At 38.0% G+C, this 72089-nt stretch overlaps 3 protein-coding genes and 2 long non-coding RNA genes across 7 annotated transcripts in view; 4 read left to right on the forward strand and 1 right to left on the reverse strand.

The window, feature by feature from the left end:
* The first annotated feature begins 2311 nt into the window (after positions 1-2311).
* Positions 2312-11903, forward strand: LOC114359710 (uncharacterized). The gene is made up of 3 exons (XR_003656442.1): positions 2312-2516; positions 2732-10024; positions 10372-11903. It is a non-coding gene; the product is annotated as an uncharacterized LOC114359710 (long non-coding RNA).
* A 1399-nt stretch (positions 11904-13302) lies between these two features.
* Positions 13303-22266, forward strand: LOC114359709 (uncharacterized). The gene is made up of 2 exons (XR_003656441.1): positions 13303-14832; positions 15232-22266. It is a non-coding gene; the product is annotated as an uncharacterized LOC114359709 (long non-coding RNA).
* A 7561-nt stretch (positions 22267-29827) lies between these two features.
* LOC114359712 (plexin domain-containing protein 1-like) lies at positions 29828-41769 on the forward strand. The gene is made up of 8 exons (XM_028314196.1): positions 29828-29941; positions 36637-36680; positions 36786-36905; positions 37397-37577; positions 37955-38158; positions 38474-38622; positions 39683-39752; positions 40627-41769. Exons 1-8 carry the CDS (start codon positions 29881-29883, stop codon positions 40719-40721), a joined length of 924 nt encoding a protein of 307 aa, XP_028169997.1. The 5' UTR covers positions 29828-29880; the 3' UTR covers positions 40722-41769.
* A 3710-nt stretch (positions 41770-45479) lies between these two features.
* On the reverse strand, positions 45480-47871 carry Blos2 (biogenesis of lysosome-related organelles complex 1 subunit 2). Of its 3 annotated transcripts, none has more exons than XM_028314194.1 (4): positions 47692-47871; positions 46778-46908; positions 46336-46447; positions 45480-45748 (listed from the first exon to the last, which is right to left on the reverse strand). In XM_028314194.1, the coding sequence occupies exons 1-4, from the start codon at positions 47702-47704 to the stop codon at positions 45612-45614; spliced, it is 393 nt and encodes a 130-aa protein (XP_028169995.1). In that variant the 5' UTR covers positions 47705-47871; the 3' UTR covers positions 45480-45611. The 3 variants fall into 3 exon arrangements, with proteins under 3 accessions (XP_028169995.1, XP_028169994.1, XP_028169996.1); XM_028314193.1 differs by having other exon boundaries at positions 47679-47868; XM_028314195.1 differs by having other exon boundaries at positions 47773-47861.
* A 2304-nt stretch (positions 47872-50175) lies between these two features.
* LOC114359708 (uncharacterized) overlaps positions 50176-72089 on the forward strand; it is a gene marked incomplete at its 3' end in the record, with an annotated part of 53027 nt that continues 31113 nt past the window's right edge. Inside the window, exons 1-2 of the mRNA XM_028314191.1 lie at positions 50176-50401; positions 71629-71868. Of these exons, the coding sequence (XP_028169992.1) occupies positions 50317-50401; positions 71629-71868 (325 nt within the window). The remainder of the gene's footprint in view (positions 50402-71628; positions 71869-72089) is intronic.

The raw sequence follows: 72089 nt of genomic DNA on the forward strand, positions 1-72089 counted from the left end.
GTACGGAACCCTAAAAACTCAGAAAAATATAAAGAAGTACATCACCCGTAACATCACAGAACCCAAGTTTCGACTATGCTGAAGATGAATCGATTGAAGAGTTTAAAGCATCAAGATCATGAGTCTAACTCCTCGAGCACCAGATTACACTACCGTCTGCTCGCTGGCCGTCTGCTGGACCTCCCCAGTGGGTCTCATCCGGCAGGCTTGTACCGCGCTGAGGACGGTGTTGTGTTGCGTCGAGGAGTACAGAGCAAACAAGGGACCATCAGATAGAACCTGATAAGAAGAAACTCTGAAAAATATCCGGCACTATATCTCACGAAGATCACAAGATTCTGCTGTGCTGAAGATGATGTTATGTTGCATTGAAGAAGATAAAACCTGTTAACTGCGCCAAGAATGACAATAAAAAAGCATCAAGGTTATCAGTTAAGAAGCCATGACAATGGAACCACTCATCCTACTATAACTACAGATGGAAGATCGACGCAGCTACAACAATCTAATTTTACAACTGGCTCCTGGAAGACTGGCCTTAATCAACGCCGAAAACGAATATCACAGTTACCAAGACCACAAGATTGGGAAGGATCTACCAACCCAAAGGCTACTATCGAAGAAGAATAGAAGAATCTCCCACACTACCTCGAAGTTTACAAGTTTCTTAGAAAAACTCAGAAAAATATAAAGAAGTACAACACCCGTAACATCACAAAACACAAGTTTCGACTATGCTGAAGATGAATCGATTGAAGAGTTTAAAGCATCAAGATTATGAGTCTAACTCCTCAGCACCAGATTACACTACCGTCTGCTCGCTGGCCGTCTGCTGGACCTCCCCAGTGGGTCTCATCCGGCAGGCTTGTACCGCGCTGAGGACGGTGTTGTGTTGCGTCGAGGAGTACAGAGCAAACAAGGGACCGTCAGATACAACCTGATAAGAAGAAACTCTGAAAAATATCCGGCACCATATCTCTCGAAGATCACAAATTTCTACTGTGCTGAAGATAATGTTATGTTGCATTGAAGAGGATAAAACCTGTAAACTGCGCCAAGAATGACAATAAAAAAAGCATTAAGGTTATCAGTTAAGAAGCCATGACAATGAAACCACTCATCCTACTATAACTACAGATGGAAGATCGACGCAGCTACAACAATCTGATTTTACAAACTGGCTCCTGGAAGACTGGCCTTTAATCAACGCCGAAAACGTATAGCACAGTTACCAAGACCACAAGATTGGGAAGGATCTACCAACCCCAAGGCTATCGAAGAAGAATAGAAGAATCTCCTACACTACCTCAAAGTTCACAAGTTTCTTAGAAAATCTCAGAGAAATATAAAGAAGTACATCACCCGTAACATCACAGAACACATTTTTCGACTGTGCTGAAGATGAATTGGTTGAAGAATTAAAAACATCAAGATCATGAGTCTAACTCCTCGAGCACCAGATTACACTACCGTCTGCTCGCTGGCCGTCTGCTGGACCTCCCCAGTGGGTCTCATCCGGCAGGCTTGTACCGCGCTGAGGACGGTGTTGTGTTGCGTCGAGGAGTACAGAGCAAACAAGGGACCGTCAGATACAACCTGATAAGAAGAAACTCTGAAAAATATCCAGCACCATATCTCTCGAAGATCACAAGTTTCTACTGTGCTGAAGATGATGTTATGTTGCATTGAAGAGTGATAAATTAAAGTCTTTATCGAGGAAATAAATGTGATGAAGTATTTGGCACCACCAAGTGATTGTGTTTCCATAGGTCCGCAAATATCAGAGTGGACCAGCTCAAGAACACTTGTAGCTTTGGAGCCCTCATGTTTAAAAGGTAGTCGTGTCTGTTTACCTTCTTTGCAAGTTAAACATGTCAACTTCTCTGGTTTTGCTGAGAGAACTACATCTTCAGTGTTGGATGTCATCTTCTTTAAACTGTAGAAGTTTAAGTGCCCCATCCGTTGATGCCATAAGTAATTATCTTGTTCTTCAACATCTGACATGCATGCATAGCCTTTTGGCATATTCAGCCGGTACATGTTGTTGATGAGACTTGCTGTGGCAACAATTTGGTTCTTGCTGTTTAAAATAGTGCAGCCAGTACTATTGAATTTCACTTGGCCACCACTTTTGAATATCTGGCTTACGGACAACAAATTGGTTGCCAGATCTGGGACATACAGTACATTGGTAAACAGTACTTTGTTTTCTTGTCCTTTATGATTGTAGACATCTAAGCTCACTTGTCCTGCACATGTTACAGTTAACATCTTATTATCTGCAGCTCTTATATTCTGAACACCGGGAACTGTTTGAGTCAGAAACAAGTTCTTGTGTTTTGTCATGTGAGCGGACGCACCGGAATCCACATACCATGCATCACCATAGTCTCTGGATGATGCCATGAACACAGCAGCATATGAAGACTTCGTAGAGTTCGTAGACTTCTGTGCATTTGGTTTGGATTTGCACTCGGGACTCTTGTGTCCATACTTGTTACATGTGTAACATCTAGGTCCCTTAGAGTTTGAGTCAGAAACAAGTTCTTGTGTTTTGTCATGTGAGCGGACGCACCGGAATCCACATACCATGCATTACCATAGTCTCTGGATGATGCCATGAACACAGCAGCATATGAAGACTTCGTAGAGTTCGTAGACTTCTGTGCATTTGGTTTGGATTTGCACTCGGGACTCTTGTGTCCATACTTGTTACATGTGTAACATCTAGGTCCCTTAGATTCTTTCTTGTGAAACTTCTTAAAATTTTTGTTCACAGCAAATGCTTCAGTATTACTTTCGGATTGCCTTACATCTTGTAATAACTTTGCTTTTATAGCATCGGAAGTTATCTTCATGCCGGAGCTTTCGATAGCTATGATCATAGGCTGATAAGACTGAGGAAGACCGGAGAGCAGCAGTGTTCCGAGCCACTCATCATCCACCTTGAAGCCTATGTTCCGGAACTTATTAGCTGTTGATATTATTTTACTCACGTACTCTTCTACGCTTTGACATGCACTGAGTGAGGTGTTACACAGATCACGCAGTAAGCCGACTCGACGTGTTAGCCCAGAGTCATCGAAGACAGAAGACAGTTTGTCCCACACTTCTTTTGCAGTCCAGAGGATAAAACCTGTTGACTGCGCCAAGAATGACAATAAAAAAAAGCATCAAGTTAATCAGTTTAGAAGCCATGACAATGAAACCACTCATTCTACTATAACCTCAGATGGAATATCGACGCAGCTACAACAATTTAATTTTACAAACTGGCTCCTGGAAGACTGGCCTTAATCAACGCCGAAAACGAATATCACAGTTAACAAGACCACAAGTTTGGGAAGGATCTACCAACCCCAAGGCTATCGAAGAAGAATAGAAGAATCTCCTACACTACCTCGAAGTTTACAAGTTTCTTAGAAAAACTCAGAGAAATATAAAAAAGTAGGTACATCACCTGTAACATCACAGAACACAAATTTCGACTGCGCTGAAGATGAATTGGTTGAAGAATTTAAAACAAGGGACCGTCAGATAGAACCTGATAAGAAGAAACTCTGAAAAATATCCGGCACCATATGTCTCGAAGATCATAAGTTTCTACTGTGCTGAAGATAATGTTATGTTGCATTGAAGAGGACAAAACCTGTAAACTGCGCCAAGAATGAAAAAGAAGCATCAAGTTTATCAGTTAAGAAGCCATGACAATGAAACCACTCATTCTACTATAACCTCAGATGGAATATCGACGCAGCTACAACAATCTACTTTTACAAACTGGCTCCTGGAAGACTGGCCTTAATCAAAGCCGAAAACGAATATCACAGTTAACAAGACCACAAGATTGGAAACGATCTACCAACCCCAAGGCTATCGAAGAAGAATAGAAGAATCTACCTACACTACCTCGAAGTTTAGAAGTTTCTTAGAAAAACTCAGAAAAATATAAAGAAATACATCACCCGTAATATCACAAAACACAAGTTTCAACTGTGCTGAAGATGAATCGATTGAAGAGTTAAAAGCATCAAGATCATGAGTCTAACTCCTCGAGCACCAGATTACACTACCGTCTGCTCGCTGGCCGTCTGCTGGACCTCCCCAGTGGGTCTCATCCGGCAGGCTTGTGCCGCGCTGAGGACGGTGTTGTGTTGCGTCGAGGAGTACAGAGCAAACAAGGGACCGTCAGATAGAACCTGATAAGAAGAAACTCTGAAAAATATCCGGCACCATATCTCACGAAGATCACAAGTTTCTACTGTGCTGAAGATGATGTTATGTTGCATTGAAGAGAATAAAACCTGTAAACTGCGCCAAGAAAGACAATAAAAAATATAGAGCACCAAGGTTATCAGTTAAGAAGCCATGACAATGAAACCACTCATTCTACTTTAACCTCAGATGGAATATCGACGCAGCTACAACAATCTACTTTCACAAACTGGCTCCTGGAAGACTGGCCTTAATCAACGCCGAAAACGAATATCACAGTTAACAAGACCACAAGATTGGGAACGATCTACCAACCCAAAGGCTATCGAAGAAGAATAGAAGAATCTCCTACTCTACCTCGAAGTTTACAAGTTTAAAAAAAATCTCAGAGAATTATAAAGAAGTACGAGTATATCACCCATAATATCACAGAACACAAGTTTCGAAAACTCAGAGAAATATCAAGAAGTAGGTATATCACCTGTAACATCACAGAACACAAATTTCGACTGCGCTGAAGATGAATTGGTTGAAGAATTTAAAACATCAAGATTATGAGTCTAACTCCTCGAGCACCAGATTACACTACTACTACCAGATAAAATCAAGTTTCTACTGTATTGAAGATGATGTAATGACTCCATAGAGCGTCTCATTGTGCAGGGAAAAGTTGAAGGCACCAGACCACATGGCACATCACCGATGAGATGGAAAGACCAGATCAAGGCCATAACTAAATGCTCAGTTAACAAATCTATCCGGAAAGCTGCGGTCTGTCTAGTAGTCTAGTATTTTCCATACGTGCAGCGAAGCAAACAATTCAAGAGTGCAAGGATGCAAGAACAAAGATTGAAGACAATTGGGAAATGAAAACGTGAAATGACACAGTAAATCACAGCGAGTTTAAACTGCTTAGATCGGAGTCAGCAAAGCACCTGACACAATGCAGTATAGAAATATTGTCGACCATAGGTAGGACATCTCACAAAAGGGCGATTGAAACTGAAAAGGAGCAAACTAAAGTCGTTGAAGACTTGCCAAGAAGATTTACTGACGTCACTACGTACAACAGATGTAAAAGGTTTAAGACACTACTAGCTGACTATCTTCATAATATGCTTCAATGCCCACTCTTTCCTATGAGTGAGGTCACTACAAGTCACTGGAGAACCATCCATCGCCCACAAAAGGGCGATTGAAACTGAAAAGAAACCTTGGGAGCAAGCTAAGGTCGTTGAAGACTGGCCAAGAAGATTCAGTGACGTCACTACGTACAACACATGGAAAAGACTTAAGACACTACGAGCTGAATATCTTCTATAATATGCTCCAATGTCCACTCTTTCCTATGAGTGGGGTTTTTCTGTATTCTGAGGAGTAAGGTCACTACAACTCACTGGAGACCATCCATCGCCCACAAAAGGGCGATTGAAACTGAAAAGAAACCTTGGGAGCAAGCTAAAGTCGTTGAAGACTGGCCAAGAAGATTCAGTGACGTCACTCCGTACAACAGATGGAAAAGTTTTAAGAAACTATGCTGAATCTTGTCTTCATAATATGCTCCAATGCCCACTCTTTCCTCTGAGTGAGGTTTTTCTGTATTCTGAGGAGTGAGGTCACTACAACTCACTGGAGAACCATCCATCGCCCACAAAAGGGCGATTGAAACTGAAAAGAAACCTTGGGAGCAAGCTAAAGTCGTTGAAGACTGGCCAAGAAGATTCAGTGACGTCACTCCGTACAACAGATGGAAAAGTTTTAAGAAACTATGCTGAATCTTGTCTCCATAATATGCTCCAATGCCCACTCTTTCCTATGAGTGAGGTTTTTCTGTATTCTGAGGAGTGAGGTCACTACAACTCACTGGAGAACCATCCATCGCCCACAAAAGGGCGATTGAAACTGAAAAGAAACCTTGGGAGCAAGCTAAGGTCGTTGAAGACTGGCCAAGAAGATTCAGTGACGTCACTACGTACAACAGATGAAAAAGGCTTAAGACACTATGAGCTGAATATCTTCTATAATATGTTCCAATGTCCACTCTTTCCTATAAGTGAGGTTTTTCTGTATTCTGATGAGTGAGGTCACTACAACTCACTGGAGACCATCCATCGCCCACAAAAGGGCGATTGAAACTGAAAAGAAACCTTGGGAGCAAGCTAAAGTCGTTGAAGACTGGCCAAGAAGATTCAGTGACGTCACTACGTACAACAGATGAAAAAGGCTTAAGACACTACGAGCTGAATATCTTCTATAATATGTTCCAATGTCCACTCTTTCCTATAAGTGAGGTTTTTCTGTATTCTGATGAGTGAGGTCACTACAACTCACTGGAGACCATCCATCGCCCACAAAAGGGCGATTGAAACTGAAAAGAAACCTTGGGAGCAAGCTAAAGTCGTTGAAGACTGGCCAAGAAGATTCAGTGACGTCACTACGTACAACAGATGAAAAAGGCTTAAGACACTACGAGCTGAATATCTTCTATAATATGTTCCAATGTCCACTCTTTCCTATAAGTGAGGTTTTTCTGTATTCTGATGAGTGAGGTCACTACAACTCACTGGAGACCATCCATCGCCCACAAAAGGGCGATTGAAACTGAAAAGAAACCTTGGGAGCAAGCTAAAGTCGTTGAAGACTGGCCAAGAAGATTCAGTGACGTCACTACGTACAACAGATGAAAAAGGCTTAAGACACTACGAGCTGAATATCTTCTATAATATGTTCCAATGTCCACTCTTTCCTATAAGTGAGGTTTTTCTGTATTCTGATGAGTGAGGTCACTACAACTCACTGGAGACCATCCATCGCCCACAAAAGGGCGATTGAAACTGAAAAGAAACCTTGGGAGCAAGCTAAAGTCGTTGAAGACTGGCCAAGAAGATTCAGTGACGTCACTACGTACAACAGATGAAAAAGGCTTAAGACACTACGAGCTGAATATCTTCTATAATATGTTCCAATGTCCACTCTTTCCTATAAGTGAGGTTTTTCTGTATTCTGATGAGTGAGGTCACTACAACTCACTGGAGACCATCCATCGCCCACAAAAGGGCGATTGAAACTGAAAAGAAACCTTGGGAGCAAGCTAAAGTCGTTGAAGACTGGCCAAGAAGATTCAGTGACGTCACTACGTACAACAGATGAAAAAGGCTTAAGACACTACAAGCTGAATATCTTCTATAATATGCTCCAATGTCCACTCTTTCCTATGAGTGAGGTTTTTCTGTATTCTGAGGAGTGAGGTCACTACAACTCACTGGAGACCATCCATCGCCCACAAAAGGGCGATTGAAACTGAAAAGAAACCTTGGGAGCAAGCTAAAGTCGTTGAGGACTTGCCAAGAAGATTCAGTGACACAATAGACGTCACTATTATAACTTCAACCTACCAAAGTCACAGATCTTCAGTGCGCAAGTCTGCCTATATCAAATGTTAGCAAAGTACGACTCATTTACTTTTATCCTGAAGAGCGAAGGAAACAATGCAAGGGTGCAACAAAAAGTACAGAGCATCAAGATTATTAGTCAAGAAGCCATGATAATGGAACCACTCATCCCACTGTAACAGATGGAAGATCGACACAGCTGCAACAACCTACTTTAACAAACTGGTCTTAATCGGCGCCGAAAGGGAACAGCACAGTTACCACAAGATTGGGAAGGATTTATCTACCAACCCAAAGGCCACTATCGAAGAAGAATAGAAGAATCTCCCACACTACCTCGAAGTTTACAAGTTAAAAAAAATCTCAGAGAATTACAAAGAAGTATATCACCCATAATATCACAGAACACAAGTTTCGACTGCGCTGAAGATGAACTGGGTGAAGAGTTTAAAGCATCAAGATTATGAGTCTAACTCCTCGAGGACCAGATTACACTACTACTAATAGATAGAATCAAGTTTCTACTGTATTGAAGATGATGTAATGACTCCATAGAGCGTCTCATTGTGCAGGGAAAAGTTGAAGGCACCCGACCACATGGCACATCACCGATGAGATGGACAGACCAGATCAAGGCCATAACTAAATGCTCAGTTAGCAAATGTATCCGGAAAGCTGCGGTCTGTCTAGTAGTCTAGTATTTTCCATACGTGCAGCGAAGCAAACAATTCAAGAGTGCAAGGATGCAAGAACAAAGATTGAAGACAATTGGGAAATGAAAACGTGAAATGACACAGTAAATCACAGCGAGTTTAAACTGCTTAAATCGGAGTCAGCAAAGCACCTGACACAATGCAGTAAAGAAATATTGTCGACCATAGGACATCCCACAAAAGGGCGATTGAAACTGAAAAGGAGCAAACTAAAGTCGTTGAAGACTTGCCAAGAAGATTCACTGACGTCACTACGTACAACAGAAGTAAAAGGTTTAAGACACTACTAGCTGACTATCTTCATAATATGCTTCAATGCCCACTCTTTCCTATGAGTGAGGTCACTACAAGTCACTGGAGAACCATCCATCGCCCACAAAAGGGCGATTGAAACTGAAAAGAAACCTTGGGAGCAAGCTAAGGTCGTTGAAGACTGGCCAAGAAGATTCAGTGACGTCACTACGTACAACACATGGAAAAGACTTAAGACACTACGAGCTGAATATCTTCTATAATATGCTCCAATGTCCACTCTTTCCTATGAGTGAGGTTTTTCTGTATTCTGAGGAGTGAGGTCACTACAACTCACTGGAGACCATCCATCGCCCACAAAAGGGCGATTGAAACTGAAAAGAAACCTTGGGAGCAAGCTAAGGTCGTTGAAGACTGGCCAAGAAGATTCAGTGACGTCACTACGTGCAACAGATGGAAAAGTTTTAAGAAACTATGCTGAATCTTATTTTCATAATATGCTCCAATGCCCACTCTTTCCTATGAGTGAGGTTTTTCTGTATTCGGAGGAGTGAGGTCACTACAACTCACTGGAGACCATCCATCGCCCACAAAAGGGCGATTGAAACTAAAAGGAAACCTTGGGAGCAAGCTAAAGTCGTTGAAGACTGGCCAAGAAGATTCAGTGACGTCACTCCGTACAACAGATGGAAAAGTTTTAAGAAACTATGCTGATTCTTATTTTCATAATATGCTCCAATGCCCACTCTTTCCTATGAGTGAGGTTTTTCTGTATTCTGAGGAGTGAGGTCACAACAACTCACTGGAGAACCATCCATCGCCCACGAAAGGGCGATTGAAACTGAAAAGAAACCTTGGGAGCAAGCTAAAGTCGTTGAAGACTGGCCAAGAAGATTCAGTGACGTCACTCCGTACAACAGATGGAAAAGTTTTAAGAAACTATGCTAAATCTTATTTTCATAATATGCTCCAATGCCCACTCTTTCCTATGAGTGAGGTTTTTCTGTATTCTGAGGAGTGAGGTCACTACAACTCACTGGAGAACCATCCATCGCCCACAAAAGGGCGATTGAAACTGAAAAGAAACCTTGGGAGCGAGCTAAAGTCGTTGAAGACTGGCCAAGAAGATTCAGTGACACAATAGACGTCCCTGTTATAACTTCAGTGCGCAAGACATTTAATGTAAGCAAAGTACGACTCAACTTTTATCCTGAAGAGTGAAGCAAACAATGCAAGTGTGCAAGAACAAAACTTGAAGACAATTGCCACCAAGAAATCGAAGTGGATCACCATAATAGAAGAAAGTTGCTACAGAAACGAGCTAACTCAAGAATCTTGGACACCTCTTTTCTCTTCCATTCCTTGAGAGGTGCCCTGAATCACGAAGACGAGCCAGACAAAGCAGCCAATCCACGAGGACAGCAACAGCCGCAACGACAGCATCATTATGAGGTGAGCCTTAACTACATGTCTTTTCGTTAACTGAATCAGAATCAGTTTCATCATTTATTAGCTTCAATTTGTGGTACAGACGATGGATACAGATAGTGGATAGGTGTCACAATTATTGTCATTTCGGACATTCAAGTATTAAATTAATTAACTGTCAACGCCTTGTTAATTAATCAAAACTAACGGTCAATCTACATAATATAGATATCATTTTGCCTCTAGAATTAGTTTGTGTAGAGAGATGAACAGACACTGCAATTTGATAGCAAATCCCTAAACTCTATTAATTTTTTGAGCGTTTCAATCGTTTCAATAAATAATATAAATATTTTTGTCTTTTTTTCCAGGTCATTTTTACTACGACGGGCATGCAGCGGCTGAGGCGTATTACATGCAAAATTCAGAGATGAGACTATCTACCCACAAGAGTTGACAAGTGTCGTTAATTCAGTCACGCACTACATATTGTGCGCTGAATATCTTCATAATACTCTTTCAACTGAGTAAGGTCACTACAACTCACCGGATAACCATCTGTCGCCGACAAAAGGTCTGATACAAAGCAAGGTGGGAAATGGCACAGTAAATCACAGCGAGCTTAAACTGCCTAGATCGTGGTCAGCAAAGCACCTGACACAATGCAGTAAAGAAATATTGTCGACCATAGGACATCCCATAAAAGGGCGATTAAAACTGAAAAAGAACAAGCTAAAGTCATTGAAGACTTGCCCAGAAGATTCAGTGACGTCACCACCTACAACAGATGGAAAAGGTTTAAGACACTACTAGCTGAATATCTTCATAATATACTTCAATGCCCACTCTTTCCTATGAGTGAGGTCACTACAGCTCACTGGAGAACCATCCATCGCCCACAAAAGGGCGATTGAAACTGAAAAGGAGCAAGCTAAAGTCATTGAAGACTTGCCCAGAAGAATCAGTGACGTCACCACCTACAACAGATGGAAAAGGTTTATGACACAACACGCTGATTATATCTTCACAATATGCTTCAATGTCCACTCTTTCCTATGAGTAAGGTCACTACAACTCACTGGAGAACCATCCATCGCCCACAAAAGGGCGATTGGAACTACGCTATGTCCTATGGCTGAAATGATGATGATATTGATAAAGAAACAAGGGTAGAGGCGTAGAGGATTCATTGTGCTGAACTGCCTTTAGCATGGGTCAACCTGAGGGTTCAAGTACAAGACGTCATCAACACACACATCATCTGGAAGTATTTTCGACCACGAAACATTGACTGCTGACAACGATTTGTCATCAACAACACCAAGAAGCATTTCATAATTATAAACCGACATGCAGAAATTATGGAAGATGGTGATATTACTGAGAAGATAGAAATCAAAATTGGTTAATGATGAAGAAAAAGGTCAACCTAGTAAATCTATATTTTTCTAGCATGCTTCACGTCATGTTATAAGACAAGAAATGCAACTCATTTTGTGAAGTACTAATTAATGCATTTTAATACTTTGCCATTCAAAAGTGTCATTAATATCAGAAAGGGCTTATTATGTATTGACACATAATAGTGACTGAGTTTCTATTCCGCTTCTTCTTCTCAACACTATTCCATTTATTGTCCCGAAGTAGAAGTAGGTGTTGTAGTTTTGTGAATCTCTGATACCTAGGTACTATTTGTTATCTCGAAGTAGTGATAGGGCAAGCTATATTTGTAACGTTTATTTGAATTTACGTACCTTTACTCAATGTATGTGTACTCTACAATCAATAGTTTGTAGTTTCGTCTTTAGTTTATATAAAGCATAACAATAACAGATCAAATGGATATTCATCTTATTAATACTTTAAAATAGCCTTTAAATTACATCAGCCCAAAATTATGAAATAAATTAGTTTTTAATAAGGATGTACACTTCACATACTATTAGAAGTTATAATCTATAATTATATATATGTATATCTATAATGCAGGTATGCATTTGTTAGTATTTGAATAATAAAGTTATTCCATGATCATTAATAAAAATCGTCATCCAAGAAACAACATTGTCATAACTCAAAAAGTAGCGGTATTTTCGTAATATGAATGTGACATAGATTTTAAGCTGCCAAGTGTGCGGTCTGCAAAGCCTGCAAAAATCTATGCTGCACTGGTGAATGTCAACCCAGACTCAAGTCTCAGAACATCAGTTGTTCAGTCTGCTCTTCATAATTGGTGAGTCAGTAGCTACGTAATTTGTAACCTGTAGCAATGAATATTATAATCCATATTCTATATTATATAGTGAATGTATAAAGATAAACTGAAGTTAATTTAATCATAATTTTGAAACACAAATTCGTTGTTACTGGTTAAATTGAGTAATTTTACTTTCTCCAATAATGTTACGTTGGTTATTTGGTTACACTTTTGGTCAAATATCTATTTTCAGGGCTTTTATTCATTTATTTGATATTTGAATATTATCGTTCAATCGCCTGTCAAAGCTTATATAACATCTCTGTTACTATTTAACAAATCAAGGACTGCCCCTGTCTATTCGTTTGAAAACCCTAAAGCTCGATTCACACATATTAGTGAAGCCACAGTTCCGTCACAGTGTCCGCTCAGTTCAGTATCAGTTGCGTCAGTGAAATATTTTGAATATTTTAAAATGTCAGAGAGTTGTTTCAATATTCTTGTTCAGAGACTATGAAGTAAGTTATTTTGTTTTTGATGCCGCGGCGGCGTCCGTGATCCGACAAAAAATACGTCCGTGATTGCTGGTGTCGGCACTGACACTGAAAGCACTGTGTCGTCACTGACACTGACAAGTGGGGATGCGTTTATAGAAACTGTATGAGAAAGAATATTTCGCACTGTGCCGGTACTGAGCCTGAACTGTGACTTCAATAGAGCTTCTGATTCATTTCCTTGCCTCCGTCGTTTCCGTTGGATAGAAGCGCTTTCATAGCCTCTTAGGCCTCAGCCTCGAATTTAGCGGGCAGCGGAGCGGGAGCGGTGGCGGCGCGGGAGCGGGGCGGGCAACGCAGACCCGTTCTCGAAACAAGCGGGAAGCTCGCGCGGCGCTTTAGCGGCGAAGTGTTGTGTTCGGGGTTGTGTTGTCGAGATATTTGTTTTTATTCGCAAACGAAATGTCTGAACAACGGCGAAAATTTTATTTCGATTCAAATGTATTCCTAACGCTCGATTTAATGTGGGCAAAAGAAGGAGTGCGCTGCCCGCTCGTTGCCCGCTCCCGCGCCGCTGTTTTCGATAACCGGTCTATTTGATTTTACGTATAAGATCCTGCCGCTCCCGCGCCGCTACCGCCTCCGCCCCGCTGCCCGCTAAATTCGAGGCTGAGGCCTGAAACTCGCGGCTCGTCTCTTGAGGAAGTTAAATTTCCTTCTGTCTATCTGTTTATAGAGGCGCTATCAAAGCTTCAAAGCTCGCGGCTCGTACATTTCAAAGTCAAAATTTGACTATTCAAATAATACTTACAAATCATCAAATGTTTTAAGAAAAAAACACTGATAAAAAACCTTAAAGTTTTGCTCTTAGCGAGCCTTTACATGACTTATAAACTTTCCGTTTTACAGAGGCGCTTTCAAATTGAAATTGAATTTGTTAATGAAAGTAGTGAAGAAAACACTTCTCCAAAATATTATGCGATAAAATCTTTGAATACGATTATTCTAAGACTGGGTTTTTTGATTGCCCAAGGGTCATAAGTGATTGAAAGTGAGTCGTGTTCATTAAGTCGTTGCTGCTGCATTGTGATGTGGACAATGCGATCTTGACATTATGGCACCATTATGCTCACTTTGAGCTCATTCTGACCCATTCTGCGAATGGGCGAGCTAAGCATTCTTGCATTTGGTCGCTAAAGTGTTTCACAATAGTCCTTCGTGGGCTGCTGCATATAATGAATATGTTCATAAGGCGTTTCGTGGGCCGTATTTTCCCTGCACCTGACGTAGGTGAGGTTTCGTCTCGTACATTGTTTTCTGTATTTTCTATAATATTCTTTTTTTATATTTCTTAATATTATGGGTGTTGTTCATTTTTATATAAAAATGTTTGACACCTATCTTTAATCGGATAATAATGTTAAAGATTGGTGTGTAGTGATATAATTATAAAAAAATATTTCAAGTAACAAAGTCAAGGCCAAGTAAGGTGGCCCATTAGCGCCGAGCCTTATTGTCCGCGAATGGGCGAGCTAAGCATTCTTGCATTTGGTCGCTAAAGTGTCACTTATTTAAGTAATGAAATGACGTCATCAAACTATGCATAGTGTTTATGAAGTCGCGGGTGCTGCACTGTGATGAAGACTGTGCGATCTTGACAATAAGGCGCCATTATGCTCGCTCTGAGCTCATTCTGACCCATTCCGCGAATGGGCGAGCTAAGCATTCTTGCATTTGGTCGCTAAAGTGTCACTCATTTTATTTATGAAATGACGTCATCAAACTATGCATAGTGTTTATTAAGTCGCGGGTGCTGCACTGTGATGCAGACTGTGCGATCTTGACAATAAGGCGCCATTATGCTCGCTTTGAGCTCATTCTGACCCATTCCGCGAATGGGCGAGCTAAGCATTCTTGCATTTGGTTGCCAAAGTGTCACTCATTAATTTGATGAAAGTATGAAGTCATCAAACTATTTTTATTATAAAAAACACTGCTAAAACACCTTAAAGTTTTGCTCTTAAGGAGCCTTTACATGTCTAACAATCTATTTCTTTAATCGAATAATAATGTTAAACACCTGGGTATAGTGATATAAATTATAAAAAGTATTTCAAGTAACAAAGTCAAGGCCAAGTAAGGTGGCCCATTAGCGCCGAGCCTTATTGTCCGCAAATGGGCGAGCTAAGCATTCTTGCATTTGGTCACTAAAGTGTCACTCATTTTATTTATGACAATAAGGCGCCATTATGCTCGCTTTGAGCTCATTCTGACCCATTCCGCGAATGGGCGAGCTAAGCATTCTTGCATTTGGTTGCCGAGGTGTCACTCATTTAATTGATGAAATTATGAAGTTATCAAACTTTTTTTATTATAAAAAAAACACTGATAAAACACCTTAAAGTTTTGCTCTTAAGGAGCCTTTACATGTCTAACAATCTATTTCTTTAATCGGATAATTATATTAAACACCTGGGTGTAGTGATAAAAATTATAAAAAGTATTTCAACTTTCAAGTAACAAAGTCAAGGCCAAGTAAGGCGGCCCATTAGCGCCGAGCCTTATTGTCCGCGAATGGGCGAGCTAAGCATTCTTGCATTTGGTCGCTAAAGTGTCTCTCATTTTATTTATGAAATGACGTCATCAAACTATGCATAGTGTTTATTAAGTCGCGGGTGTCGCATTGTAATGCAGACTGTGCGATCTTGACAATGAGGCACCATTATGCTCGCTTTGAGCTCATTCTGACCCATTCCGCGAATGGGCGAGCTAAGCATTCTTGCATTTGGTCGCTAAAGTGTCACTTATTTAAGTAATGAAATGACGTCATCAAACTATGCATAGTGTTTATTAAGTCGCGGTTGTCGCTTTGTAATGCAGACTGTGCGATCTTGACAATGAGGCGCCATTATGCTCGCTTTGAGCTCATTCTGACCCATTCCGCGAATGGGCGAGCTAAGCATTCTTGCATTTGGTTGCCAAAGTGTCACTCATTTTAATTGATGAAATTATGAAGTCATCAAACTATTTTTATTGCAAAAAGCACTGATAAAACACCTTAAAATTTTGCTCTTAAGGAGCCTTTACATGTCTTACAATCTTTTTACTATGTATGTTGTCTGTTTCGCATTTATCACACAGAAAATTGGTCGTTGTTGCGCGGCCGAAGCCGCGAGGAAGTGATGGCTCAAGTTGGAATTATTCGCTGATGAATTATTATCTGTTATAATATTTGGTCCCATTGTTGGACTTGACACTAAGGCGCCATTATGCTCGCTTTGAGCTCGTTCTGACCCATTCCGCGAATGGGCGAGCTAAGCATTCTTGCATTTGGTCGCTAAAGTGTCACTCATTTTATTGACGAAATAACGTCATCAAACTATGCATAGTGTTTATTAAGTCGCGGGTATCGCATTATAATGCAGACTGTGCAATCTTGACAATGAGGCGCCATTATGCTCGCTTTGAGCTCATTCTGACCCATTCCGCGAATGGGCGAGCTAAGCATTCTCGCATTTGGTTGCCAAAGTGTCACTCATTTAATTGATGAAATAATGAAGTCATCAAACTATTTTTATTATAAAAAAACACTGATAAAACACCTTAAAGTTTTGCTCTTAAGGAGCCTTTACATGTCTAACAATCTTTTTCTTTAATCGGATAATTATATTGAACACCTGGGTGTAATGGTATAAATTATAAAAAAAATATCAAGTAACAAAGTCAAGGCCAAGTAAGGTGGCCCATTAGCGCCGAGCCTTTTTGTCTGCGAATGGGCGAGCTAAGCATTCTTGCATTTGGTCGCTAAAGTGTCACTCATTTTATTGATGAAATGACGTCATTAAACTATGCATAGTGTTTATTAAGTCGCGGGTATCGCATTATAATGCAAACTGTGCGATCTTGACAATGAGGCACCATTATGCTCGCTTTGAGCTCATTCTGACCCATTCCGCGAATGGGCGAGCTAAGCATTCTCGCATTTGGTTGCCAAAGTGTCACTCATTTAATTGATGAAATTATGAAGTCATCAAACTATTTTTATTATAAAAAAACACTGATAAAACACCTTAAAGTTTTGCTCTTAAGGAGCCTTTACATGTCTAACAATCTTTTTCTTTAATCGGATAATTATATTAAAGACCTGGGTGTAATGGTATAAATTATAAAAAAATATTTCAAGTAACAAAGTCAAGGCCAAGTAAGGTGGCCCATTAGCGCCGAGCCTTATTGTCCGCGAATGGGCGAGCTAAGCATTCTTGCATTTGGTCGCTAAAGTGTCACTCATTTTATTGATGAAATGACGTCATTAAACTATGCATAGTGTTTATTAAGTCGCGGGTATCGCATTATAATGCAAACTGTGCGATCTTGACAATGAGGCACCATTATGCTCGCTTTGAGCTCATTCTGACCCATTCCGCGAATGGGCGAGCTAAGCATTCTCGCATTTGGTCGCTAAAGTGTCACTTATTTAATTGATGAAATGACGTCATCAAACTATGCATAGTGTTTATTAAGTCGCGGGTATCGCATTATAATGCAGACTGTTCAATCTTGACAATGAGGCGCCATTATGCTCGCTTTGAGCTCATTCTGACCCATTCCGCGAATGGGCGAGCTAAGCATTCTTGCATTTGGTTGCCGAGGTGTCACCCATTTAATTGATGAAATTATGAAGTCATCAAACTTTTTTTATTATAAAAAACACTGATAAAATACCTTAAAGTTTTGCTCTTAAGGAGCCTTTACATGTCTTACAATCTTTTTGCTATGTTACTTATGTATTCTGTCTCACATTTATCGTGTGAGCTAAGAATAAATGCAACTTAGGATCAAGTTGCAATATTTTGTGCTGTATTATTATCTTACATTCTTGTTACTATTATTGATGCTTTTCGGTCTTGCTTGTGGACATTTCGATATAATGTCCAATTTCCAAGATTTCGATAACTACTACATTCGCCATTATGCTCGCTTTGAGCTCGTTCTGACCCATTCCGCGAATGGGCGAGCTAAGCATTCTTGCATTTGGTTGCCGAGGTGTCACTCATTTAATTGATGAAATTTTGAAGTCATCAAACTTTTTTTATTATAAAAAAACATTGATAAAACACCTTAAAGTTTTGCTCTTAAGGAGCCTTTACATGTCTAACAATCTATTTCTTTAATCGGACAATTATGTTAAAGACCTGGGTGTAATGGTATAAATTATAAAAAAATATTTCAAGTAACAAAGTCAAGGCCAAGTAAGGTGGCCCATTAGCGCCGAGCCTTATTGTCCGCGAATGGGCGAGCTAAGCATTCTTGCATTTGGTCGCTAAAGTGTCACTCATTTTATTGATGAAATGACGTCATCAAACTATGCATAGTGTTTATTAAGTCGCGGGTATCGCATTATAATGCAAACTGTGTGATCTTGACAATGAGGCACCATTATGCTCGCTTTGAGCTCATTCTGACCCATTCCGCGAATGGGCGAGCTAAGCATTCTCGCATTTGGTCGCTAAAGTGTCACTTATTTAATTGATGAAATGACGCCATCAAACTATGCATAGTGTTTATTAAGTCGCGGGTATCGCATTATAATGCAGACTGTTCAATCTTGACAATGAGGCGCCATTATGCTCGCTTTGAGCTCATTCTGACCCATTCCGCGAATGGGCGAGCTAAGCATTCTTGCATTTGGTTGCCAAAGTGTCACTCATTTAACTGATGAAATTATGAAGTCATCAAACTATTTTTATTATAAAAACACTGATAAAACACCTTAAAGTTTTGCTCTTAAGGAGCCTTTACATGTCTTACAATCTTTTTGCTATGTTACTTATGTATTCTGTCTCACATTTATCGTGTGAGCTAAGAATAAATGCAACTTAGGATCAAGTTGCAATATTTTGTGCTGTATTATTATCTTACATTCTTGTTACTATTATTGATGCTTTTCGGTCTTGCTTGTGGACATTTCGATATAATGTCCAATTTCCAAGATTTCGATAACTACTACATTCGCCATTATGCTCGCTTTGAGCTCGTTCTGACCCATTCCGCGAATGGGCGAGCTAAGCATTCTTGCATTTGGTCGCTAAAGTGTCACTTATTTAAGTAATGAAATGACGTCATCAAACTATGTTTATTAAGTCGCGGGTGCTGCACTGTGATGCAGACTGTGCGATCTTGACAATGAGGCGCCATTATGCTCGCTTTGAGCTCATTCTGACCCATTCCGCGAATGGGCGAGCTAAGCATTCTTGCATTTGGTTGCCCAGGTGTCACTCATTTAATTGATGAAATTATGAAGTCATCAAACTTTTTTTATTATAAAAAAACACTGATAAAACACCTTAAAGTTTTGCTCTTAAGGAGCCTTTACATGTCTAACAATCTATTTCTTTAATCGGATAATTATATTAAACACCTGGGTGTAGTGATAAAAATTATAAAAAGTATTTCAACTTTCAAGTAACAAAGTCAAGGCCAAGTAAGGCGGCCCATTAGCGCCGAGCCTTATTGTCCGCGAATGGGTGAGCTAAGCATTCTTGCATTTGGTCGCTAAAGTGTCACTCATTTTATTTATGAAATGACGTCATCAAACTATGCATAGTGTTTATTAAGTCGCGGGTGCTGCACTGTGATGCAGACTGTGCGATCTTGACAATGAGGCGCCATTATGCTCGCTTTGAGCTCATTCTGACCCATTCCGCGAATGGGCGAGCTAAGCATTCTTGCATTTGGTTGCCAAAGTGTCACTCATTTAATTGATGAAATTATGAAGTCATCAAACTATTTTTATTATAAAAAAACACTGATAAAACACCTTAAAGTTTTGCTCTTAAGGAGCCTTTACATGTCTAACAATCTATTTCTTTAATCGGATAATTATATTAAACACCTGGGTGTAGTGATAAAAATTATAAAAAGTATTTCAACTTTCAAGTAACAAAGTCAAGGCCAAGTAAGGCGGCCCATTAGCGCCGAGCCTTATTGTCCGCGAATGGGTGAGCTAAGCATTCTTGCATTTGGTCGCTAAAGTGTCACTCATTTTATTTATGAAATGACGTCATCAAACTATGCATAGTGTTTATTAAGTCGCGGGTGCTGCACTGTGATGCAGACTGTGCGATCTTGACAATGAGGCGCCATTATGCTCGCTTTGAGCTCATTCTGACCCATTCCGCGAATGGGCGAGCTAAGCATTCTTGCATTTGGTTGCCAAAGTGTCACTCATTTAATTGATGAAATTATGAAGTCATCAAACTATTTTTATTATAAAAAAACACTGATAAAACACCTTAAAGTTTTGCTCTTAAGGAGCCTTTACATGTCTAACAATCTATTTCTTTAATCGGATAATTATATTAAACACCTGGGTGTAGTGATAAAAATTATAAAAAGTATTTCAACTTTCAAGTAACAAAGTCAAGGCCAAGTAAGGCGGCCCATTAGCGCCGAGCCTTATTGTCCGCGAATGGGTGAGCTAAGCATTCTTGCATTTGGTCGCTAAAGTGTCACTCATTTTATTTATGAAATGACGTCATCAAACTATGCATAGTGTTTATTAAGTCGCGGGTGCTGCACTGTGATGCAGACTGTGCGATCTTGACAATGAGGCGCCATTATGCTCGCTTTGAGCTCATTCTGACCCATTCCGCGAATGGGCGAGCTAAGCATTCTTGCATTTGGTTGCCAAAGTGTCACTCATTTAATTGATGAAATTATGAAGTCATCAAACTATTTTTATTATAAAAAAACACTGATAAAACACCTTAAAGTTTTGCTCTTAAGGAGCCTTTACATGTCTATTAATCTTTTTCTTTAATCGGATAATAATATTAAAGATCTGTGTGTAATGGTATAAATTATAAAAAAATATTTCAAGTAACAAAGTCAAGGCCAAGTAACTCATTAGCGCCGAGCCTTATTGTCCGCGAATGGGTGAGCTAAGCATTCTTGCATTTGGTCGCTAAAGTGTTTCACAATGGTCCTTCGTGGGCTGCTGAATATTCTGAATATGTTCATATCTAGATTAGTTTCATCCGTTCATGGACCTATCCTTTTTATAGAGGCGTTATCATTCTATGGCTGCGATCGTCATTCGTGGGCCGTATTTTCCCTGCGCCTGACGTAGGTGAGGTTTCATATTCTCGTACATATTTTTCTGTATTTTCTAATATTCTTTTTTTCTTTTCAATATTTCTTAATATTATGGGTGTTGTTCAATTTTATATAACAAAGGTTTGACACCTATTGTTCTGCTAGACGTTAAATGTTTGAGCTTTGTCGTGCTAAAAACAATTGCACAACTGAAATAAATTATTAAAAAATGTTTCAAGTAACTAAGTCAAGGCCAATTAAGGTGACCCATTTGCGCCGAGTCTTACTGTTCTTACATTATTTTCTAGAATTAATATTTCGAACGCAAATGTTCAAATATATTACTACGCCACGTCTTACACGGCAGGATCAGGCACGTTTTATCAAATTTACCGTATTTCACAAGCAATTCTAATAAATAGTGTAATGGACTTGATATTTAGTACAAATAATTATGTAGTAATGTGAAAAGATAGATACCCTGACCATAAATAGTAATCCAATAACCAAACCGGTCAGTAGGAGGAAGCCGAGTTACCTCTAGGTATATAATACGCCAAAAGCATCGAGGAATACTTTTACACCAGAATATATTAAATTAACACATTTAATAGCTTTTACACCTATAAAAAGATAGTGAGCTCTAGAGTTCACAATAACATCGATAAAGCAGCGCTTCTGCAGACCCAAGGTCATTAAGTGCATCGATATACCTCGATTGAAACAACAATCTGTATTAGGTATTAGTCTTTGATTATATCGATTTAGATACGAACGTGTAAGATTTCGAAATATTGTTGTAATTTTCTGAACATAGTTTTTGAGGGTTTTTGAGTTGCGGCAAGGTTGTTACTTTGTTTCTTCTTTTCATGTAGGAAGGCATAACTTTGTAAACAGTTTTTCTTATGTCACTTAGCACGGGCAAATATAGATTTGTCAAATCTCGACTTTCTTTGCAAAGCGACTATGTGTATTTTATGAGGATAGCAATAAAACGCTGGCAGAGTTTTTAAACGCCCGTGCAAATTGTTTTTCATGTTAAGTTTATTTTCTTCTTGATAGTATGCATTGTGTTGTTATTATATTAATGCTATTGTATCTTAGCAATAAAAAGTTTGACAATGTTAGATGTGGGCTTGTGGAGATAAAATTTTGTTATTTAGTAATTTTATGATTGTAACCATGCATTAAAAATTATATAAAAATATTCCGTTTAATAATAACAAAGGCTAAAATGTCAATTTGTTTAATTGAAAATTGATAAGGGATATGGATTATTTAGATGTGCGGTCAGTATTTATAAATATCCACTCTAATTGAGCCACAGTACAGAATTAACAGTGGTAGAATCACTCCCCTCTTCGTGTTTTCAAATATTCTATTTAAATTACATCTTAACTCATTTCTACAGGAGAGGGAGTGAATCTCCGTTGTTTTAAACCTGTTAATACTTTAATTATTGCAATTGTTTAAAATTTATTGACTTATTAAGAAAATGTTTCACTTTATCGTAATATTAATATCATCTTAATTAAACAACAATTGTATATTTTTTTGAAATGTAATGTAATTTTCAAAACGATGTATAAATTGTACTCAACGCACAATTCGGAAATTAGGCCCTTGAAGTATTTAAATAAAACCACAATAAAAACTGTTATGCTGTTATTGAACTCTATAATATATTGTTATTGTATATGTAATATATTTTATTGCATCCATTATGTTCTTAAAATTAGAACATTATGGGCCATTTAATTTATAAACTGCATGTACCTATTTTATTTGTGACCTAAGTGTACCTATGATATGTTTATTTTATTTTTAAGCTTGTAAGCGCTTTGGACCTGCTCTGTAAGCTTACAAGTGTTTTGCATTAATAAATAAATAAATAAATAAATGACTAGCCACAGCCCTCTCAGTGGGAAGGTTTGGCAGCACTGCGTCCAGAATGGAGGGAGATTATGAAGAGGCAGGTCCACGAGTTCGAGATGCAGCCTACGGCTGAACTCGATGTGAAGCGCGATGACTTGAAGGCCCGTCCATCTGCCGCCATTCACTATAACTAAGTTGGCGGCGTGCTCAGATGCCCTCAATGTGCGAGGGGCTCTTCCGCGAAGATCGGCTACGTAAGCCATCTTCGAGCACACCAGCGCCGCCAAGACAACTAGGATTCGGAGTGGTCGCCATGGCCGAAATCGGTCGGATGGATCAAAAAGCATTAGTTTTTACTTTGTTTCTATAAAAATAAACGCCTTGATTTAATTCACTCTTTTATTCCTGAATCCTTTTTTGCAATTGCACACCCTACAGTATAGACTAAAGCCTTATCCTCAGCCTTTAAAATTGAGTGCTAAAGGGGCAGTAGAGCACAAGCCTGACCTAATTCAATTCAATTTCTTTATTTAAAGATCACAATAAGGTTACTAAATACCATTAAAGAACTATGTTAGTAGGATATCCAATCCTAATTGTAGTAAATACTTACCCAGCCTGTGTGGTCAGAAACCGAAAGAAATGTAATGAAACAGATAATGGGAGAGTCGTACCTTTCCACCAGTCTTCAAGATGCTGTTGGAGCTCGCTCATATGCTACAGAGCAACGAAGAAGTCTTTTTGCGTAGGTGCAAAGATGCCATCAGTCAATCAATTCAAATCAAAAAAATATTTATTCAGTTTTGACCAGTATTAGACCAAAAATACTTGTAGTTTAAAAAAAACTAGCCCTAAAGCGGCACTTCACAGGTCTTCTTATCTTTTAGGCCCTACCACAGCGCTTCGAGACAAACATATTATGACAGACCAGTTCTAAGAAGAAACGCCGGAATAAACTCAGTCATCACTAATATCTAGTCATTATTAAAAAGTACCTATAACCAAATTCAAGTACATCAAAGTATGCGACTGAGCAATTTCAACACACTGAGCAAGCCCAATAGCGCCCTGAACTCGTTGTTATATTGGATCCGAAGGACGTCATGCGATTTCTGCGAGTACCTACGTAGTTAGTAGGTACCTACGAGTACGTTGTCTACAGATTAGAACCTGATTAATCTAAATCTATATCACTCAAGGGTGACTGACTGACTGACTGACATAGTGATCTATCAACGCACAGCCCAAACCACTGGACGAGCTAAAATTTGGCATGCAGGTAGATATTATGTATGACGTAGGCATCCGCTAAGAAAGGATTTTACGAAACTCCACCCCTAAAGGGGTAAAACGGGATCCACGCGTACGAAGTCGCGGGCGGCCACTAGTTTCACAGAAATTAGAAATCGCCGCTATCTTGTCTGATACGGATATTGAATCCATGCAGTCATCTGCTATGTACTGATGCAACTTGTGTGAGATCAGATAACTACTAGTAGGTAGGTACCTACTTTGTTTTACAAGACACATAGTTTCCTACAGACATACAGTACCAGCGTTGCCAGACGTCCCGATTTTGGCGGGACGTCCCGATTTTTTGATCAAAAAATGTCCCGCGCGGGACAGGCTCGGTCCCGCTTTTCAGAGAGAGACACTCACTTCACCAGACTATTGTTTGAAACGCCATATTATTCTAAAGAATAAAACTTTTTTATTTTTTTCTTTTTCTATTCTAAAGACGAATTTAACGATACAGTAAATCTGATTTTAAATATTATTTTTTTGGTAAAATACATTTTCTATGGCTACTTTTGCTATCTATTGTCACGTAAACGTAATTTTATGTCAAATAAAAAGAGAAATATTTGAAAACCTTTGATTATATACGTTTTTTTACTATGTCCCGCTTCTGACGGAAGAATCCCGCTATTTTCACTCAAAAAGTACCAAAGTCCCGACTTGGCGAAAAAAAACTGGCAACGCTGTACAGTACCCTGATTGTGTACTGTATGTCTGTAGGTACTATTCTTTCACCTCTATCCTATCGGATGTTTACAACTCGTCTTCAAAGTCCGCAATAAAACATCAAGGTCACCGGTGGACTGCACTTTGCAGTTCTCAGAATCACTGGATCTATCGGCGAAAATACCAATTACTGATAAGCATTAAGCACACAAAGCGAAGCTGATATTACTTGAACAACATTTTGTCATTTGAGATACTATTTGACCTGTCTCACCTAGCGAGATTAAAAAGACGTTTCAATGTGGATATAGTGTTTTTTTTTTACAATAGACTATAAGTCCAATGGATCGGACTTGCCGAGTCCCGAACGCGGGTTCGAATCTCGCCGCTACTGGACTATTGTGTGTTACCAATCATAACACAAGCATACATACACTCGTACATAATTTAATTTAAGTTATAATGGTCGGCCGTTTGGTGTAGTGGTTCAGAACGGACTACTATGCCGAGAGGTCCCGGGTTCGATTCCCGGCCGGGCAGAAATTGAAATGATGAATTTTAATTTCTGTGACGGGTCTGGGTGTAAATATGTATAATATCAATGTGTTTAATTAAAAAAAAACTATATAAGTAGTATATCCGTTAAGCTAGCACCCATAACACAAGCATTGAGTTGCTTACTTTGGGGCTAGCTGGCGCTGTGTGAAATTGTCCAAAGATTTATTTATTTATTTAATGGGACAAATTAGTAATTTTTTTTAGGTCAATCTCAAATACGATAAAATAATATATAAGGCACTGATTATTAATTAGACAACAATTGAAAAGATTAGATTCTCAGGGTGGTATCGCGCATTACTTTACCTCATCATCATCATCATCTCAGCCACAGGACGTCCACTGCTGAACATAGGCCTCCCCCAATGATTTCCACAATGGCCGGTTGGTGGCGGCCTGCATCCAGCGCTTTCCCGCTACCTTTATGAGGTCGTCAGTCCACCTTGTGAGTGGACTTTACCTAGTAGGTAACAATAACAAAACCCTCCTTTCTGACGCAATCGGATAAGTAAGTGGGAAGCTGCAATGTAATAAAATAATACCTACCTACTGTTTTAATCGTCTATTTTATATTGTGCTGACCATTTCCATTTAATTTTTAACCGACTTCAAAAAAGGAGGAGGTTTTATGTTCGGCTGTGTATGTTTTTGTAATAATGAGTGTATAATATTTTCAAAATAATGTATTGTGTGGGACTGTGGCATTGAACTAATTTACTACCTACTTTTTTATACTATACACGAAATTCGCAGTTCTTATCTACAACTACGAGTAGGTATGTTGAACTACTAATACCCCGAAAATATTAATTAGCATTCGTTTAAATAAGGCTTTGATTACTAAAGGACTACTCTAATGAATTCCTTGAATATTCTGAGGAATATCGGGACACACCTTCTAGGCTCGATATTGATAGTTGTCAAAGTTAGCAATGGAAGCTTTTTGGTTATTCGTGCTCAGGGTCCGAATCATTACAGAGATAAAGGTGCATCCAGTGGCTGCAAGAGATGGCTAGTAACGCCCGTATTCACAAACATTACTATGAGGTCTCACAGTGCGCGTGGACGCACAGGGTGACACGAACCAATCACAGAGACCAGAGTCCTATTCCACGCTGTGCGTTCGATTTGCTGCTTCACTTAAGCAAGCATTGTTTGTAAATACGGGCGTAAGCTTCTCATAAGTTAACTTGGCAAGTATATTTGTAAACAATGAAAAAGTATAATAAGGAAAAAATGCCTATGAACGATGCATTGTAGGGTAAGTAAAGAAAGATAATATTAGGCCCGTATTCACAAACGATGCTTAATTAAGTTAAGCAGTAAATCGAACGCACAGCGCTAGGTAATACCTCAAGGGTGGTCCCATTTGAATTTAATAATAGAAAAAACAACCCCCAAGGGTGGAAAATTGGGGATGAACTTTTTTATACGCAATATCTCCGCCGATTATAAATCAATTTGAACGATTATTTTTTTGTTGAATAGGTATTATCAAAAGGGTGGTTTCATGCGAATTTGAAGAAAATGTTTCACCCCCAAGGGTGGAAAATTGGAAATGAACTTTTTTATACGCAATATTTTCAATTTATAGTTTTTTTTTGTGTTCACGCATTTGAAGTCGGTTTTATTTTTTTTTAAAGTTAATTATAATGGAACTTTTTGTAGCCAGCTACGAAATCTGGCTACGAAGTGGTCCAAACTAAAGGGTTTCTAAAACTCTCGGGAGTTAGTTTTAAGCCCTGATCATTGACAATTCAGCTGGTCCCAGGCTGGTTCCAATTCCAACCAGCCAATCTGAAAATCATAAGGGAAACCTATGTCCACATACATAGTAGTGCACCTCTGGCTGAAATTGTGTTGATGATGATGAATGGCGCAGCATCCAAGGTTGAAGGTTTAGTCAATTGAGCGCAGAGAATTGTCTCTTTTATTAAGAACTCTACACACCAAGCAGTCCAGTCAATAAATAAGTAATAAAATTTAATATCCTTGGACAATTGGACATTTTACACTGCGCCTCTAGTCCCAAACTAAGCAAAGCTTGTACTATGGGTACTAGACAACGGATATAAACATACTTAAATACTTTTTTTTGTAAATACATACATATTATACATAGACCCGTCACAGAAATTAAAATCATTTCAATTACTGCCCGGCCGGGAATCAACCTCGGGACCTCTCGGCATAGTAGTCCGTTCTGAACCACTACACCAAACGGCCGACTTAGTTAATAAAGTTTTATAGAGAGAAATATGGCGAACACAATTTCTGACTTCGTGACTTTATTTAGACTGGTTAGGAGGAGGTGAACATAATATCAAAAGTCCCCGCCCGAAAAAAGCCCTTGAGCCGGCGGGGAGAGGGGGGTTTAAAAGTCCCATTTTTCGGTGCGAGCTAGACACATGACCAGTATGAACCATATAAAGCTAATTAAAGCTACAGGTGACTTATGTCCGTTTTCACCATCAATCCCTAATTTTTAAGATACCTACTTAACAGGAATTTTGTTTTCATAATGGTCACTTAAAAATTAAGGATTGATGGTGAAGTCATTGGTGGCATAAGACAAGTTTTTCTATATCTTGTATAGTTTTCGACACATCTGCTCTAGAAGGCCTGTAATATGGAAAAAAACATGTTTGTCTCACATGTTCCCATCATGAAGAAATCGACTAAATCAACACTGAGCAAGCATTCTAGACATGCGGGAGTATGTTAACCACTTCCAGATGACCTAGAAAGCTCACAACTACGTAAGCTGTGTAATACAAAGGAACAAATCAAAAACCAGTAAGTTTTAACATTTTACAAGTGACTGGACTAAAACTCGCCGACAATAATCGGTCAATAGTCGGCGACTCATGTCGGCGAGTCGATGGGTTTGGTGTGTAGACTAAATTACTCGTAGTCTGTCACATTTTCAAAATTATCCTACTTATTATCCCAAAACATCCGATTTTAACAGCTATGCCCATATGTTGACTAAGCGCGTATTCCTAAGAAGTCATCCCGTTTATTTCAGGAACTGTTTTTGCAGGATCCCGTTTAATAATATCCGTGTTATAATATTAACGTTCACATGAACATCCCGGTTGCATTTTCCCGGAAAAAACCGATCTGTTCGAATTTGTTTTAATTTCAAACACATACCGTGTGTTCACACGACTGTCCAGTTTTACGGAATCCTGGATTACTTACTGGATAGCACAAACAGGATCGTACGAACGAGCCCTAAGGTGTAGTTTGTTAAATAACTAGGTCAAGCAGAGTTAGGGCGTCTAGATTTAGAAGCTGGGCTACGTGAGATCTACAACTGGCTCACAATGCAAGCCATTATGGTCTTGTCGGAGCAGGATTTTGCATGCAAATGTTTTTGGTGGCATTTTCAGGTGCTTTTTCGACAAATATCTGTAAGTCACGTCACTACCTTGTTTAATAAACTACGCAATCTTGTATAAGTAACCATTCTTATTTAAGATACACCATACAAGAATGCATGGTAAATTCAGAGAACTGCTCCTGAATCAATAATGTAGGTACCTACTACTGCTATTTCTATTTATTTATCGGCAGACAGTGGCAAAGTTTGTTGCGGCGCTTCTTCTCAGCACTTGCTAAATGTTGGTATCGAAGCGCTGGTAGGGTAAAAAGATTATGAGACATGTTCGTTCGTTCGTTCGTTCGTTTCAGCCAAATGACGTCCACTGCTGGACAAAGGCCTCCCCCAAGGTTTTCCATAATGAACGGTCCTGCGCTGCCCGCATCCAGGCTTTTTCCGCGACCTTTACATGATACATTAGAGGCTTCTTAAGAGCAAAATATTTGTCGATTTGTAAGTAGGTACTATTTAAATATTCTATACAAAAAGAAATTTTGACTTTGAAATAGCAAGCCTATAATGCTTCTCCTAAGATATCATACTAATAATATACCTACTTTCTATACTAATATTATAAATGCGAAAGTAGGTAACTCCGTCGGTCTGTCTACCTTTCACGCCTAAACCACTGAACCGATTTTGATGAAATTTGGCATAGAGATAGGTTGAGTCCCGGGAAAGGACATAGAATAGTTTTTATCCCGGTTTTTGAAACAGGGACGAGCGCGATGAAGTTTTTCTGTGACAGAAAAAATTCCACGCGGGTAATGCCGCGGGCGGAAAGCTAGTAAACAATAATACTGCAAAGTTTCATCAAAATTGTATCTGTAGTTTTTGCGTGAAACAGTTACAAACATCCATTCTTGCTCACAAACTTTACGTTAATACTTATTATTTAGTAAAATAGGATAAAAAGAGTAGGTCGTACATTTAGATATCGGACTAAGATTTATATGTGATTGCAGCTTCCGAAATTGGTTGACTCAGCTACCACCACGCCATACGGGTTCGAATCCCGCAAAAGACAAAACTATGGGATGATAACAGTACCATTTGTATGTCTACCCGCTGTCTGATCACCATAGCTTGCCTATATGCTATAATATTGCGATTATAGGAAAAGTTTACTTTGCTAAGTACCTACGTATCTGACCCGTCGACCTGCGTTGGTAGATAGAGCCTCTTTGACCCATCCGTCGGATCGAATTAGATAAATTATTGGGGTATATAAGAGGAGGCAGCCCTTCCATTGTCCCAGTCTCTGGACGGCCAGCAACGAGTGACGTCCGATTGAGTAATTGCATCAACCAAGATGAACGTATTTGTTTTGATTGCGCTCCTCTGCGTCTTCCTTGGGGCCAGCCTCGGGAAAGGTATGTATATTTGATTTAATTTCCATTTAAACATCTGCAAATACAACAAAATATGCCAATATTGTCCTATTTTCACTGCGTTTGGTACGTTTGAAACACATTTTATTGTCTTTGTTGGATCCACGAAAAAGTATTTGGTTCTAATCTTATTAGAAGCTTTTTAAATTGACAAAGGCTGGAATCTTAGATTTATTTTGTGTTAGGAAGGCAAAGCGAGAATTTATTTTATTTTATTTTATTTTATTTTATTTTATTTTATTTTATTTTATTTTATTTTATTTTATTTTATTTTATTTTATTTTATTTTATTTTATTTTATTTTATTTTATTTTATTTTATTTTATTTTACAAAGCTGTGCTGCGGATTTTAAAATACTTTAAAAAAATATCTGGTTTCTTAGCGAAACGGTATTCTAAACCATAAGAAGTGTTCATTAATATAAAATATCCATGTCCTCGTAAGTAGGTCTAGTAGTAGTAGTAGTAGGTACGTAGTAAATAAGTGTGATTATTTTCAAATTATCAGTAGGATCAGTATTTATTTTTTTAAATGTTGTGTTGTTTTATATTTATTCTTTGTATTATTAATCTGCATAAAAGATGTTATTTTGATTCCGAATTTGATAAAATAGGTACATATTTCCGCTGTACGACCAGCATTATTAATTTGACTTTACGCCGTGACTGCCGTGAGTCAAGCACGGACTGATGTATTTATAGATATTGGTAATTGGGGCATCGCAATGCATTTTTGATAGTGTCATATCTCTGTGTTTTGTTTACAAAGAAAAGTGAGTGTGCAATGAATGAGTGTGGAATATTTAATATTTATCAATTTGGTTATTTCATTTAATATTGTTATCAGATTACCTACATAAAAATACATTATAGAATACAAATAAATTGCAGAATAAAATGAATCAGATTCAGAAGTAAAAACAATCTAGACTGAGCTTTTTCTTTAATTAAGGTACTTACATGGGTTAATTTCGTTTAGCAGTATGGCTGAGTTGCACCACCTAACTTTGACCGTAACTATAACGAATACCGGTGCTTTTTGTAAGGAATTTGACAGATTTTCTAACGTTTGTTAAGTAAAAGTAAGATGGTGCAACCCACCCTAAGTAGCTACGAATTTTTAGTTCCAAAACCCAGGCAAAGCTTAACATTAGAAGACTGAGCAACAGTTTATTTAGAAGAGTCCATGAAGTTATTTTTATATTTAGATTTACACGTGTTATGTACATAAGTAGGTAACTAAATATTTACTTGATTTTTTTGTCAAGTTGGTGGGCGGGGCTTGCCACTTGACACGTTTTGTTTGACAAGCAGTTTCATAGTAAACAAAAGCTTGACGTTTGGACTTACATTAAAATTTAGATAGACTAGGCGCAGACTACCGATTTTTAGTTGGCCGATATTTGGACCCGATTTTAATTTGTACTTATTAAGAATCGGCCAAATCAAATCGGTGTAATGTGCGCACTTCCATACATGCCCATTGCCCATACTGATCAACTGCCCGACTAAACTATCGGCCGACGAAAAATCGATGGTCTGCGCCTAGGTTAACGATGCAATTTGATCCCTTAAAATTAAGTTAAAGTTACCTACTTAACTACTTAATACGTGTAAACCAGCCATCAGTTACTTTGCTTAGTAAACTTGATTGTATAAGAAACTTAAGTGGTCAGTCTTATTTACACTATTTCTAAAAGAAATCTCACGGGAAACGTGTGAAAGAGTAAAGGTAAAATATAAAAATGCATGTACCTACTTAATATGGAAATCTCTGTATGAATTATTAAATAAAATAAAAAAATCTCTTTTACGATAACGAAACTACGAAACTGATAATAAATCGTCAGTTATTCGACATTTTGACATATTTCCCATACTGAAACCGTCAGTGCCAGTTATACCAGGAGTTATTTTCGGATAAAAGTTTGGTCGAATCGCGCCTAAACTGATTAAGGGTGGATTCGACCAAACAAGAGTAAATATTAATCTCAGAATAAACTTGTCATTTTGACATAATTATTTCCCATACTGAAACTGTCAATGTGTCAGTTATACCAGGAGTTACTTATTCTCGGATAAAAGTTTGGTCGAATCGGGCCTAAGACGAAAAGTGTGGAGATGTGTAGAGAACCAGGAAAAAACAGGATAATGTTATCCCGATTTTTAAAAGGGGTATAAAAATACGAAGCACGGTAAAGATACGCGTATACAGGGTGTTAGGTAAATGGGTATATGAGCCGACACTAGCCCATGTTAACATGGGCATATATTATAAATGGTATGGTGAAGTAAGAAAGGACAATGTTCGTTCTCCATACATTGTTCGCCGTTAGATCAACAGTGCCGAAATAATACTTTCTAGGTTCTAAATGACACAAATCTTTATGTAAGAACAATTATTCCTGGCGGACCAATTCTATAAACTTATTGATAGCAATATTGTTATCATAACCTCTTACTTACTAGTATTGTATTATATTATTTTATGCACATCGATTTGGGAGATGTTCTGTATTGTAGTTGTCGCAGCCAAATTGTATTATAATATTGGACGGGTTTTGGAAATAGCTCGGCGTTCCACTTTTATGATTTACTTACTTACATTTTGCACGTAAATAAATAACATGAATCCTATGTTTACTTTCCACTCTTGACATTTAACACGTGACTTACCAAACTAACTATCTCCATGGTTACCGTCTTAGTCTATGCATGACTAGGGATTGAACAACTTTTAATTGAATATTATTAACAATTCTCGATAATTATTATCGATTGAAAAATATTCGGTATTTGAATCGAAAGATATATTCAATTTTATCAATATCAAAATATTCAATTTTAATAATAAAATAAATATTATTTACTACCACCTATGAAATGTTCTAAAAATTGCCTGGAGCGCTCCCCCAATCCTGGGTTTTCCCTTTCCAAGCTGAGAGGATATCATTTTGGTTCTATCGATACATTATAAAGGTACTTAATATTTGAAATGTATTACCAATTATTGTTATAAGCATTTTGAGCGAATAAAACTTTCAATTCTATTAGAACTTTAGACATTTCTCTCACTTTAAGCGGCATTGGATTTTTCATCGAATTTTGAAACTGTAACAGATATATTAAAGATGATCCCATATTGTTGTCATTGTCTATATCAGTGTTATGATCACAATTCTTTTTATTTTATTCATGACCTTCGACCAGTTGGACACATTAGATAGCTTCTTGTAGTATCGTGCAATATATTTTTAACTTTTAATTAAAATCTAGTCATACTGTAGCAATTTGGACGATTTATTTTATTTACAAGATCGGTATCTTATTGTCTATGATGACCGCAGTCAACATCACTATTACATGGATTCCTAACAATGAAGTACGGCATTGCCTTGTGCCGATTTTACATAGATTTTATCGACACAAATTATGGAACTTCATAGGATATGGAGCAGGCCACGCCCTAAAATGTCCGGATGTCGTCATAGTATTATGGAATACATATAAAATACTTTTATTATTTCATTTTTTAATCCTCAAGTGTCCGTTACAATCTAATTAATATTTAAGTATTCAAAAAGTAAGAGATTAATTTTGATACTTTACTGCTGTGCCCAGGAATCTGAGGCGGTTTCTGACAATGTCCTTTGATATCAGCATTTTAATTTTTTTAATTTTCATGCAAAATAGTTTTTATAAGATCCGATTTGTATGAAAATTAAAATAATTAAAATGAAGATATCACTTTTGTGACTTCACCATACCTACCATTTATATGCCCATGTTAACATGGGCTAGTGTCGGCTCATATACCCATTTACCTAACACCCTGTATGTTATAGCGGGGAGACCGTGTTGCCATACTTTATTATAATACATAAAAGCCCTTAGTCTCCGTTCCCATTATACTGAGAGATAAAAAAACTCGTCTAGACAAACATTAGGTATGTACGACGACTGTACATCAATAGCATCTTATCTCGTTGTAATACAGGCTATTTTCAGATAAAAATGTAGGTATAGTCTGATGTCTGTACCTACAGTTCCAGACGACCTTCAAGAGAACCTAGACAATCTTGCACTTAAATCATTTAAAGACATTAATTTCATCAACAACGTTTTTATCTAAATTAATAGCCAATTACAGCTTAAAATAGAATAATGCGACACATATAAAGCTGATTACCAAGTTGTCTTTCCGAAGGCTTGGCCGATAAGGAATACCTACCATTGATAGTGTAAGTACTTACTTAGTAGGTACTCGTCTTTAAGACGAAAGTCTAGATAAGCTCAACAACACTCGTCCCATGCACACTTTACCCCCCACTGCTTGATAATATAGGTCAGTTCTAGGAGGAAAAATTATGTCTTTATCAAATCACTTAAGGATCTGAGACGTGGTCGCTTGCTCCTCCTACGGGGAGGCTTCCGGCGACTGGGACCGCAATTAACTAGGACCGCGGTCCCAGTCGCCGGATAAATAAAAAAATAAATTTTCTTCCGGCGACTGGGACCACTTATAGATAACTTTAAAGAAAATATTATTCAATCCAAAATCGGTACAGTACTAAAATCCATGAGTGGTCCCAGTCGCCGGAAGAAAATTATTTAATTTTTACGCATCCGGCGACTGGGACCGCGGTCCCAGTTAATTGCGGTCCCAGTTGACGGAATCCTCGCTTGCTGACGGGCCTCGTAAGAAGGCTCAATGTCACCCAAACGGCGATGGAGGAGGATGGCGATGCTATGCTCGGAATTTCTCTTCGTGATCGAATCGGAAATGAGGAGATCCGCAGGAGAACCAAAGTGACTGACATAGCCCGCATAATCACTAAAATCAAGTGGCGGGGCGAGGCACATAGCTCGTAGAGCTGTTGGCCGCTGAGACAGAAAAGTTCTCGAGTGGCGACCACGAGCCGGAAGACGTAGTGTGGGCAGGCTACTAGGTGGACCGACGATCTAGTGAAGATCGCGAGAGGTGCCTGGATGCGGGCGGCCCAGAACGGTCCTTGTGGAAATCCTTGGGGAGGGCCTTTGTCCAGCAGTGGACGTCATTCGGAACCAACGAACCAAATCACTCTGATCAAGAAAAGTTGTACAAATACGAGTAGATAGGACGAGTTAATGTTCTGCAGAGAAAAGAATCTTTCAGATTCTTTACAAAACTAGCCTATACCCATCATCATCGTCATTTCAGCTATAAGATCATGTTCAGGTATACCCAACTTAATTAATTAAAATTAGAGTCGCGTAAGTTACTGATATAATTTGCAAACAAACACTGATACAAAGTAAACAGATCTAAATTTCCTTGTTTATTTATAAATTAACGTCTCGAGCCCTGACCTGGCCGAAGATAACCTGGCAGCCATGTAAATAAGATACAAATATATCGCTTACACGTGGGGTCGCAGCCACGAAGTAGAGCAAGAGGTAATCAATTACAAGATATCGAATTCATATTATACCTATAGGTAGGCACGAGAGGGTGTTTTGGAACTTCAAACGCCAGCGAGACTTCAAATATGCATCATATTAATTACTCGTAATTGTTCACATCATAATAATGTCAATGTCACCCCTTCCGTGGTTCCCAAACTTATTTAGTCTACTGCCCACTTTGAGAATAAATTATTTTTAGCGCCCCCCATATTTGTAGTCAAGAGTCGAGCTCAGTCGGTGTCTAAGAGTCCTTCTAGTAGATGACGCCTCCCAAGCCTCTACACAACGTCCCGATTTTTTTTCTGGGTCTCTTACCGCCCCTCTATAATCCTGCAGCGCCCACAAGGGGGCGTTATCGCCCACTTTGGGAAAGACTGCTCTAGACCTAGTCCGAGATTTGCTTGCCTGCAACGCGGAAGATTTCCACTTCAGCTCTGGTTCCTGGAACATCTTTTTCTTCTGTTTCTTGCTTATAAAGCTGAAGAGTTTGTTTGTTTGCTTCAACGTGCTAATCTCAGGAACTACTGGTCCGATTTGAAATATTAGCCTTTGTGTTGGATAGCCCATTTGTCGAGGAAGGTTTTGGGCTATATAACATCACCCTAAAACCAATAGGGGAGCAGTAAAGAAAAATGTTGCAAATGTGGGAAATATTATTTTCACGCACTTTTGGGGAAAAAAAAAAGTTACCATCATGGGCTAATCGCATATCTTGGGAAAAAGTCAACTACCTCTGTTTGCTGACGTGATCATCCCATATGATACCCCTACTATCCAACTATGTGCGTTACATCGAACTTGACGAGTACTTTGTTCTTAAGTGGTAACCAGGGTCTGATGACGGAGCTAGAAGTTGGCATAGGAACTCAGTAACGAAACGAATGCAATACCATCGAGTTTGGGCTCGTTTGAATCGTATTGAGGAGTACCGCGTTGCACGGTTTAAGTAAAATAAACCCGTTTAGTAACGTCTTATTCAAACCTTGAATGACTTCTGTTGTTTTTATAACAAAAACCATCATCAGATGGTGGTCATCATAAATGATTTTAATGCGTTTATGATATTCAAACATGGTAGAGGTACCTTAGGTACCTAAGGTGTGCTTTAGCAACAGTACCTAGGTATTTTTTTCATAAATATTTTCCTCCATTCCCTGTGGAATTAGACAGGGTCTCCTGCAGTGACTTCATGGTTTGGGTAATGATGCTTATGATTGGTTTCTATATTGCAGAAACCACAAGAAGCCCTCAGCCTGATGTCAACAACATTGAATACGTGAGTATTATTTTTAATTCACTAATGTATTAAAATTCCCAAGCAATTTGAAGAAGTAAACCTGTCTTGTTGTCATCATTTTCTGTTATTATTTTACTCCTGCAGGCTGATCATGGATTCTACAGGAGTTCTTTCATTGGAAACGACGAGTACTTCGACAAGCATTGGAACAGTCTTTGCGGCTATTTCCCGCTCATAGTCACCAAGGACAGTGGACTCGATCCCGTAAGTCTATTATTTCATTTTGTTGCCATATTGTTCATTAATTCAGGATCAGGACAGGATCACTTTTAACATATCAACTAAATTCTTAATTCTCAGTCATCGTATAGTTTCAACCAAAGGACGCCCATTGCTGGACAAAAAGGGCCTCGATTTCCTCGACCGGTCTTGCGCTGCCCGCATTTAGGTGTTTCCCGTGACCTTCAGTCAATTAATAAGCCAATTCAAACAAAAAACAGCTCCCACGAAAGCCTCCTTATAGGTTTGTGATATGGTGCGTCCAGACAGGGCGCACGGGCTCGCGCGGCACGCTGGTTATCCTGCTCACCCTGCTCTTGAGTGAGCAGGATGTTGAGTTTTCCGCGTGAGCCCGTACGCCCAGTCTGGACACACCAATATACTGCCCAAGGCAGAGCAAACGGCCAAGAATGACCTACCTAAATAACAAATTCACAGATTTTCGGTGTAATTTGTTCTACGTAATTATCTTCCAGCCCTTCCACCTTAAATTCAACTTCACTTTCTTCGGCCGGAGCTATTCGCAAGTCCACGTGTCGCCGCACGGCTTCCTCAGCATCGGCAAGGATCGACTGGCTAACCCCGCCGCCACGCAGTATGCAGCACCCCTTATGGCCCCCTTCGAGGGTCCAAGGAGATACTACATTTGCAACGGAGGTGAATACAACACACTAGACTTATGGTGCGTCCAGACTCTGCGAACGGGCTCGCGCGGCAAACTCGACATCCAGCTCACTCAAGAGCAAGGTGAGCAGGATGACCAGCGTGCCGCGCGATCCCGTTCGCCCAGTCTGGACGCACCGTTACTACAATCATGGTGACCAACCATATCAATCATCAATTGTAATTTTTTTCATCGTTTCCCTTAAATTAAGTAGATCATAGCAGTTGCTGCATAGATTTAGCAAGCTTTTTAAGCTTCCTGCCAAGATGAGGATTGCCAACAAAAGATTTTTACAATCAAAATCATAAAGATATTAGCTACAGAATCTTTTTTGCTGTTCATCGCTTGCATTTTTTTACTATTCTTTCAGAAAAGAAGTTCACCGCCGTGTGGCTGGACATGGCTACCCCGGATGATCCGAACACCCAGTTTTTATTTGCAATCACTCTCTACGACAACGATGACATTGCTTTTTCTTACAAAGAGGTTCCCAAGCCAATTAAATCTATTGCAACATCACCAGTCAAAGTTGGACTCAGCGACGCGTTTACCGCCTACTTCGAGAATCCCAAGTGTAAGTAGATTAAACAATTTTGATGCTTGTCCAATAAGTTTTGTGATTTTTAAGTCAAATAATCCTCAAGAACCTTCTAAATAGTTGTTAGGACATCTTCAGCAAACAAGATGTGATAAGGTACCTTACCTATAGTAGATATCTCCATTTTTCAACTTTTTTTATCTACAACGAGGAAGCTCTTAGATTGCCAGACATCTCACCAGATGATCAGGTCTATAATAGAAGCAAGCTTCACACGGAATCCGTATTCCTTAAGCACAGAGGAACTGGCAACGTCAATTATCGTTTTTTGACAAAAATATTTTTTTACAGCCGACGATTCTTCAGACACAACGTACAACAGCATTTCCTTCATTAACTACGACATCAAGAACAAGACTGTCATCAAACTGGAACGGCTTCCAACTTGCAGTGATCACTCCAACTGCCGAAGCTGCGTCAGTGCTGACTCTAACTTGAACGTAAGTACTTAGTAAAAACATACCTCCACAAAATTACAGCTCTCTAGTGCCAACAGTTTCTAAGCAAAACCTCGGACAGACAGATAGACAGACATATCGAAACTAAAAGGTAGCCCTTTTTACATGACTGTCTCCTTAATCCTTTGGACCCTACCAGCGATTCGAGACAAATACCGGGGGGGAGGGGTATACCCTCCGTATTATGTGTAACTCACTAAAACCTAGGGTATTCCCTATGCCACTTACGGGACTATTCCCACCTCTCGTTCCCACCACTGCAACTCCTGTGTAGCCAGGATCTACAGCTTGACCGCCACAAAAACCCAACCAATGAAGGTCAAGTTTGTCCCGGGGGAAAGTTAAACTGTCATTGGACCCGCAACGAAATTAATCAGAAGAACATAGGAGGAGTTCGAAATTAAGGTTCGACTTCCCTCCATTGCAAAGCGGATGACAGGTGACAAACAAAGGTTTAAAACACCTTTAAGAAAAAGATTATGCACCACGGACAATAAATTAAATTAAGGGGGCCTATCTTATGAGCAATTAGCAACTACCTGCCAATAATATTTTATGTTCCCTATGCCACTTAGTGGTCGGCGCCTTAAGTATTAGTTAGTGCCAGGACAACGCCCGCCCCCTCAACGGATGGGGGCCGACGGGATTAACCGGGATTAGCCGGGACTGTCCGACGGTAGTGACATATGCAATGCAGGAGAAGCATCCCTCACCCCTCCTACCACCACCAGGGAGGAGGAAGAAGCGAGTGGTTCAATAACCTTCTAACTCCCAAGTTTTTTTTACCTTAGAATATACTCGTACTTATAGGTACATACGTCCAACCATGTGTAGTCTAGTAACTGCTCTTTTAGTAGCTCGCCCAGGATGATAATATTTTAGTATTTTCTGCTTAAATATTTAATTTTACTAGTCAATGCAATGCACAACGAATAAATCTCATCGAGTAACCATGAGTAAACTTCTCAAATTATTATTTTATAATTTTCGTTGCAGTTCCGAAACCTACAAATATTTTAGTGGTGCATTCTCCTTTTTTCAGTGCGTGTGGTGTGCATTATTGCAGAGGTGTGGGGCGTTTGACTCAAATCTCAACCCATGGTATAAATGGGGTAAGTAAAACTTTTTTGGAGATACTTTTTTAGAAATGTGAAAACTAGGTATAATTATTATATAGGTAAGGATGTCAGTTTTATTCTTTTCATATTTTTAGTTGCTGCTAGATGGCACCCTTAACAAAACTCACGTACTATTCAATACTAGATGGCGTTTCAAAATATTTATCACTCAAAGAGTTTTAAGATGTATCGCTAGATGGCACTTACTAAACAATGTAGCTTTACCACTAAACAATAGATGGCGCTATTTGCATACACCCACCACCACCAGTTTCAATCATAGCCACTAGATTTTGCTCTGTCATTAGTAAGTACTTAGTTATACTACTCACTACAAGGTGGCAGTACAAAACTTCCAAATGCTAGTTCTAGCACTTCTAGCTATTTACCTAGATGGCGTGGTAGTCTTAATTCTTGAATTACTCATTACTAGAGGGCGCACAAGCTCATGTACTGCTAAAGAATAGTAATTTATAAAAAAATCGAAGATTGATATAGGTGACCCAAAAAGTAGTGTCAAGTTAAAGCCCAGAGGTAGAGCAACTGTAGGGCTACCCGAATCACCCCTATGTATGTTCTGCAATTTTTAATAGTTTTCGAGTTATGATTGTTTTTCTGTGCTTAGGCACTTTTTTGGTCACTGAAGCGCGAATAGTCAAGTTACATGCCTGATTTTTTTTATAATAACTAGGTAACACGATTGTAGACTAAAAACTTTAAAAATTCTGTAGGTAACCCGAAAACTATCAACAGTCGCGGTGATTCCCTAGTGATGCTCTACCTCTGGGCACAGAATTGATACTCCTTTTTAGGACAGCCTGTATAAAAGTAATATTTTGTCTGTAACGATTTGTATATTTATTTCTAGTGTGTCAACGTTACACCATCCAGAAACCATCGCAGTGCCACACAGAGCATTTTTTGCTATCCAAGGTGGACAACTCCATCGACTGGGCCAAATAACAAATCCTCTCTTATCAGTTCACCCGTAACTTACCTCCGTATTTTTAGACGATCCCTTAGCAAAGAATTAGTGCACGTCAAATTGTTCCATTATTTTATTTTAGTCGGTAAATCAATTAGATCACTATTGGGAAGTTCAAACAGGAAATAAATTAAATTAAAAATAGTTTTCATTGCACCATTTGTTCAGCTTCTTTTTACTTTAATTTTGTTGTTGTCATCAGTTGCTACAGCTATATACCAAATACCTACTAAGAATAATGGGGGTGCACTAGCATGTAAGCCGCCGTCTCTCTCGATGTGAGAAGAAGTAAGGAAGCGAATGTCTATTATTAAACTACCGGACATTGACTTTTTTAATTCGAAATACTCACTATTTAGAGTGAAAGTCGTCTTACAAGCCAGTGTTTTATAGCGTTATTTAATTATAAGTTTCTTTTATTGTAACAGCAAAAAAAATACTAACATAATTGTTTTGGTATATTTTGAAATGTGATTCTAAAACTGCCCATTTTTTTGTAATATTAATTTTGCTTTCGTTCTAATAAAATTATTATAATTGCTGTTACAACTACTTGTCGATAGAGGGCGCTACTTCACCTGTTTTATATCTGTGTTTTATGTTTAAAATTTGTGTACTCTGTGTATTCCTTAATATTTGTCAAATGGGCTAAATTAAACTCATTAGGTCATTCTATTAATGATTTATTAAAACAATTAGGTACCTGAATGTAATACTAATGCTAATCTTAATTTTAAAATTTCATTTTGTTATTATTATGAATATTAATTGTATGTATCATTTCTTGATTATGATTTTCGAATAAATGAGTCTAAATTCTGTCTGTTCTATTATTTTAAGTTTAACTACTTAGGCTGAGCTGCACCACCTAACTTTAACGGTAACTATAACGATAACCGGTGCTTTTTGTATGGAGTTTGACAGATTTTTGACGTTTGTCAAAGTTAAAGTAAGATGGTGCAACAACTCAGCCACATAGGTAGTAAGGTTAGTGCTGCTGGTAGTAAAATTACATCAATATTTATTTAGTGAAAGAATATTGGTCATATTCGGCGAAAGTATGTATACTAAATTGATACCTGGGTCTACTAGTACTTAATTTCATAGTATGACAACAATCCTGTAACACGCGGGAATACGGAGATAGAGGTCATTGAATATGCAAAGTTTTCATAGTAGGGCAATAAAAATAGTACATATCAATCAAATTACTTGTATCGATTATATTGATAGTATTGTATCATATCTTATTATCGATACTATCGATTAAGTAAGTAGGTAATGCATGTAGGTATACCGAATAAATCATAATCGATTATTAGATTGCAATAATGGATATTATTGCTGAAAATAAGGAATCAAACTAACAATAAAAAGATAGTAATGATTGGTAATCAATAAAATAAATTAATCGAATTGTTAATCGATAAATCGTTAGTCACTATCGATTGATAATCGATCCGTGATCGATTATACGGCATCACTACAGCATAAACTAAGGCCCAGAACAGACGGTGAAACGCGACCAGTTTGAAACTTTCAAACTGGTCGCGTCATATTGTGTGGTCTCAACGGACGCTATGGCAGAAACTTAGATGCAACCTAAGGATGCAACTCAAAATTCTTTAGTTGTCACATCCTACTAATACTATAAATGCGAAAGTTTGGATGTCTGGATGTTTGTTACTGTTTCACGCAAAAACTACTGAACGGATTTTGATGAAACTTTACAGTATTATTGTTTATAAACCAAAATAACATAAATAGGCTATAATTTACGACAATCTGTGACAAACTAAATTTCACGCGGGTGAAACCGCGGGCAAAAGCTAGTATCGTCACAAATTATAGCCTATAATATGTTATTCTGTATAATATAAATAAATTATGGACTACTTTTGTCTGAAAATAAATGATTTTTATTTATTTATAAACAATAATTCGAAGAGGAGAGCGTATTTTTACCTTAAAGGCTGGCAACGCACCTGTAACGCCCCTGGGTCTGCGGGTGTCTATGGGCGACGGTAATCACTTACCATCAGGTGATCCGTCTGCTCATTTGCCTCCTGTCACATAAAAATAATAATAATAATACTGCAGTTTCATAAAATCCGTCCAAAGTTTTTGCGTGAAAGATTAACAAACATCCAGACATCCCGACATCCAAAGTATGAAGGTAGGAAGTAGGATAGTAGGGTTTGTAATATTTATTTTATTTAAATAAAATAAAATATTAATATTATTTCATTTATTTGTATTTATAAAATGCATCTTAACTTAAAAAATGTGTAATAGACAATTTATTGATTGAAATAATATTTCATTATTTAAATATTTGTGAAATATTTGAAAATACACTCGGCGTCAAAGAAATCGCACCTCCCGCGACAATAATTTGAAGATTTTCTTCTGACACAATTATGGTGCTCCACCAATATTCGTGTTATTTTAAAAAGCCCAATAAATAAACTTAAAGAAAAACACATGCATTTTTTTATAAACAATTAACAGGTACCATAAATTTGGCTTGAAAAACCGGCCAAGTGCGAGTCGGATTCGCGCACCGAGGGTTCCGTACAAACCTGTAGGTATATAACTTTGATTTTGTTACAACTTAAAGGTAGTACTATAGAATAGACCTGTGTATTTGAGGGGTAGTAACTTTTTTTTTTAAACTACTTACTAGATCTCGTTCAAACCAATTTTTAGACTACATTTTACCACTTTGGAAGCGTCTCTCGCTCAAACTATTCAGTTTAGAAAAAAATGATATTAGGAACCTTTTGAAGACCTATCCACGTGAAAAAGTCGAAATGATGAAATCAGTTCTATGTATGGAGAACCCCCAAAATTTATTGCTTTACTTTTTTATATTTTTGTGTAAAAATCTTAATTCAGTTCACAGAATACATCTACATACATACCAAGTATCAACAGTATAGTTTTTATAGTTTCGGAAAAGTGGCTGTGACATACGGACGGACAGACAGACCGACATGGCAAATCTATAAGGGTTCTGTTTTTTGCCATTTGGCTACGGAACCCTAAAAATCCAATGTTGGGGATCACATCTGGGACCAATTCGACCAATTTTTGGGGTTATAAAACCAAATAATGATCTCACATGTCCTCTTTAACAGATGGATAGCGATTAAGCCCAATTTAACAGTTTTATAACCATAAAAGTTGGCTCAAACGTAACTACCTGTCGCTTTAAGAAGAGACTGGAACCTTCTAAAGACACATTTTTGGGGTAGAAACCTTTCCTTCAATGAAATGAGTTTAGAACTGGACTTTCAAATGATACCAATATTGGTGGAAAGTGGGGATACATACGTTCGAAAGTGCTTATTGCGGGAGGTGCGATTAATTTGACGCCAAGTGTATATAGGTATATAACTACTCTACTTCATTTGTGGATTTATTTGATTAAATTGTCAGTATACAGCTGACAGCACATTAAACTACACTTTTTATTGGAAATAACATATGTTACAAATACAAAGATGCTAATTTAGCTTGATGTACTTGCTCTGTACTTAGCAGTGATTTTACATCAACAAGGAATGGTTAAACGATTTACTACTTATTCTAAGAACTGGTCTAGATGTGAGCCACAGATATTTCTATGTAAGACGAAGCAGCGACATCGCTCCTTCGTCGCTCCGTGTCCGTAACGCATCGTGTGCTTTGGATCTGACGCATTTTTACTCGCACGATATTATTATTGTGATACGACGAGTAGAGGTTCATACATTCTATTCACATATAGTCCCGCGTTTTGCCTATAAAATTACAAGATGTTTTGCATCTGGACCAGCTCTAATACATTATAGAGAATTGCACACGCTTCGAGTACCTAATTAATAGCTCTCGAAAACAGTCAACAGCACGTTAGACTATAAGTTTTATTGCAACATCGTATCTTAGCTCATAAACTTAATATTCCTTTGGAATAGAGCAACAACCACGAGCTGTAAACAAAACCAGCGAAGAGACTTAAATGCATTGATCGCCATCGCTGCACGCCGGCTGATCGCGTTGGTTTGACTTAACCTTTAGGTTTAACATAGCATACAGGGTGTTAGGTAAATGGGTATAATATGAGCCGACACTAGCCCATGTTAACATGGGCATATAAATGGTATGGTGAAGTCAGAAAATTGATATTTTCATTTTAATTATTTTAATTTTCATACAAATCGGACTTTATAAAATTTATTTTGTATGAAAATTTAAAAAAAAAGGATGATATTGAATTTCTGAAATGACCATACCATTTATATGCCCATGTTAACATGGGCTAGTGTCGGCTCATATACCCATTTACCTAACACCCTGTAGACTTCATTTCATGGTGTTGACGTTCATTGACCTGAGGGTTTAATGTGAGTTTACATCAATTGTAGTCACTAGCGAGCGCGTTAAAAAATATAATATATGAAGATTTTAGTTCTTGAATGTTTCCGCTAGGGGCGCTTCCACTTTTTCCCTTTACTTCACTTTTTTACGCAGTCTACATCGAATGCGTTTACGTAAACTCACACTACGCCACTTAAGAGTAGGCGCACACCGTTGATTTTTCATCGGCCGATAGTTTAGTCGGGCAGTTGATCAGTATGGGCATGTATAGGAGTGCGCACAACTATTGGCCAACTAAAAATCAACGGTGTGCGCCTACTCTAAGGTAGCCTTTCGAACTAAGCGTCACAGACGCAGCGTCTTTAGCTTTGGTCTTAAAGGTAGCCTTACGAAGCGAGTAAGTGACGCGGCGTTGGTGGCACAAGACCAAAGCTAAAGACTGCGTCTGTGACGCTTAGTTCTATAGGCTACCTTTAACCGCATCCTGTGTGACGAATGCTTGATCATTACTTCTCCTCCTCCTTGAATCGGGCCTTCAGCTGTTTGGTGTAACTATCGAGCCGGTAAGCGGTCACCTCGAACTGCGACACTTGAGCGTCGATCTGGTCAATCTGCATGAGGAGCGGCTTGATCTGCTGTTGATCTGAAAATTAAAATTGGGTAATAAAATAATGGATAGTGGATATAAAATCGATTTTATGAATTACTAGCGGCCGACCGCGATTTCGTACGCGTGGATCCCGTTTTACTCTCTTAAGGGTTGAATTTTACAAAATCCCGTCTTAATGAGCACCTACGTTCTAAAAGGAACCCCCATGCAAAATTTGAGACTCCTAGCACTTGTAGTTTCTGAGATTTCGTGATGAGTGAGTGAGTCAGTCAATCAGTGACCTTTCGCTTTTATAGATAGAAATAGATTTCACTTAGCATCACTGTCCACTTATTTAAAAATTAAGCTTAAGTTTGCTTAAGTTTTTTTTATTTGTTCAACTTTTAACCAAAAGACGGCCACTGCTGGCTTTAAGGCCACAATCCTGAATCCGATCCTCCACATGGCTCTATCGAGTGAGAGGCCTTTATGTATTATGGTCTGTGTTCGCTTATGAACATTTATGCACCACTTTCTCATGGGCAAACCTTTATTATCTTTTGGTTTAAAAAAACTTTTTGGGCTGATACGAAGACGAAGATATGCAAAGAATTAACTTTTATAATAAAACTTCAACTCACACATCTCGTTGTACTCCGTGAGAGTTTTGTTCAGGTTGACTGCCAAGTTCCTGAGGTCAGTGTACTTGGTGATGGTCAGCCTGTTGATGTCCTCCAACAAGTTGTAGTGTTCCTGACAATAATTATTAATTAATTATTATTTAATAAATTGCTCAGGCATCATACAAATTATCAAATTTAAAAGAGAACTAAAGTATTTTTCCACTATAAGCATAAAACATTTTTTGGGAAACCATATAGCAGACAATTCATTACTTTGGTAAAAGTTACGATGCGTCTAACCTCAGCTTTAAGGAGATTACAAAGAGTACTTATTGATATTCGCGAATCCAATGCTGAAATACATAATTATATTTAGATCATGAACCCTGTGAACTGATTTACAAGTATTTTTCGCTTCAACTGATATTCTACAGTCATGGCTAAACATTTAATTCCGTACCTGTCCAGCAGACATTTCTCCTTGCAAGTAGTCATTGGTGCGCTTGAACAGCTGCGTTGCAAGCCGACTGATGATGGGGTCGTGTGGGTCCAAGACTTCAAAGCTCGAACAACTTGGCGACATTTGTATCTCTGGAAAAACACATAATAACATTTTCAAAAAATGCTAAATTACTTCTAAATGAACTTAACTTTTAAAAAATTACATATAAACATTTCTTTTATTATTATTTACCAAGTCAATATATTAACATTGTATTTTATACCATAGTAAGTGATCAGATATGGCATTACGAATTAGAAGAAAATGAATACTGATTTTGTATGCCTTTATGAACAAAATTAAAGACAAATAATTAAGCTCTCCATCAATATCATCCAGTAGCACTGGTACATACTATTAGAATTTTTATCCCTGTGACACAACCAATTGTGCCATTCAAAATTTAATTTTTAATCAAATATATTCAGCTAGCTTATGCCCGTGGCTTCACCCGCATAAAATTTCATTTGTCACAGATTGTCATAAATTATAGCATATATTTGTCACCATAATATTGTGAATTCCGTCAGATTATAATCTAACGTAGTTAAATTACAATCTAACCTAACCTAACACTGTTAGTTTACAATCTCACGAGTTACCTATATTATAAACTGACGAAGTTCACAATTTCGCGTTCACATATTCATTTTTAAAGACCTATATGTATAAACATATTATTTTTGAGTATGTTTAAGGTATGTATTGAGTCTACAAGTTTTGTTTACGTGTAAGTTTGTCATTAACACCATTACCAGCACTTTGTAAGTAGGTACCTAAATACCTAAATAAAAGTAAATACCTAGGAGCAAACTATTCAAGCAAAGGATTCTTCAACCATACGATGGGTTTTATCTACCTTTGGTCCTCACCTCCCTCGTCCATTTTTCCACTTCGTCTTCAGACATTTTCTGTCAATAGCTTGAGGGTTTGTGACTGCGTAAGCTGTTTACTGTATGGAAAATATTCGGCCAAAACTTTGTTTCTAATGTCTGCACGCACACTCAATCAACAAAAGCTGAAGAAGAGAAATTCAGAAATTGATTTTTTTTTTTTTTTCATTTTGACAACATCATCTGTCAGTGTCACTACTACACTGAACTGTCCTTTATTTGACACTGACAGGAGGCCACCGTCAATAGCGGATCGCTAGTTCCGATTTTTGCCACGGTGGAAACCATGTATAGTTCCAAAATACTGGACTGTCCTGTCGATGACATTGACAGTGGGGCGCCACCGTCAATACCGGATCGCTGGTTCAGATTTTTGCCATGTTGGAAACCATATAGTTGAACGATGGTAGCGCCCCCCTGTCATTGAGTTTGGTGGGACAGTTCAGCGTGGGTCATCTATAGTTAAATGAAGATAGTGGCGCCCTTCTGTCAATGTCGTCGGTGGGATATTTCAGTGTAGTTCATCTATACTAACCACAGACATGAAGCTAAAGATAAAAATGGAGGCCAGACTTGGAACAAAAACTTGAGTCAAATACCTACTTATCTCTATGTCGCTCTCTGTGGGCCGACCTCTCTTTTTAGTGTGGACTGTATATAGTATTGCTATCTCCTGATTTAAATCTCCTAGTAAATTCTTCGAAATTGCCAATTCACTAACCAAATCAGAAGTTAAACCATGATGGGCCGGATTGGGCCGATGTTGCCACATGGTACCGATTCCCCAGGAATTGGGATTGTAATTCCCTGATTCGCCAACACATTAAACCTAAACGGCCGACAATTTTGTGATTTTTAATTCAACTAGGTAATCGTATTTCAAATATTTAATTATTTATTTAACTTCTGATTTGGTTAGTGAATTGGCAATTTCGAAGAATTTACTAGGAGATTTAAATCAGGAGATAGCAATACTATATACAGTCCACACTAAAAAGAGAGGTCGGCCCACAGAGAGCGACATAGAGATAAGTAGGTATTTGACTCAAGTTTTTGTTCCAAGTTTGCCCTCCATTTTTATCTTTAGCTTCATGGGTATTCGGAGTGTGGCCTCCATTTTTATCTATAGCTTCATGACCACAGATTACAGTGTCATTAACTAGTGATGCTCCACGACACGACAGACATGAAACTTTTATCTAGAGATAATTTTTATCGATATTTTCGATGAACATTGCAAACTTAAGCCGGTTCTCCAACGCGTGTTTTACAAAATTTTATTATATAGTTCCAAAATACTGAACTGTCCTATGGATGACATTGACAGCGGGGCGCCACCGTCAATACCGGATCGCTGGTTCAGATTTTTGCCATGTTTGAAACCATATAATAATAATAATAATAACAACCAGTTCCGAGAATCTTTAAGAAGAAAATATAAATAATAATAATAACACCGAAGAAATTTTCTTTCTTCGAGGTTTAATAAAACTTAACAATAAATAATAATAATATGACGATGGTAGAGCCCCCCTGTCATTGAGTTTGGTGGGACAGTTCAGCGTGGGTCATCTATAGTCTTTTTAACCGAGATTCCTGTGAGAGTCAAATTTTGACAAATTTTTCGGTGTCATAATACTGTAGATGGAAAATTTTACTCGAAGAAAATATTCCTTTATTTTTTAATTTTAATAGAACTTCATTCAAAGGTTCATTCAAAGGTGGTCCTCCTACCCTACTCGTAGTAGTACCAAAAACTCCCATTAAAATCTTTATGAAACACTTTTAACATAAAAATGATGTTTTTTTTTAATTTTTCATAAAAAAACTAGACCGGTTTTGTTTTGTTTTGTAAATTTAAAAAGAAGCATAATTTCTTACTTTATTTTTTATGTTTCAAGTGTTTCTGAGAGATTTAAATAGGAGCTTTTGGTAAACTTTTTGATGTCAACTTTGCTAAATAAATGAATCCATCCGGACTCAGAAAACTAAAATAGCTATAATTTTTAATAGTAGGGATAAAATTAATGTTTTATTCCAGTGGATTTGTCAAAAACATTGATCATATTACTGCGCCCTAACGTGTCGGACACTGGTGACCGGAGATACTGTATAGTATATAATATATTTTAGTATGTTATTTAATAGTATTCGATTCTATTCGATAGCTTTGTATGAATGTACACGCAGCTTTAATTAAATATTATTGCATTGTGTTGCCATTATCCGTTAACCCTTTAGCTCGCCGCGAACACAAACACTACACTTGAACAGCGGCGAATATAGTTCCAAAATACTGGACTGTCCTGTCGATGACATTGACAGTGGGGCGCCACCGTCAATACCGGATCGCTGGTTCAGATTTTTGCCATGTTGGAAACCATATAGTTGAACGATGGTAGCGCCCCCCTGTCATTGAGTTTGGCGGGACAGTTCAGCGTGGGTCATCATCTATAGATGTGGAAGAAACGTGTGGGGCAGTGTGGAACCGTTGCTTCGTTCGTTCGTTCGTTCGCTGTCCGCTCAACTTAAACCGTGCTCGTCATTTGAGTGACTTGTAATTTGTACGCGAAACTAAGTTAGTTTTTGTTCAAAGACAGTGCTATGGATATCTTTCGTGTGAAAATGAAGATGAAATCGTTGCAGGTCGCAGTTATTTTGCTAGTTTATTTTAGCTTCAGCTCAGAAGGTGAGTTTAACCCACACGCATTAAAAACAAAGTATCGTTTTCCCAGAGACAGTCTTGGAAGTTGAGCCCTATTAAAACTTGGCTTTTACTCGGCGATGACGTAGGATCGTGAGATGTGTATGAAGAAATAATCAGTTTAACAATTAGCGTGGACTTAAGGCTGTTGTTCGAGTTTTCTCGAAGCCTAGCAACCTTACAAAATATTTCTAGGTCACGACTTGTTTTCTATAAAAAATTCTAAGTACTATCTGTAAGTAAATATGTTTTGGCTAGAGTACCACGAATCGCGCCACATACCTTGCACATTGCTTGCTCTTTTGTTTGCACAGCCTTCGTATCTGTAAAAGTCGTTATGGAATATTTCATAATTATTAGATTACCCCATTTTCTAGTATAAGTTCAAAACTAGTTATTTTGCAACTCAGTTTGTGAACTTTACATTTACCTCTAGGTGTAGTAAACATCTGTTACTTACTAAAGATGGTTCTAGATCCTATGATATTCAGATAATATAAGAAACATCTGTTTTATTCAAATTGTGTGTTCATCTTGCAGTTAAATTAAAAGTCAAAGTCATGCAAGGCAACTTTTTTAAAGTTTTAAACTAGTTTTAGTAATTCTCCAACTTATTGATATGATTCATTGATTTTTAATGCAATTCTTGGAATAGTGGAATACACATTCATAATGTGATTAACTGTGGTAAATTGCTGTGTGATTTTTCAATCATTTCCACATCTGGGTGTAAATTAAACACTACAGTATTTTTTTTTAGTGATTGTCTGTAGTTAGTATATTTCTTACATTATTTATTAACAGAAAAAAATAATTGCAACAAAGAATTAACTAAGACACCTATGTTAAAACTTTATGCCTTTATAACACACTATTTTTGATATGATTTTATCATTGTTTCGTGACACGGTGACAATCACTTCACCGCATTATCCTATCTTATCAAGGGTTATGTACTCCTACTAACATTTAACCCCATGCCCTTAGTGTTCGTAGAAATCATGTCATGACAGTTTCTCTTAAGTAAACATAATTCATTCATTATGAATCATCTGTGTTAGTTAACATGGCAATAAAAAAATAATGGAAAGAATATAATGAAAAGCATAAACTTACAAGCCTTAGAGGTGCAAGAGAAAATGATAAAGTTTTATTTCTCAAGAACTAAGTTTAATAGATGATAAACTCATTAATAATAGGTACCTTATCCTTAGACATTTTATATTTAATTTTTCATTGTATTCATTCATTTAAACTAATTTTAATAATGAATCTGAACATTCTAATCAGCTGGCATAACTTAATATCAAACTGCACCCACATTTTCTGTGAGCTGACATAAACATTAGCTGTAAAAATGTCCATCTAACTTACGCTGCTTCATTGATATTTAAATTATCTTTACGAGGGGTTGAGTCGATCATTCATTGGTTTAGTTAGATATGATGTCCGAAATATTGTCCAAAACGACCATCATCATATTTCATGATATAATCATAGTATTATAATGAAGGAAAGAGTATTTTACCCTTTTATCTTAGTTGTGGTAATTTAAATGATCCTTGATACTAATATTCTGTAAGACTAGTCTGGCCTGTTTTTAAAGTTAGTTTCTATTCATCTAATTTGTATAATCGTGGTCCTATAAATTTTTAAGCATTAATGGCTTAATGGTTTTTCACGATGTTCGTATATTTTACGGTATGACAAATCATTGGCTTCTCTCAGATACGTAATATTACGAAACTTCTCGTAAATTTCGTAAATCAATGAATTTGTGAAAAGCCGTGTAAAATCAGGTTTTAAAGATTAGCCTATTAGACACGCGCGGCGACTTTCCTAGACTAGAAAATAAATCTAGATCGGATTTCCATTAATTACTTAATTATTCGCCGCTAATACATATTGCAGCCGCTAAAACAGCTTTTAATGCTTTTTAGTTGTTTAAATTGGATTTTGTGTTATGAGGTCCAAGACAGCAAAATTACTCCAAATAGGTCATCTTTTCTCTATTATTTAAAGACTAATTTTATCAAGTATCAAGGAACTTCCCTGTTCCCACGTTCTGCTACAGAAGGGAACAGAACACGCCCATTTTTCATTAGAATAGAAAGTATTTATAGTTTTTTTTTATACTAATAGGAAACGATCTAAATGATGCACTATGTAGACTCAAACACAATAAAATGAATACATAAATGCAAAAATAATTTTTTTTCATCTAAGATTGATGCCATTGGTGCAGGCGGTTGTGGTTTCTACTGTCTCAGCTTTTGATGCTTTCCCGCCTTTTCATTGATCACTGCGCCATCAATGACTATCGGCACCTCGACAACATTGAATTCGTTGATAGGATTTGACGTAGGCAAGCCAATTTAGAAAATATAACCTTGTACTATCATTGAAATCGTCACGCTATCTTTCGTTTTAGTTTTACAATGCTTGAAACCAATATCCCAATATCTTCTGTTTTCTAGAACAATTGTTCGAGTCTGTCCAACGGGGTTCGTCGAGATGGCGAGAATTTAACATTGAATTCGGTTACAAACACGACCGTTTGTTTTAATTATTATAATCTAGCTATAAAAGATAAGACTAATGAAACGGTTACTGAAGGTCAGGCTTGCAATCAGACTCAGTTATAACTAAAGCTCATAATTACATTTTGTTACACAAATCGTGTTTTTGGATCGAAAGGCTATGCAGTTCCCGTGACAGTAGTGTTTATTTACTGAAAGGATCATAGTATAGTCAGATAACTATTTTTGCTCCCTTTATTGATGACGACGAGCATCCATTGTACTTTACCGGAACGGAACCCTAGTTGGTTGGTAATCTTCATCAAGTTTTTCATTTTAACTAGCTAGTAAGCATGTACTTACTGGATAACTATCAATTAACCCATCCAGTCCGCTTAGAACATTGTTTCCGAATGGGTAATAGCTTCGTTAACACGTCACATGCTCACAGCTCTTAATTATTGTGGTTGGGTTACCGCTCTATACATGCCATGTGCAGGCAGCACATCAACCTAAACCCAGTGTTGTCTTACCCCTTTGCAATACGGGCTATTTTGCAACAAAAATGTGTATAGTCAGATGTGTCTGTACATAATGTGTTCTCGGAACTACGCCCGTGACAATGCGTTGTTACGAAATGTTGGGCCCTTGTGTATCAAAACATAAATGGTTACGCATTGATGAGGCTACGCACCAATTGTCGTATTGACTGGCCTTTGTTCCCTATTTTACTCAGGAATGAAGATACACGCATCAAATCTAAAATAACTCAAAGGTGACTGACTGACATAGTGATCTATCAACGCATAGCCCAAACCACTGGACGGATCTGGCTGAAATTTGGCATACAGGTGGCTGTTATGACGTAGGCATCCGCTAAGAAAGGATTTTACGAAACTCCACCACTAAGGGGGTAAAACGGGATCCACGCGCACGAAGTCTTTTATAATTATGTAGTTGTGTAGGCAGAGGATTTAACTCTCGGGCACTAAAAGAACAAACTACAGCTCTTATCTATGGACTTTTAAGGTAATTATGTAATTAAGCTAACTAAGAACTGATAAAGAACTGTCATAGAGATACTTCATGATGTTATACTGCCTCGCATTGCAATCTAGTTTTATTCTCAGATCATAGAATGATCTGAGGTTTTATTCAACGGGGATGTAGTCAGACCTATATTAATATTACTCATCAACAGCCCTTTACAGTCCACTGCTGGACTATGAGCCTCCTCCACTATAGTGGAGGGTTTTGCCATAATCTCCACGCTTAGCAGGCGGGTTGGAGATCGCAGTTTAAAAGATTGATGTTTTTCAGAGAGCGCTGCTGCCCATTCTCTGTTTGATGTGTAGTAGTCCCTAAGTCGCATCTTACGACACCCGCGGGAAGAGTAGGGGTTGGTGACAAATGTATTCTACTCTGCCGTCACCACACGGCGATTAATATTACTAATGTTAGTCTTTTCGTTTGCGCGGACTATATTTTCTGCGGGTTATCGTACTTCCCATCAATATGGAACGAAAACAAGATCACTAAAACAAAAATTCCACTGCAATCTATGTCAGACGACAGACTCCTCGTCGGATGTAGCAGCATGAAGCCAACCATGCATAGCATCATCACAAATTTAGAAAGCATTCACATCAGAATCTGTCACCGTTATAACATGGCGAAAACTTAATTGGAATCGAAATCTAGTTTGACTGGTCTACATTTTAGATCTCATGATTATGTTGGTTAAAGTAGCTATTTGAGTCGAGCGCCAATGCCCAGTCAAGGTATGGTAGTCCCTGCCTGTTTATATGAATTCATACGCCCGTATTCACAAACTATGCTTGGTTAAGTGAAGCAGCAAATCGAACGCACAGCGCTTTGCAGTTGCTTCTCGACACTCTAGCAGCGGTATAGTTGTTCCGGGGCGGTGAGCAAAGTAAATCTGAGACATGAATAGTGCTTTATATTCGTGCTTGTTATAGAGTCTTAAGGCTTTCCGACTTATTTTCCTTATGGGCTTTACGCCAAGAGCATCCGTCTGGTTCGACCTTTAAGGTGGTTACTTAAACCGCGACATTACAAGTTCATAAAAATAAAACAACATAATGGAGACGGTTTCGTTCGATATCTTTACGACCTTAACATACGCATTACATACATACGTTTGAAAACTAAGTATCGAAACCAGTATCACCAGTATTGCAATAAAGACAAAAAGTCCAGTCTGGGGGACGCATCTAGAAAAGTACAAAGAATTTTCAGTTCATTATTTCCCAAACTTAGCTTCACAATAACAAAGCTTTTGTCCCAAATTTTACCAGGATTATACATGTATCGGATACCTTAAATTTATCTGTAATAATGACCATCTATTTTCTTTCAGATATAGATAACTTATCGGTACCCCCAAAGAAAAGAATCTCGTACTTATCGAACTTGTACATACCTCCACTTATCAGTAGCAAATCGCGACCCATTAAGGGCTCTGATAAGGGAAAGTTTTTGTATTGAGTCACTTAATGTAGGTAGGTACTTCAGACTGGTTGCCCGTTATCTAGTGTCCACACAGTAGCTAAGTAGGGGGCGTTTCTGGTGATTGTTGGATGAATTATCGCTTACAGATAACTATTTCTGGAGTCGTAGACATCACATTTTTGATATTGTCTCAAGTTTTTTAGGAACTTGCGTGTTCACCTAATGGCAAAGTGTGACCTTTGAACGTCATAATTATCGGCCATACCAACTTGTAACTTTACCGCCACTGCTGGAAATGGTTCTTCCCTCTCGATTCCATCTCGAGATAAATACACTGGCTTGAACCAATTCTTGAGTTATACTTACTTGAGTTTAGATTCATAACCGAAAATTGAAGGATGTTGGGAACCGGTAGGTGGACCAACCTCTTTTGATATTTTTTTCTATGTTTTTATACTTTTACTCTTTTTGATACCTTTTGTTTTTAGTTTGGAAGTACATAATTATGTTTTGATAGCCATCTGGGCATTTAACACAGAAATACATCTTTATTTTAAACCGAAGATATTTTCTTATTTCCGCACGCCCGAGCGGCTGTATCTCAGTTTGTTTAGCCTTCGGGCATAAAATTGAGACTTTGACAAAGTGAGAAACCATATATTTGCCTAGCGTGTTGTTAAGTTTGTTAACTCATAATATTTCGCTAGCTATCACTTATCTGAGACTAAATTGTTAAGTTACAACTTTGCATTCTTGCAAAAACTGGTGTAAGTTTTTTGTTGATGCAAAAAAAGTTGATTATTTGAAATGCGTCAACAATAAAACCTGATTGCGTTGGATTCTTATGTTGTTTTCCTGTTTAGTACACAGTTGAAGTTGATGGAGTAGGTCCAGTCTTAAATGTGCTTAGGTACACAACGATTAGATTTGTATCTCTTAATTTAAAAATATGTAATATGGCATTCTTTGATAAAACAAAATATACTATTGCCATTTTAAATAACTAAATAGTTACACTATTCCAGTTAAATATCTTTTGTGTATTTTTAAAGTATGCGCTAATGTTTTGTGACCGACTCAAAAAGGCCACCAAAGCATATTTAATATAATATTTTTTATTTATTTTTAACTGACATCATACCATACATTTCCTGTATCTAACATCTTGAAATGACACTTTGCACTGCCACTGACTGAGTTTGTTTTGTTTGCTACTTCTTAGCTTTGTGGAACTCGAGAATATTTTCGATATCATTAGGTAGACCACTTTCTCCGAAACCCAATTTAGCCTCATTTTGCTGAATTAGATACCTTATTACCTTTTAATAAAGTTTAATCATCTAAAGCCCGGTCTGTGACCACGTCGAATTGTTAGCAACATAATTACGCGCGAGCGATAAAGTCAAAGTCAAAATTTCTTTATTTGTTTAGACTAATAAATAGTTCTTACAAATCGTCATAAAATATGCTCTTAAGGAGCCTCTACATGTCTCATAATCTTTTTACCCTACCAGCGCTTCGAGACCAACATTTGGCAAGTGCTGAGAAGAAGCGCCGCAACAAACTCAGTCACCACTGTCTGCCGGTTAATATAAATAAATAGAAATAGTAGTAGTAGGTACATTCGATTCAGGAGCAGTTCACTGAATTTACCATGCATTCTTGTATGGTGTTTCATAAGAATGGGTAGGTATACAAGATTGCGTGGTATATTAAACAAGGTAGTGACGTGCTAATATCTAGACTTACATATTAAGGTACTAGTAGAAATGACTCGCATACATAAATTTGAATAACTTGGATTGACCAGTCCCCGAAAGCAGCGCCTGTTCACAGACATGACGAGTGAACCAGCCATCGCTTCACTCGACCATATTAGAGGGAATGTAACGACCCGCCTCACTACGCCACCACCCCAGAGACATTTTAGTGAGAATGACAATTCCAAGTTATCTCTTTAAAAAAAANATAAATAGAATACAGTTTAAGATGTATTGTGAAGCGGCCGTGAGAATGCCAATTTCTTTAAACAATTCTCTAAGGGACGCTCTTGCTTTCATTTTATACAAGTATCTTATCGCACGTTTTTGCAAAATAAATATTGTTTCAAAATCTGCAGCTTTGCCCCATAGCATGATTCCATATGACATTAGGCTATGAAAGTAGCTAAAGTAGACTAAGCGAGCTGTTGAAACATCGGTTAATGACCGTAATATCGGTTAATTAGTGCCTTTATAAGGATGGGTAGCTTGGAGTCATTGGACAAAATTCTACGTCAGGGATGGCGAACCGGGGAGGATGATGGAAGGATGGCAAACCTTATGTAGCAACGTGCCACTTTTCAAAAACAATTTTGATGTAGTCGTAGACGTGCCACTTAAAATGCTATCAATGAGGGAGCATCGTACAAGTGGCCCCACTGGCGAATGACAGCATTATAGCACCTTACCCTACAATGGCGCCAACTGATGTGGCACAATACAATAGAGAGGGTTCAAAACAATTATTTGCTATTTTATTTCATAGTGAATTTTGGGGTCATTGGTGGAGTGCCCTAAATATTGTGGCGCGTGCCATCAATGGCACGCGTGCCATTGGTTCGCCATCCCTGTTCTACGTGCTCACAGACCAGACTATATCCAACGTCTTACTTTTTTAAAAGATAAGCTTACCGTGTCCATGTACACTGTGGGATCTGGCGTTAATCGTTGCAATTGGAAGAAGTTTTTAGTGTCACAGATCAGGAATCTAATTAGTGCCTTTCGAAGGTTGGTGGAAGGTCAGCCCTTGGTGTGGTATGGAGGACAGTTACCTCTGGAACTTTATTAAAAGTCACATAGGTCTTTTGCTTAGCTATATCTGTCTGTATGTAGCTAACTGATCTTCAACTGTCAATTGCTTAACGAACTCCGAAAATCAATAAAAATATTGAGTGTTGATGTATAAATTGGGACAACGTTCACGGTAATTTGATACCAATTAATCAATGGTTCAACTGTTTATGCGTGTACGTAATAGACAGAATTGCAGGCATTTTATATTGGTATAGAATTTATCATTGAACAGTAGTATCAATATCGCTCGCTCGTGCGCGAACAGAAGTACGTATTTACGTCCAATGTCATAATATATTGACCAGATAAGAAGTGTACAGTACACGTCAAATAAAAAAGATATATATGTTTGCTTGGAGTCTCATTGACAAGTTGTCTACGATTAATAAACTACATATACCTATGTAGTTCTTTATGCTTAGGTATTGATAGGTAAAACATTTATTCCGAATGACTGTCATATTACGTCAAGTGAACACACTATAGGAAGTTTAAATGAGATACAGTGTTGTTAACTCCACTAATAATATACTTTTTAAAATTCCCAGCCCTATTTCACTCTTAGGTCACTAATACATTCTTGATATTTGATTCTCACAAGTTCAGAATGAAATAAACAAAAAAACATGACCCACGTTTCTGCAGTAGGGTAAAAATTGTTCTCATGGTGTTAAATTGCAATTCGCAAACAAGAAACAAATGCTATTGTTGCAATGAGCAAAAAACGGCATCAAATTGTTTTTAAATTACTATTGTATTCGATTCCTAGCTAAATTGCCCATCCGACGAAATTAAATATCAAACGTAGGTACTTACATGTAACTAAAGTTGTGAAGTTTACAATATACCTAAACGTAAAAATTCCCTTTTTATCAAGTCAGTAAAAATTATAATCATAATATTAATTAAGTTGAAATCTCATTAGTTTATTAAATATCAATTTGTGTACTATAAATAAAATATGTTTTTAAAATGTTACACTTAATAGGCGCTTTAATTGTAAAATATTTATAACTCCATCATCATCATCAAGATGGTATCTTAAAAAGTTTCACGCATTTTATAAGAAATCCCATGAAGTCTAACGTCAAACGAAATACCGTATGAAAATATTATGAATGCTGCATGAATCATTAGTGACTGAGTTTCTTGCGCTGCTTCTTCTCAGCACTGGTCCATTTAAGTATTGTCCTGAAGGTAGTGGTAGGGTTAATACTGGGACGTATAAAAGTGCTTTTTTAAAGCCTATTTGCAGAAATAAATGAGTTTTTATGAGTACAATACCACGACTCTGGTTAGATAAGCGCAGCTCCTGAAGGGAATCGAACCCGCGACTGCCTCCTAGTGCCCCTGGTCGATACCAGTACACTGAACGGTTATTTCCTGCATTTCAATTAAAAATAATCATGAGTGACCGGCTTAATAGGTGGCTGACATAGACATCCTCAACAATTTGTCAGTCTCCGGGCCGGTTTCCACCAAAGCACTTCTCCGCTCTGATCCGCTTCGCTCCGCCTTGGTGGAAACCAGGGTGGAAAAAAAACATGTTTTTTTATTTTAATCAAAATAATCAGATTTTTTTATTAATTTGATTTTTATTACATTTTGCGATCATTTCTTTAGTTTTTGGTACGGAAAATATTTGTATTTTGTATTATTTACGTAGACTTGATGTATAGAGCTGGAAAAACCGCCAAAAAAAATGTATGTGGTTATCTATAAGCTGCAATTATGATTGTATGGAAAAAGTATTTTTTTTCAGATTCTCCATACAAAACGACAATTTCATACCTATGTATTAACATTGTTTTCGAACATTACAGTTGAATAATATAAATAAACTCCCAGCCTTTCATTAATTCCAATTTCGGTCATTGGTTTAAATCAGTGATTTTTATTTTAAAAAATCATGTAATAAAAATCTAGATTTAAATCATGCAACCCTGGTGGAAACCGAGTCTTACTAAGCTGCCTTTTACTAGCGTGTGTTTAGGGTAAAATGTGGGTAGACGCTAATTTTAGAACTTCAAGTGGGAAGGTCGTTCAGGATGTATATTTATAAATCAATTAAAATGGCATCATTTTAATAATGAAAGACATTTGAGTAAAAAATTCATGACGGCTAAACACCGAGGCGTCTTATCTTTTTGTAATACGGGAGAATTTGCAATAAATATGTATAGTCTGATGTGCAGTCGTTTCCACACGTATTTATTAGTTCATTAGAATTTCAATTCATATCATCATGCGCATAGGAAGTATTATGCGAATTGGGAAAATAAATATTTGTATGCGATTCAAAATTCGGATTGGCCAAAATTACAACTCCTGTTTTTTCTATGGCCATTTCATTTTTATCCTAAGAATAAAAATGTGACATGGTACCCGGAACAGTAAAATGATACATGTCAAATTAATTAACTAGATTGCATGATTTTGTATTATCCTTGTCGTATCCCGATGGCGGAAGTCGGTAATGTTAACGTAGGGCTATTATTATTATTTTACTAATCTATATATACAGGGTGGCCAAAACAGTGAGGTCTAAAAGAAAAATTTAGATTCCTTACATCAAGGTGTACCTAAATCACCCCCATGTATATAATACGATTGTGCTTAGTTTAGGAGATAGAGTTAATTTTGTGATATTTAAAAATTTTATGACCTAGTAGGCTTTAAACATTTTTATCTTTTTTTTGGGTTGACTTTTTTCGGATTTCTTTTTTTAGACAGATTTGTTATTAATTGCAGATGTTTGAAAAAAATAATCATCTTCCTATCTTTGATTCAAGATATAAAAGTTTTGCTAGAAACATTAAAATTATGCTTTTATCAGAACACTATCAAATTTTCAACTTAAAAGTTTAAGTAAAAAAAAGAACTTCCATAGGTCCAAAACCATTTTAAAAACTGCGCCGTTTCCTGAACATTCATAATAATACAAAAAAACATGTACTTAATAGGCCACTATTTCCTGTAATCGGTCCACTAAAGTGGTAAGTCGGAGATTCCGTTACATGTTTTTGACTTTCTTAGAGTGAATTAATATTGGGAATCCTCTAAGTTTACATTACGTAGAACAGATTTAGAGCAGTAACTGGACAGAACATGTTTTTATTCTCAACGAGGAAGCTCTTGCCCTTCATCACACCTGGTGGAAACTGATGATTAGGCTGAAGGTGGAAGGGAACTTCAACTACAGAGGAACTATGGCTTCCTACCTCCAAATGCCGGAATACAGTAATGCTTTTAACATTATTGTTATAGTGACAGACTTAGGAAAATAGAGTTGCTAGCCAGGCAGACTTAGATCAAACCCTACCACCAACCAAACCGAGCAGAAAATTTCACCTCCACTGGGAATCAAACCCGGGACCTCTGAAGCTTACCTCTTACCACTTGAAGACAGAGGCAGTTGTTACATTTTACTATTACCCTTGAAATACCTACTACAGTGAGAAGAAGAAGGAGGGATATTTGGTTTATGTTCATTAAAACTTACTTAAAATAACAATGTGTTCCGGAATTTGGAGGTAGGAAGCCATAGTTCCTCTGTAGTTGAAGTTCCCTTCCACCTTCAGCCTAATCATCAGTTTCCACCAGGTGTGATGAAGGGCAAGACCTTCCTTGTTGAGAATAAAAACATGTTCTATCCAGTTACTGCTCTAAATCTGTTCTACGTAATGTAAACTTAGAGGATTCCCAATATTAATTCACTCCAAGAAAGTCAAAAACATGTAACAGAATCTCCGACTTACCACTTTAGTGGACCGATTACAGGAAATAGTGGCCCATTAAGTACATGTTTTTTTGTATTATTATGAATGTTCAGGAAACGGCGCAGTTTTTAAAATGGTTTTGGACCTATGGAAGTTCTTTTTTTTACTTAAACTTTTAAGTTGAAAATTTGATAGTGTTCTGATAAAAGCATAATTTTAATGTTTCTAGCAAAACTTTTGTACCTTGGATCAAAGATAGGAAGGTGATTATTTTTTTCAAACATCTGCAATTAATAACGAATCTGTCGAAAAAAAGAAATCTGAGAAAAGTCACCCCAAAAAAAAGATAAAAATGTTTAAAGCCTACTAGGTCACAAAATTTTAAAATATCACAAAATTAACTCTATCTCCTAAACTAAGCACAATCGTATTACATACATGGGGGTGATTTAGGTACACCTTGATGTAAGGAATCTAAATTTTTCTTTTAGACCTCACTGTTTTGGCCACCCTGTATAAAAGAAAGTCGTGTTAGTTACTCCACTTATAACTCAAGAAAATTGTCAGGGAGGTAGTTTAGAGCCAGGAGAAGGACATAGGATACTTTTTATCCCGTTCGAAATAAAAAAAAAGTCTGCTTATTTATTGCCATTAAGGCGGAATAAAGTTCGCCGGGTCAGCTAGTTAAAAAATAAATAGTCAATTGGAAAAAAGCGGTGTCTGTCTAATTATTTTTCAGCGATACTATTTAGAATAATTACAATGCGAGGTTTAGACGCAATAAAACTTGCAGAAGTTGACTTCCGCAAGCTGTTAACCACAAATAGCTGTGGCAAGCCAACTTCTGCAAGATTTACATAGTGATGTGATTATAGCTTCTGCAAGTGTCATTTGCTAGTCTAATCCTCGCTCAAGTTGAATAATATCACCTAAACTAGCTGTGCCCGCGACTTCGTACGCGTGAAAACCCGTTTTCGCACATATTTCATTATTGCTCTGCTCCTATTGATCGTAGCGTGATGTTGTATAGCCTATAGCCTTCCTCGATAAATGCGCTATCTAACACTGAAAGAATTTTTCAAATCGGACCAGTAATTCCGGAGATTAGCGCGTTCAAGTAAACAAACAAACAAACTCTTCAGCTTTATAATACTCGTATTAGAATTTATCTCGTTAACCTAAAGCGGTTAACAATAAAACATGTCAACGCTATAATACGGGTTTGACGCTCGTGAGAATCGGGCCTAATTGTCTTTATTCATGCAAGTGGGGCATTAATTTAAACACTATAACATCACTATTTAATTGTTGCACGACATGCCATTACTCATTTGTATTTACTCTGCAATCAATGACAATCGAGTAGACTTTAATAGGCTTTCTTTGTCATCAAAAACATCTTTATTTTCAACATTTTTATTCCCAGTTTCTGATGAATTCGCGGTCATGTAACAATAGATACTTATCTAACAAACAAAACTAGTTAATAAGATACCCTTCATAATGACCCACCTACCCTAGTACCAAGGTATTTCTATCCAAAACCTGAGAAGCGCAAAGTTTATTTTATTGGACAGATAACTTCCCAGTCATCAGGGACTATTATACTATGTGTATGAGAAATTATGTTTTATCTAGGTATACTTATGTACTTCCATAATAATATTTATCATTATTTTATTTTATTTATTTTATTTTATTTATTAGGACAACCAACAAGACAAACACGCATACATGAAATAACTATAACTAATAGTGCTCAAAACTAAGTGCTGTCTTAATTAAAGGCTGCCACGGCATGCAATGTGGGCAGTTGCAAATATAAAAACTAAGAGATAGTAGGTAACACAGTGAAAAAATGAAATGTAATGAACATTATGAATAAATTTCTATTACATTATTTACGTATTTGCTGTAGCTGTAAGGGATTATAAATGCAATAAGCTTAAATGCGCCTTTGTTAAAATCTAATGAATGAAAATTCAAATTACGTAGTAACGTACGAGTACCACGGCGCATTTTCCACATGAGTGCATGCAGCAGTGGACAAAAGCTAATAAATATGCTGTAGTCAGGTATCACAATGAGTACGTGACTGAGGTAGGCTTAGCTGTCCGGTATTTACGCGGTGCGATTTATATTTCGCCGTAAACGTAAATGGAGGTCAATAAGTATGTATTAGTTATTTATCGATTATTCAAAGCCATCAAAATGTTATGAGATTGATTTTTTTTTTATTTGAAGCTGACTATACCAGAGATTGATATTACGTAAGACATGATTGGTTGGTATTCCATGACATTGATTACTGTCTGTATTTGCAGGGCTTTGCCAATTCATTCATTTTGTCAGAAGAGCAAAGATAAGGCTCTTTTTCTAAAGCTCAGTCACGATTAGTTCCTTCAATACTGTGATGATAGCAACTGTGATGGTGTCGATGATTTAATAGAAATCATTAATTCTTTGTCATTCATGGACTCAAATTGTTTAGCCAATATCAACTAAAAAGTAAATATTTTTCGTTTTGTTTTTAGACAGATTATGTAAAATATTTTTGGATAAAGCGATTGTGGAGCGAGAGAGCAGGAGTGAAGTCAAACTCTATTACACAAATTGTCGTGAAGAAAGACATTTGTATATTTTTTTAACCTTTAAAAATTGATTTTTGAAGGAGAATCTAAATTAGGACGAACAAGAGCTTCGTTTGTTGAAAGGGTTTTATTTTAAAATGTAACAAAACCAAGGATTCAAAAGGTAAATCGTGTCGCAAGATGTAAAGCCCCCAAAAACGTGCCTTTAGTTGACAGGAAAATTCTCAGATCATAGAAGGGAATAGATGTGAAACGGGGGCGTGGCGCGTGTCTCCGCGATATGCCCAGAAACGAACATCGCCCGCGACGCCAGGTTAGTCGCGATTCAGTCGTACTGAGGAAATGTTCTCCGATATTGTTGGATAATGCGTCGTAACGTGCAATAACATAAGTGAAACGAAGAACTACAGGAACAATGAAGTCATTTACCACATGTAAGTATTGCAAATCCATTGGTATTTTGCTTATAAATAAAAAAAACTAAACATTTTTACGAACGAATTCAGTGCCGTGACATTTACTGCGATATCGAAATTAGTGGTGATAAAAATTCAAACACGTTGTACATTGACGATTTAGTTAGCAACCACTTTATGTCATGCGTAACTACTGCGCAATGTATTTTATTTCTTCCGATATCCACTGACGCGTGAAAATACACAGTACGGCCGCATGTGCCGGTCGTAACATAGTGCAGGGCTCGTGTTCTAATACGGTTTCCTATTATCGATAAATAGAAGTAAATTATTATTTTCTATTTTCTAATTTTGAATGAAAAAATCATGAGTTGCTTGCGATTTTTAAGTTTTTACAAAAACAATAACAATAGTAGAAGGGATTAGTAACTGTCAACTATGTAATTACTATAAGAGCTAGTTGAAAGCCTAATATAGGCATTATTTTTGATAAACATAGGCGGTACGAATTTCGCCATAATTAAAAAGTTAATGCGCGATAGTAGTTAATAATAATTACAGTGATCCTGTTATTATTATTAAAGTAAATAATAATATATTACCAATATTGTAAATACTGGTAAAAATCGCAAGTACCTACTTAACCCATGACTTTTCATACAAACTTTGTCAGTCTATAACTTCTATACTCCATCGATAACGACATTGAGCTTTGGTTGGGGTAAATTAATATAAGGTAACTTCATTTAGTCCCAATAATTGATTCTGAGTTTTTCGTCCATACAAAATGGAACTGACTCCTTTATGCAAAAATCGTTAAAGAACATAATAATAACGTATAATAATAAAAAGGTTTTCATACAAGCATTTTTTAAACCAATTTCGAGCCTTGCCCCCAGGATTTAAAGTATCGATATCTTATCGACTCCATTTTATCTTTCTTCTCTCTAATTGCTTTTTTCAAAGTGTGCGTCACGTCACGCGGCCATTGATTGGCCATAAGGCACGCCTTCTGGCCAATCACAGCACTTTTAAGCCGGTTGCACATGTTGTCGTAGACTCTCAGTCGCTTTGTTTTTACACAGTTGAATGTGTGTGTGGGAGCTGTGGTGGGGGAAATGTGGGGACACTAGTTCTCGTGGTAGTTACGCGCGACTTCATATCTATTCTCTTTCTATGATCTGAGGGAAAATTAGAGGCCACGCGCCTTGGTAAGGTTAGAAGTTGACGTTACCGTCGCCATTGCAGTATTGGTCGCCATTGCAGTATTGGTCGCCATTTGCCACCCACCAAATTGGACGATTCGCCGAATTGTTTTTCTTCAACGATTGACGTTGGGGGGCATCCCCATTCCCCATTCCTGTATTAATTGGTCACTACAATAACCCACTCGGATGATAAACGAAATTGTTTTTCTTCAATCGATTGACGTTTAATTACGTGTATTGTAAAAAAAAATTCTCGATCCCAACTAATATTATAAATGCGAAAGTAACTCTGTCTGTCTGTCTGTTACGCTTTCCCGCTTAAACCTCGCAACCGATTTTGATGAAATTTGGCATAGAGATAGTTTGAGTCCCGGGAAAGAACATAGGATAGTTTTTATCCCGGTTTTTGAAACAGGGACGCGCGCGATAAAGTTTTTCTGTGACAGACAAAATTCCACGCGGGCGAAGCCGCGGGCGGAAAGCTAGTGATTTTATATTTGTATGAGATTGCGTCCATTTTGTTCTAGTTTACGGTCTACCTAGGCCCCAATAGAAATAAGATGCACTCATTGTGTATCAAAAAATAAAACTGTTCCAATTCGACCTTTGAAGTGTTAATATCTGTTGAAGAAAGTGTCACAGCGAGAATTCACTTTATTTTTAGAGCAAACCGTGTGAACTCGTCGCTCACTCGCTGCACTAAATATAAACTTAGTTGTAAAAGTAAAAATACGAATATTCACGCAGAGACTTCGTCGTGCTCCCGTTAAATAAACGCTACCTACATAACAACGTACACCGATCGTTTGCCAGTCAATCGGCCAGTTAACGAAGACCTCTGTTTATGTGGAACTGGGTCCATTATCGAGGTCTTTGCACTGGACTCTGGAGGGAAGTTGAACCCTAACTTCGAATTCCTAAGTAGGTACATCTGATTACAATTAAACTTTCCCCGGGGACAACCTTGACCTTCACTGGTTGGGTTTTTATTGGCAATCAAGCTGTAGATCCTGGCTACACAGGAGTTGCAGCGGTGGGAATGAGAGGTGAGAATACTGCCGTACCGAGGTCAAACTACGAGTATATTTACTGATCTGAATAAAATGTAAGAAAAAATAAAACTTTAATAATTTTCTAATAATTTGGGTTACCAAAATAAAATCTTTTCTTAGCTGAGGATTTCTGTGATAAGATTGATGAAGGCATACGGGAAAATCCCGACAATTATGTTTTCTACACTAATATTATAAAGAGGAAATCTTTGTTTGTTTGTTTGTAATGAATAGGCTCAAAAACTACTGGACCGTTTTTAAAAATTCTTTCACCATTCGAAAGCTACATTATCCACGAGTAACATAGGCTAAATTTTATTTTGGAAAAAAATAGGGTTCTGTAAAATATGTAGATAATGTAGCCCACGCGCGCGAAGCCGCGGGCGGAAAGCTAGTGTGATAATAAAATTATTATTTATCGGTCTTCCTCAAATTGATTCAGAGAAGTCACATTCTCTCTTTATCTTATGAATGTTTATGATCTCATTTGGTCAATCCCTGACGCTGTATTTTCGAGGCTATCTATCTCTCTTACTCATAGCGTGATTCTAACACGTGCGACAGTGATGATGGGAACCAAAATACAGACATAAAAACTTTTTTACTACTATGTTTGTATGATTTATTGTTATAAGTAGGTAGGTACTTTTTGTGTGACAACGGGTATTGAACACCGAATTTTCAAAACATAGATTAACATTATTATGGAGGCTTCCGGCGACTGGGACTGCAATTAACTAGAACCGCGGTCCAATCGCAGGTCCCGTAAAAAATAAATAATTTTCTTCTGGCGACTGGGACCACTCAAATTTTAGTACTGTACCGATTTTAGCTTGAATATTTTTTCCTAAGTTATCTATGAGTGGTCCTAGTCGCTGGAAGAAAAATATTAAATTGTTATTGATCCAGCGACTGGGACCGCGGTCCCAGTTAATTGCGGTCCTAGTAGCCAGAAACCTCATATGTTTCATCTCGTATCGTTTACTGTTACTTCGATAGAATAGACAGAGGCATCAACGACCCGATGTTTGCGCGACACCATTTTGTCCTTTTGTTCAGTGTTTTGCGTAGTTACTAGGGCATTACACTTACCGTCATACTTGAGTATTCCAACTCTGAACAAAGCACCGCTCTTTTGATATTCGTTTGTGATTTCTTTGATTAAATTTTCTATGTACAATAGGGCTGTTTCCTGGGTAAAAAAGTAAGAGTTTTAATTAGTCCGTCAGTTAGCTTATCAAAAACTACTCGACACGTATTTTTCACTTTTTAAAACTAATGAAAATGTAAAGAGATAAATCGTGCCAAAGTTCTAAAGAAAAGGCCGGTGACGTCAGTGAGTGCGTAAAAGTGCAGCACTTTGTGACGTCGCGCGGAACTTCAACGCACTATAATTTGTTTGATTGACAATTAAAGATATACGTGTCCAATATTTTTAATTTTAAACATGACGGACTAAAAAAAATTTTTTAGGAAACTAGCCTATTGTACAGTATTAAGAGTACTTTTCCTTCAGGTGGCATTACAAAAATCCATCCTGTATAGTTTAGAACTGAACTATATCCTCTTGAAACTACAAACTGGAACAGGCTGGTATTGGTGAACTTGCACATATAACCTACAAACTACAAAGTTACAAACGATACGACTTAGGAACTTTTGAGACGTGACTTCAGCTGCTCCACTCGCTCGATGTACGTACCTACTTCTCGATTGTATCAAAGTAACTAATATACGAGTAGCAACAATCCAATAACCATGGTTATTGTGACGAGTGTTGATTGATGTAGTAACGCATACACACGACACTGTTCGTTACGTTTACAGTTCTATTATCGTCCCTACATACTACTTTTTGTAACCTGTCAAGCAAACTAAGCCGTAATTCAATGAGCATGGAGTTCATGATGATTTTGGCTCGTTGTTTAGCTTCAAGTAAATGGCTGCGATTTGTCGCATTTTAATTATAAGGATCCAGCAATCTACACATAGTATAGTAGTTTATTTTTTAACGAAATTAGCATATTCGTAAATTATATTATCATTTTCGGAAAAATATCTATTTAGTTAGGAAAATAGTAACACATTTACAAAAAACTTAAGAAAATGTCTAGGACTTGCATATCTGAATTTGAGGGTTGGCTACTGACATCAAAACCATATTTGGCCTACAGAAATATTACTGTCTTGGTACCTCATGACCTACAGAGCGCGTGTTCTTAAAAGCAGATGACTGTAATCATCATCATCATCATCATTTCAGTCTCAGGACGTCCACTGCTAAACATAGGCCTCCCCCAATGACTTCCACATTGCACAGTTGGTAGCGACCTGCATCCAGCGCCTTCCTGCTACCTTTATTAGGTCGTCTCTGTACTCTGTAATACTTGCTGCTTATCCTTTAAACGTGAAGAAAGTTATAGCAATATAATATGTTAGTGTTAATCATACCACGTACATTTTGCGGTAATCCACAACCTGCGTTGCGAAAGCTCCTGCCAGCTCGAATTTAGCAATCTTGTGAACGTAGTACCTACAGTCAGCGTCAAATTAGTTCGTGACTTCCAAAGCGGCCAAGAAGTTGACAACCTTATTCCAATTGTAACAAAGACGTGTTGCGATTGCGAACTTATTACTTTGGGTGTCACCAGAGTAAATACAAATGAGTAGGTCATCTTCATAGAAACGCACCGAGCGCGGTTTGTATGTGAGCGCGCCAATACGTATGCGGCGCGCACGCACACGCTGACAAAATTCGGCGCAACCACGACTGGCTCCCCGCTAAATTTTGTGTAGCTCGTTACACCGTACTCGCCGGCGAGTACGAGGCCCTGCTTTCCATTTCGGACGGTACAGACATGTACCGGGCCGGTTCTCCCCTATCCGTCCCCCGGACACGGCCTGAGCCGAGGTCCGAGCCTACCGTGGCGCCCTCAGGCCGCGTCCGTAGTCCCCTCGATCGGGCCCACTAGAGTGAGCCCGCCGTAGGCTGGACTTTGGTCCAACACCGCGGTGGGCAACCCTCTAGTTGGGTTCGCCACTGATCGGGCGCCATCTGCGCTCGATACGGCCCGATCGCGAACGTCGGTCTGCGACCGACGCGGACGAGCCTGGGCTTCGCTTCGCGAAGCCCACACTCGGCCTCGTCGGCACGCGCACCGACGATCGCCAAACGGCTAGAGTACCTTCTGTACTCGCCACTCTGCCCGGTGAAGCTGGAAAAGCTCCTCAAGCTACCAGCGCGCGTCCCTTCAAAAAAGCTAAATTTTGTCAGTGTGTGCGTGCGCGCGCTCACATACAAACCGCGCCCACATACAAACCGCGCCCGTGCGTTTCTATGAAGATGACATACTCATTTGTATTTACTCTGGTGTCACGAACTATTTGACGCTGACTGTACTCTGACGATCGTATCCCAGAACTGCACGCAATACTAAACTTTGCGAGCATTCGGGTTCTCCTAGATAGCGGACAGTTATTAACAGACCGGTTTTCTCTGAAGATTATTCCTTGATATAATTTACTATAGTCTGGTCTGCGAGCACGTAGAATTTTGTCCAATGACCCCAAATCACACGCGAGCGATAAGAATTCTACGTGCTCACAGACCGGGCTTTAGCTCGCAATTATGACGACTAGACATCTAATAAACATACATAAGTAGATGCATTTGAAAATTAAACAATAGTTGTTTTGTTCTGTCACGGTCGCCAGATGTTAAAGAAAGGGCAAAACTTATGTAAAATGTGAATAGAAATTAAAACACAGCAATCTTGTTACGCCATTGTAATGCAACAAAGACAAAAGTAAAAAAGTAAAATAAATAGACAAAACCATAAATAACTAAAAAGGAGGTTTGTCTACATCTTCCGCATGCGACAATTAGATAAGTTTAAACAAACATAAATGAAAAAATTACATTCTATTGCATGTGTAAAAAATAAAAATAAAACATACAATAACAAGAACAGTTTCGTTCTTGATTCGTAGGGGAAAGTCGGGTATATTGGACCGGCTGCTAAATGGGACCACTATAATATTACCTGGAATATTCTTTAGATTGTTGCAACACTCAGCGATACATAACTAATTTCATTTATTACGTCAGTCAAATTGTTATTGCGTATCACTGTGTTGCCGTTGTAGCCCATTTAAAGATATGATACGATATATGAAGGTGGTACAATTTAGCAGCCGGTACAATATACCAGACTACTTGTTTCAGGTATTGGAAATCCTCTAATCACACTACGTCTAAACGGCTGGAGCGATTTTTATAAAATTTGGTATGGAGTTAGTGTTACATAGGCTACGTTTTACCGCGAGCAACACCGCGCATCTAGTTATTAAGACAAAACCGTTATCAAGTGCCAGTTTCCTAACCAGCGACCTTGTTTCCAGCCCACCAGCCAGAATATGTGATGGATGCGCAATCGTTCAGCGGGCTGCGGCCCCACATCGTGACGCTCGACCACGCCAGGGTGAGGCGCGGGGCCGCCGACTCCGTGGCCCCCGTGCCCCCCTCGCCCGCTGTGCCCCCCTCGCCCGCTGCGCCCCCCGCGACCCCTGATTCGGCCGCAGCCTCCAACCAATCTACCCCGGTGCCCCCTGATGCGGATAACAGGACTACGAACGTGTCAGGTAAGTAACAACTGATGGTTAAAAACTGTAGCCGATGTGTTGGATTTTCATACGATTCTACGAACGAAAGCGATTCACGAAACATCTCGTCATCTAATGATTACTATACATATACATATATATAGTTTGGGCACTACGGAGGAACATAATAAATTAATAATAATAAAAACTCTTTATTGCACACCACTTTACTCTGACACCACAACAAAAACAATAACAAA

Source organism: Ostrinia furnacalis, unplaced genomic scaffold, assembly GCF_004193835.3.
Source record: "Ostrinia furnacalis isolate ACB-3 unplaced genomic scaffold, ASM419383v2 OfSCF4624, whole genome shotgun sequence".
NCBI classification, from domain to species: Eukaryota; Metazoa; Arthropoda; class Insecta; order Lepidoptera; family Crambidae; genus Ostrinia; species Ostrinia furnacalis.

Excerpts from the sequence above, each read along its gene's own strand:
- Blos2 (XM_028314193.1), bottom strand. The coding sequence starts at position 47,727 with ATGTCTGAAGACGAAGTGGAAAAATGGACGAGGGAGGTGAGGACCAAA. Across the intron at positions 46,909-47,678 it reads GAGGGAGGTGAGGACCAAAG|AGATACAAATGTCGCCAAGT; the intron begins GTAGATAAAACC and ends GTGTTTTTCCAG. Across the intron at positions 46,448-46,777 it reads GAGAAATGTCTGCTGGACAG|GAACACTACAACTTGTTGGA; the intron begins GTACGGAATTAA and ends AATTATTGTCAG.
- LOC114359712 (XM_028314196.1), top strand. The coding sequence starts at position 29,881 with ATGAACGTATTTGTTTTGATTGCGCTCCTCTGCGTCTTCCTTGGGGCC. Across the intron at positions 36,906-37,396 it reads AGGACAGTGGACTCGATCCC|CCCTTCCACCTTAAATTCAA; the intron begins GTAAGTCTATTA and ends ATTATCTTCCAG. Across the intron at positions 37,578-37,954 it reads ATACTACATTTGCAACGGAG|AAAAGAAGTTCACCGCCGTG; the intron begins GTGAATACAACA and ends CTATTCTTTCAG.